Source organism: Oncorhynchus clarkii, chromosome 5 (assembly GCF_045791955.1).
Source record: "Oncorhynchus clarkii lewisi isolate Uvic-CL-2024 chromosome 5, UVic_Ocla_1.0, whole genome shotgun sequence".
In the NCBI taxonomy this organism is placed as follows: domain Eukaryota; kingdom Metazoa; phylum Chordata; class Actinopteri; order Salmoniformes; family Salmonidae; genus Oncorhynchus; species Oncorhynchus clarkii.
The window spans coordinates 44,385,497-44,457,585 of record NC_092151.1 but is presented as its reverse complement, the minus strand read 5'-3'; the positions used below and the strand labels follow the sequence as shown (position 1 = coordinate 44,457,585).

At 42.0% G+C, this 72,089-nt stretch overlaps 3 protein-coding genes and 2 pseudogenes across 4 annotated transcripts in view; 2 read left to right on the top strand and 3 right to left on the bottom strand.

Moving 5' to 3' along the window:
• Positions 1–2,609, top strand: part of LOC139409699 (ribosome-recycling factor, mitochondrial-like) — a 32,567-nt gene extending 29,958 nt beyond the window's left edge. Inside the window, exon 8 of the mRNA XM_071155100.1 lies at positions 2,481–2,609. Within this exon, the coding sequence (XP_071011201.1) occupies positions 2,481–2,609 (129 nt within the window). The remainder of the gene's footprint in view (positions 1–2,480) is intronic.
• A 7,696-nt stretch (positions 2,610–10,305) lies between these two features.
• LOC139409698 (progestin and adipoQ receptor family member 3-like) lies at positions 10,306–24,809 on the bottom strand (annotated as a pseudogene).
• Positions 24,810–37,059: 12,250 nt separating this feature from the next.
• On the bottom strand, positions 37,060–46,167 carry LOC139408901 (anthrax toxin receptor 2-like; annotated as a pseudogene).
• A 1,024-nt stretch (positions 46,168–47,191) lies between these two features.
• LOC139410054 (PR domain zinc finger protein 8-like) lies at positions 47,192–49,421 on the top strand. The gene is made up of 4 exons (XM_071155490.1): positions 47,192–47,296; positions 47,420–47,617; positions 47,788–48,013; positions 48,229–49,421. Exons 1-4 carry the CDS (start codon positions 47,192–47,194, stop codon positions 49,419–49,421), a joined length of 1,722 nt encoding a protein of 573 aa, XP_071011591.1.
• A 392-nt stretch (positions 49,422–49,813) lies between these two features.
• On the bottom strand, positions 49,814–60,152 carry LOC139408900 (ras-GEF domain-containing family member 1B-B-like). 2 transcript variants are annotated; one of them, XM_071153337.1, is made up of 12 exons: positions 59,869–60,152; positions 57,833–58,030; positions 57,250–57,372; positions 56,828–56,965; positions 55,310–55,525; positions 55,019–55,093; positions 52,141–52,233; positions 51,861–51,963; positions 51,456–51,727; positions 51,088–51,211; positions 50,696–50,768; positions 49,814–50,538 (listed from the first exon to the last, which is right to left on the bottom strand). In XM_071153337.1, exons 2-12 carry the CDS (start codon positions 58,022–58,024, stop codon positions 50,508–50,510), a joined length of 1,440 nt encoding a protein of 479 aa, XP_071009438.1. In that variant the 5' UTR covers positions 58,025–58,030; positions 59,869–60,152; the 3' UTR covers positions 49,814–50,507. The 2 variants fall into 2 exon arrangements, with proteins under 2 accessions (XP_071009438.1, XP_071009439.1); XM_071153338.1 differs by having other exon boundaries at positions 57,833–58,042; positions 59,869–60,095.
• Between the last annotated feature and the right edge of the window lie 11,937 nt (positions 60,153–72,089).

Below are 72,089 nucleotides of genomic sequence, written 5' to 3'. Positions count from 1 at the left end.
AGTTCACATGCGAAAAGTCAAACGCAAACAGGAAAGATCCGAAGCTGCAGAACATGTGTTCTGTTCCTGTTGATGTCAACCAGAGAAGATGTGTTTGTTGGTTTATTTTTAATCAAAAGGTCCTTTGCAGATGAAGAGTCAGACAAAAATGTCTCTATTTTATTATTTATCTTTGTCACTCTCCCTCCCTCCATCTCTCTCTCTCTCCCTCTGTCTCTCTCTCTCCCTCTGTCTCTCTCTCTCTCTCTCTCTCTCTCTCTCTCTCTCCCTCTGTCTCTCTCTCTCCATCTGTCTCTCTCTCTCTCTCTCTCCCTCTGTCTCTCTCTCTCCCTCTGTCTCTCTCTCTCTCTCTCTCTCACTCTCCCTCTGTCTCTCTCTCTCTCTCTCTCTCTCTCACTCACTCTCCCTCTGTCTCTCCCTCTCCCTCCGTCTCTCTCTCTCGTACAGGTAGAATTTTCCCAGAAGGAGAAGCTTGCCATGGAATCTGCAGGCTGGATATAGGCTTCAAACTAAATTGTTGCATTAGAGCAGAGTATTAATTTATCTGATGCCCATAGTGAACACATATTTTTTCTAATCAATCTCTTTTACATTCACCCACTTAGTTTATTAAGGCATGGTTGGTTTCCATAGTAACTCTGAGTCCACACCCTCACGACACCAGTGTGAATGTGTTTATGCGGAGAGGGCACCACCTTGTGGCAGTACATGAACTAACAATCTGATTTCCACACAGAGATGGGGATAGAATAATGTTTTTCCACGTATCTTGTTACAAAAAGCTATTATTTTTTGTAATCATTGCTGCTGAGTCCAGGAAGAGAGATGTAACTCCTGATGTGGTTATGCTATTGTTATTTAAGTTAAGGAATTAGTCTTATCTGATTGTCTGTGACTGATTAGGCCTGTATGGACGGACTGTAGGCCCATAATGGACTGTAAAGTCCTTATGCTACATGAACATCTGACAATCAATTAATCAAACCTTATTTATATAGTAAGAGAATGCATTTCAAGTACTAAGGGAGGGGAGAAAAAAAACGCAATATGTTTTCTATAAAAATATACATTTAATATAGACAAGTAAAACAATAAGTGAGAAATTAAAATAGTAAAATAACAGTGGACATGAGAGACTAATGCAGAAATAAATAAAATAGGCGTAAATAATAGGATACATAGAATGGGATAGAATAAATAGAGTTGGGTAGCTTAGCTCAGTGCTCCTTCAGCTGTGTTGAGAGGTCTCTCTCTCTCTCTTTAATGGAACACTAAACCACAGTGTTCGTGAATAATCAGTGATGAAACTCTCTGTTCTCTTCTGACTCACAGTCACAGCAAACCGCTCCTTCAACCTCACACTCTCAAGAGCCAAGATCCAATCTCTCTCTACAAGTGTTCAAGATTAGAATATAGACAAATGGTGACTTCAAAAAATAGCTTGATAAAAAGCTCTTCCTGAGAGGAAAATTGCATTTTGAGTGTAGAAGTGGTGAAAACTGGACTGGGTTTTGAGAGGACAACTCTATATCATTTTCTATGGTTATACGTCGGGATAAATGCGGAAGACACATTTCAGTTGAAGGCATTCAGTTGTACAACTGACTAGGTATCCCCCTTTCCCTTTCCTTTACCCACAGTCCTCCTTACCCCAGAGAATATAATGTAACTTTCTTGCCCTCCATATTGTATGATCATCTGCTGTGTTCGCTAATGACCAATCTGAAGTTAAGATACTGAGTCTGTGTTCAGATCACACGCATAATCTTCAGCCTCAATACAGTCAGGGGGACTTAGACCTACAATTGTTATTCTTTATTAAGCCAACAGAGGGAGACAGAGACTAACAGTCCCTACCTTTTCTGCACTTTATTATTCCATAATATGATGTGGGTGACAGGTTGTACATAGTTTGTTTCTATATTTAGTCTGGGTTGAACAGATAAGTAGGGGTTCATTATGTACACATGAACATGAACCAATTGGTGTGATGCAGCACTATTCATACTTATTCTGTCCTCCTCCTTTTGGTCACTAAGGTCTGCACACTGTCTGTCCATTTGTAAGGTCAGTAGGGCCTCTATCTCACCATATCCCTCTCTTTCTTTCTCTCTGTCACGAGAATTTTCAATCCCAATGATAATAACTAACAATCAATAGCTTTGACCAATCCCAGAGGTTTGTAAGACCATGGGTTTAATAATAATGAGCCAAAGACTCAGCTTATGCAAAAGGTTAGGACAGTTTATTCACGAGAATGTTCTAAAGTCCATTATACAAACACAGTCTTTATAACAGTTCAAATCTTAAGCTACACCTTGCTCAGACAGTCTGTGTTTTTCCAATACACAGATACATTGTTTAATCTGCAACTTCTTTTATCACTCTCTCTCTCCCTCTCCACACCTATGGGTGTGTGAGTGTGATGGACCGTGGACGGTAAGCTGTTGACCTTTGTGCTGTTTGGGGTGGTGGTGTAGATTGTGGTGGCTGTTTACCTGTGTGTCTGTGTGGTGCTGCTGCACTCCCTGTGCTGTAAGAACCAGGAGGAGAAAACTGACATGGAGAGTTCAGAGGTCACACCAAAAGAGATTGTGGACAGAGGTTAAGTGCCTGGCTCAAGGGCACATTTAAGATACTCACTTCCTATCAGATTTGCCTGTCAGACCTGGGATTTGAACCGGCGATCCTCCAGTTTTCTGGCGGTGTTTGCTTTTGCCACAAGCAACCTTATCACTGGTAAGTAAAAAACTTTGTGGATTTGTTTTCTCACATTTCTTACAATAACAAGTTAATGCCTTAGTTATTACCTCTTATTATAATTTCTTGCTGCTAGAGATGCCAAAGTGCAGACAGACTCAGGGGACTGATCATGTATACTCCCAGTGAGAGTTCAACTTATAATGATGATGATAATAATAATACAAATAATGGTAATAAATATTTATCCTGTTACACACTTGCAAGTGTGTAATGGAAATGCTTTTCTTGCATATCCCAACTCCCCCTGAGACACCCGCAGGGAGTGATGTCACGGCCAGATAAGATAACTGTTTCCTGGCTCAACTCAACTGTTTATGTGTAAGTGATATGTGTGTTGTTGTGGTGTCTTTTGCGTCGTCCTCCCCAACGTTTAAATCTGCAAAGACTAAAAGGAGGTTTGCGGATGTTGGCCTGAAGTTGTACATTTAAATTGAAAGTGGATTTACTTGAACAAACCTGGGCATTGACTGTTTTGTCCAGATGAAAACTTATAACCGTTTCGAGTTGTTGTCGCTTGAAATGCTGACCGTGATGGTTTTACAAACCCTTGTCTTGTGGCCATTGCATTTATGTTTTTTTTTTCACTGATTAAGCAATTCTGTTTATTCCATGTATCTATAACTTAGCACTTCGGTTAGAGACCGCAATCACCACGTCATCCCACTCCTTCCAATAGATATGATCTCACACAGTGATGAGCTATATGGAGCTCTGTTTACAGTACACTCCGAAGAGGAATAATATTCAGTTCATAGTTAAGTCTTGAGCACACCAGCTACAGTTCCCTCACAGTGTAAATACCACGTTGGAGTTATTAATAACCCCGTATCTGGCAGATTTCCTGAGAGGGAATGTCACTACATTGGTCAGGTCAATTCAAATAGGCCCTGTTTACATGTTGACATACAGTTAAGGACTTTCCAATATGGATTCATTCATATTTCAATGTCATTTCCAGTGGTGGTATGTCTGTAGTGACTAATCATCCAGTTGGGATCAGTTGCTCTTGTTGATGCAATGTATATGGTGATGATCAGACAGTGCAACAATGTATTCACGTTTCTAATGGTTTTGGAACACTTGTATCAGGAAAGACAATCAAATCAACATGCACCAAGACAATGAAATAACATGCATGTTCTTTTTCCGGAAATAATACCCTCAGTATGACTGTACCACAGGTGTCCACTGTAAAATGAAGAGGGATTTCAAATCAAATCAAATCAAATTGTATTTGTCACATACACATGGTTAGCAGATGTTAATGCGAGTGTAGCGAAATGCTTGTGCTTCTAGTTCCGACAATGCAGTAATAACCAACAAGTAATCTAACTAACAATTCCAAAACTACTGTCTTATACACAGTGTAAGGGGATAAAGAATATGTACATAAGGATATATGAATGAGTGATGGTACAGAGCAGGATACAGTAGATGGTATCGAGTACAGCACATACATGAGGTGAGTATGTAAACAAAGTGGCATAGTTAAAGTGGCTAGTGATACATGTATCACATAAGGATGCAGTCGATGATATAGAGTACAGTATATACGTATGCATATGAGATGAATAATGTAGGGTAAGTAACATTATATAAGGTAGCATTGTTTAAAGTGGCTAGTGATATATTTACATCATTTCCCATCAATTCCCATTATTAAAGTGGCTGGAGTTGAGTCAGTGTCAGTGTCAGTGTGTTGGCAGCAGCCACTCAATGTTAGTGGTGGCTGTTTAACAGTCTGATGGCCTTGAGATAGAAGCTGTTTTTCAGTCTCTCGGTCCCAGCTTTGATGCACCTGTACTGACCTCGCCTTCTGGATGATAGTGGGGTGAACAGGCAGTGGCTCGGGTGGTTGATGTCCTTGATGATCTTTATGGCCTTCCTGTAACATCGGGTGGTGTAGGTGTCCTGGAGGGCAGGTAGTTTGCCCCCGGTGATGCGTTGTGCAGACCTCACTACCCTCTGGAGAGCCTTACGGTTGTGGGCGGAGCAGTTGCCGTACCAGGCGGTGATACAGCCCACCAGGATGCTCTCGATTGTGCATCTGTAGAAGTTTGTGAGTGCTTTTGGTGACAAACCAAATTTCTTCAGCCTCCTGAGGTTGAAGAGGCGCTGCTGCGCCTTCTTCACGATGCTGTCTGTGTGAGTGGACCAATTCAGTTTGTCTGTGATGTGTATGCCGAGGAACTTAAAACTTGCTACCCTCTCCACTACTGTTCCATCGATGTGGATAGGGGGGTGTTCCCTCTGCTGTTTCCTGAAGTCTACAATCATCTCCTTAGTTTTGTTGACGTTGAGTGTGAGGTTATTTTCCTGACACCACACTCCGAGGGCCCTCACCTCCTCCCTGTAGGCCATCTCGTCGTTGTTGGTAATCAAGCCTACCACTGTTGTGCCGTCCGCAAACTTGATGATTGAATTGGAGGCGTGCGTGGCCACGCAGTCGTGGGTGAACAGGGAGTACAGGAGAGGGCTCAGAACGCCCCCTTGTGGGGCCCCAGTGTTGAGGATCAGCGGGGTGGAGATGTTGTTGCCTACCCTCACCACCTGGGGGCGGCCCGTCAGGAAGTCCAGTACCCAGTTGCACAGGGCGGGGTCGAGACCCAGGGTCTCGAGCTTGATGACGAGCTTGGAGGATACTATGGTGTTGAATGCCGAGCTGTAGTCGATGAACAGCATTCTCACATAGGTATTCCTCTTGTCCAGATGGGTTAGGGCAGTGTGCAGTGTGTGGTTGAGATTGCATCGTCTGCGGACCTATTTGGGCGGTAAGCAAATTGGAGTGGGTCTAGGGTGTCGGGTAGGGTGGAGGTGATATGGTCCTTGACTAGTCTCTCAAAGCACTTCATGATGACGGAAGTGAGTGCTACGGGGCGGTAGTCGTTTAGCTCAGTTACCTTAGCTTTCTTGGGAACAGGAACAATGGTGGCCCTCTTGAAGCATGTGGGAACAGCAGACTGGTATAGGGATTGATTGAATATGTCCGTAAACACACCGGACAGCTGGTCTGCGCATGCTCTGAGGGCGCGGCTGGGGATGCCGTCTGGGCCTGCAGCCTTGCGAGGGTTAACACGTTTAAATGTCTTACTCACCTCGGCTGCAGTGAAGGAGAGTCTGCATGTTTTCGTTGCAGGCCGTGTCAGTGGCACTGTATTGTCCTCAAAGCGGGCAAAAAAGTTATTTAGTCTGCCTGGGAGCAGGACATCCTGGTCCGTGACTGGGCTGGATTTCTTCTTGTAGTCCGTGATTGACTGTAGACCCTGCCACATGCCTCTTGTGTCTGAGCCGTTGAATTGAGATTCTACTTTGTCTCTGTACTGACGCTTAGCTTGTTTGATAGCCTTGCGGAGGGAATAGCTGCACTGTTTGTATTCGGTCATGTTACCAGTCACCTTGCCCTGATTAAAAGCAGTGGTTTGCGCTTTCAGTTTCACGCGAATGCTGCCATCAATCCACGGTTTCTGGTTAGGGAATGTTTTAATCGTTGCTATGGGAACGACATCTTCAACGCACGTTCTAATGAACTCGCACACCGAATCAGCGTATTCGTCAATATTGTTATCTGACGGGTTTGGGAATGTTCCCAAGAAGTGACCGCTGTGGGTATGGTAGTGAATGAGTTTCCCCCGGTTGCTGTGGGCGTTGCCTTCTGTACTCTAGTAAAAAGGTGTGTAGCGGAAAAACGTATGACTATTGAGTGCATGACACGCTATTGTGCAAGTTGCCCTTTAGTGAGGTACGTTGTTTAGTAGAGTTATTTTACTATCTCCTCGACTGTATCAAGTCCGTTCCACATCAGCTCTTGCCAGATGTGATACAGAATGTTATTATGATCTCAAAAAAAGACTGGTTGCGTTTCAGACCGTTATTTCAGATTGATTTAGATTCTAATTATGTTTAAATGCCTAAGCAACACACCTACTGCTATTGGAATGTGTAGCCTGACATTGCACTGTCAATTGAAATGACTATGTAACAATGTTACTAAATGCTTTAGATGATAAACGTTAAAAGTTGTGTAGTCACAGCTCTGTGTCACTTCCTAGCGTGCATTGACCTAGCGTGCATTGGCTGACTACTGTGTTGGAGCGGAGCTACCTGGGAGGCCTCAGCCGGTTAGTAGGCTCCCATGTCTCAGCGGGTTGAATAGGCTCCCATGCCTAAGCTGGATGAATAGGTTTCCATGCCTCAGTCAGGCAACCCGGGATGTCTCAGCCGGCTCATCTGGCTCTTACTCCTCAGCCGGTTCGTCAGGTTTCTGCGCCTCAGTGGAGGTGACCGGTCTGCTCCAGATCCCCGGGATCAAAACCCACAGTCGCAAAAAGTGCTCTTCACCTTTGCGGTTTTGTCACACCAGGGGCGATGGTCGGATTCGTGTTTATCGTTGAAGGAATGAGCGTTACACCGAGGCCTGTACTCTGGAGCGGGATCGATTTGGAGGTGGAGGGTACGTCATGGTCTGTGGCTGTGTGTCACAGCATCATCGGACTGAGCTTCCTGTCATTGCAGGCAATCTCAATCCTGTGCGTTACAGGGAAGACATCCTCCTCCCTCATGTGGTACCCTTCCTGCAGGCTCATCATGACATGACCCTACAACATGACAATGCCACCAGCCATACTGCTCGTTTTGTGTGTGATTTCCTGCAAGACAGGAATGCCAGTGTTCTGCCATGGTCAGCGATGAGCCCGGATCTCAATCCCATTGAGGACGTCTGGGACCTGTTGGATTGGAGGGTGAGGGCTAGGGTCATTTCCCCCCGAGAAATGTCCAGGGACTTGCAGGTGCCTTGTTGGAAGAGTGGGTTAACATCTCACAGCAAGAACTGGCAACTCCAGTTCTCCAGTCCATGAGGAGGAAATGCACTGCAGTACTTAATGCAGCTGGTGGCCACACCAGATACTGACTGTTACTTTTGATTTTGACCCCCCCCCCCAGTCAGATGTCTGTGGAACTTGTTCAGTTTGTCTCAGTTGTTGAATCTTGTTATGTTCATACAACTATTTACTCGTGTTAAGTTTGCTGAAAATAAACACAGTTGACAGTGAGAGGACGTTTCTTTATTTGCTGAGTTTAACACTGAAAATCATCTGTGAAGGAGATGCTGATTAACTCCGCCCCCTACCTGAGTGATTTGCCAACCCCACCTCCAGTGGGAGGAGCTACCTACAGGATGCTCTCTGCTAAGCAATGCTGCTCACGTCACCTCCCAGTCCCACCTGCTGATGCCCCAAGCCTGCTCATGCCTCCAAATAGCTGCGTACCCACGCTACATCAGTGCAAGCCAATGCATGCTAGTGCCTGAGAAGTACTACCTCTCTCTCTCTGGAATATGAGACATGCTGTTATGAGGTGCTGTTTCACTCCCATGCCATCAGAATGACTCTATTTCCCTTGCTGGGTTAATGGACCATTTCCCAGGCGTGAAACTCGGGTCTGGATCAGTAAGTCCTTTTAAATAGGATCTGTGACTATACATTATACTCAGTCAGTCATTATATAACCCTGCCCATGTGAAAATCTTCTTGATCCCTCAGTGGGAAGCTATGGAGAAGCTCTATGGTGAGGACGACTGACACGAGTCCACTCCTGTCTACTCTGCAGGGAAGATCCTTTACATGTTAGCTTCTGTCTAGTAACTCACCCTGAGTGAGAATCATCGATATGTTTGTTTCAGTGTTCATAAAGTGTTACATTAGGGAAGCATTTCGATCATGTAATGTGTTTGATCAGCAGACACACCAGGATTCTTTAGCCAGAGTCACTTATTGAGCTTTTTCTGATGTATTGATTGCCAACATTACTGAGGACTGAATGCATTTCATTAGGACAAACCTGCATTGGTGGTATTACCCAAATTATTAAAGGTACAAAGAGGGAAGGTATTTTATCTGTTTGAGAGTGAAGAGTCGTATTAAAACTAACAGTTGGTTGTAATGTGGTCTTTTATCCAGTAGGTGGGGAACGAAGCATCATATAATCGGTAGAATACTAGCAAAGGCAGTTCAAGTAGCAGTGATTCAGTTAAAGGTCCAATGCAGCCATTTTTATCTCAATATCAAATCATTTCTGGGTAACCTTAAAGTGATGGTTTTCAATTAAAACAGTCAAAAGGGGGGAAAAATGGCTTATGAGCAATTTCTCAAGCAATAATTTTACTAGGACTGCCTGGGAGTGGTCTGCGTGGGGAGGGGAAAACTAGCTGTTATTGGCAGAGGTTTGAAAAGACTGCTTAAAATTTCAGCCTGTTTTGGTGGGATGGCGTTTGGCCTGCCTGGTGACATCAACAGGCGGTAAATGAGTTAATAGACCAATAAGGAAGACTTTCAAACAGCTCTTACACTAAAAGGGTATTATCATAATCTTCACAATTTCACAGTTTTTTTCCACAAATTTCATGTCATAGTGTGGAAGTATACACTGAGTGTACAAAACATTAGTTGGGTAACCTAGCATCACCTGGTCAGTCTGTGTCATGGAAAGAGATGGTTTGTACACTCAGTGTATATAAAACACAGGAAATCACATTTTTGAATGCAATGGGCATTTAACCAATTTTATGTCCAGTTTTCCTGAAAAGAGGTTTTACAAAAATGCTTGCATTGAATTTACAAGCAATAACTTTCACATCTGATTCAGAACTGTCAGTTATCATGGAGTCTCTCTCGGAATACAAAGCCCTGATCTCACCCTATAATCCCCAGAACAGTGCAGACTCCTGACTTGCCATGCAATGGGGTGATTAACCAGTGAAAGCTGTTTAGCCCAATTCTCTGATATAACGTGTGATTGGTGTTTTACATGGCAGGAATTTTTAATCTCTGTCTGCACCTGAAAATCAAGACAATGTGTCAAGTAAGACTAAGATTGAGGTCTCCAAAAGATCCTCTGATAAATCCTCCTAATGTGGTTCTGCAATGTTTTGCGAACAAACTGTTGTGAAGAGAGATGATCTCTGTCATTATCTCAGGCAAGACTGTGTAATCTTGAGATTTGTTGTCTGTGCTGGGACGATCTAACCATTTCCTTTCAAATTCTGATTAGTGTCTCTAAGAAAAGAACAATGGCTGTAGAGTATAATCCTTCAATTTGCACTGGCAGGTCAGAGATTACTACAGATTATAGAATGAGATTACAGAAAATGTCATCCTAATATGCCAAAACTATACCTTGGTATAAGACATTTGATGGCATGGAGAAGACAAGCTGGTCTCTTGTTAACTTTGAAGAGGAAGGCATTTTCTAATAGCTACTGTTATCTTCAAGTGAAAGTAAATCTGAGCGTAATCTCTCGTGGACAGACTTTGAGCATCTGACCAAATTATGCAAAATTAATCATGACTAATGAAAAAAAATAATCTTAACATTAATTGAACAATAATATTCCTTTAGGCATTCTTTATTCATTTAAAATAATCAAAAGAGAGACATGCCTTAATACAGATACATTGAAATGATGTCCCTTTTAGTATATACAGTGCATTTAGTATATACAAGTTTTCTGACCCCTTGACTTTTTCCACATTTTGTTACGTTATGTTAAAGGTTCAGTTGTATTCTGGTTTGCAGTGAGTGGCTACAGTAGAGTCTGTGGCAGCTCGGTTGTTGGCTGGGCCAGTCTATGAGGCAGGGCTGGTGGTGCCTGAAGTTCATTAAATACACAGAAGTCTGGTGCCACAAGCAGAGCATAAACACCACCAGGACATGCCACACCTGGTGGCTGGCAACCAGGTAGTTCAGCTGACCTGTGTAGGTCAAAGAGCATCACAAGGTCACTTGACATTTTCAGCGCGTTTGAAGGTATCAGTTTGAGCAAGACAAGTTGCAGAATGACACATGTAAGTGGTTATTTGCTATGAGATTTGTAGATTTTACCGATGTAAAAGAGGAACTCAGCTCCAGCTATCTAATACATCACCATCAAGAGGCAGGAACAACTGCAGACAGAGATAACAGATGGTAAGACATTCACGTTAACAGAATACTTGACCGACGCATAATTGTACTTTTTATGAATGTGTTAAGTCCTTGTGTAGGTACCCTTCAAATAAAGTGTTACCTAATATTGTAATTCAGGTATCTGATGACTCATCTGGACGACAGCAGAGCTGAAGCTTCGCTAGTGTCGCCACTCCTTAGAGTGGTAGTGAGGGTGGATCTGAGCCAAGAACACAGCCAATATCAATGCTATAACAATCACTAGGTACACCTGTCTCCAGAACTTTAGAGCAGAGGGAGGGTAGAAGATCGGCTTCGGGAAAAGATATGTCAGGAGGAGAAGAGATGTCATTTCAGAGCCAGTTTGCGTAGTTACATGTTTACAGTGTCAGAGTGCATGTGTTATAAAATGTTATCTTTACTGAAACAGAACGGTATGAGTGAAAAGTACAACAAATGATGGAATGTGTTGTCTAAGACACAGCGGCGCAGTGGGAGGCATACAAGACCCCTGGAACGCAACAGCCAAGGTTCCAACGTAGTCCCGTGGCAGCATTTCTTCTCTGAGAGGGGGCAGGAGAACAGGTGATACCCCACAGAACACAGCATACACACCTACAGGAACGACGGGTAGCTTCATACAACAACACTACTCCTGAACACAGTTACGCCTTACAGATAAGACCTGTAAACCATAACAAGCTGTAGGAGTTAAGGACAGACTTATTAATCCAAACGTATTGCTTTGGATTGGAGAGGTCCCTGAACGTATTACAGTTAGTTTGAGATTTCATGTGGTTGCAAAGCCATTGAGATTGTTGAGCTAACACCACATTTTACTAGCACTTTTAAGACAGTCCTCGTTTCTGTGAATACACAGACAATCAATGTAAAGTCTCTTTTGAAAACAGAACAACAAAAGCAAGTGGTGCAACTTGGGGGGTGTCGGATTCTGTTGCAAAATGTTTTATCTGTTGCACATGGTAAAATACATCAAATTTAAGTCTGTTGCACAACGTTTTGCAACGAAAAGGAGAGTTTCTATTGGACAAATTCCGGTAGGTCCTCCCTGTTTTGTTTCTTCCGTTTGGTTCCTAGAATAGACAGTGAACGGTTTCCTTTTTTGCAACAGACAAAATGTTTTGTCAAGGAATACCACTAATGAATACACCCTGCTACTCTATCTTTTTATATCATCCTGAAACATTATGTTGAAGAGGTAATGTAAAGTCAGAATCTTTAATAAAGAAAAATATACTGCCGTCTTTCTTGTTAGCATTAGACAGGGAAAACCCGGTTTGGTGATATCTAGTATATCATCAAAACAAATCGCAGCACATTTTCTCTTTCAGCAGTTTTAACCTGATTAAGTATGATGCCATTAGAAATTAATGTCGAAAGTTCAATTTATATTCCTAAAACGTAATGGCCCCGTGCAGTCAAACGTGATTTTCCAGTGTTTTACATACATTTCCAAACTATGAGGTTAGAATAATACCTTGAAAATTATGATAATACCCTTTTAGGGTAAGAGCTGTTTAGTGACATCAAGCAGGCCAATAGACCTATTAATAGACCTATATGAAATAGAGTTTCAAACCTATCTGCCAATAACAGCTAGTTTTCAGCACCAAAAACCCTCCGGTGAAATGCAGGGCGCAAAATTCAAAAATAATAAATTCGTAATATTAAACATTCAGGAAGGTACAAGTGTCTTACATCATTTAAAAGCCTCATTTATTGTTAATCTAGCTGCTTTGTCAGATTTCAAAAAGGCTTTACGGCGAAAGCATACGATGCGATTATCTGAGGACAGCGCCCGCATGGAAAATATTTTCTAACCAAGTAGATGCATCACGGGCCTCCCGGGTGGCGCAGTGGTTAAGGGCGCTGTACTGCAGCGCCAGCTGTGCCATCAGAGTCCCTGGGTTCGCGCCCAGGCTCTGTCGTAACCGGCCGCGACCGGGAGGTCCGTGGGGTAAAAAAAAAAAAGTAGATGTCAGAAATAGCGCTAAAATAAATTGTTTACCTTTGAAGATCTTCATCTTTTTGCAATCCCAAAGGTCTCAGTTACACAATGAATGGTCGTTTTGTTCGATAGAGTCCTTCATATCCCAAAAATGTCAGTTTATTTGGCGCGTTTGATTCAGAAATACACCTTATCCAACTCGCCCAACATGCCTACAAAGCTACCTGTAAACTTGGTAAAAACATTTCAAACAACTTTTCTAATCCAACCTCAGGTACCCTAATATGTAAATAATCAATCAAATTTAAGACGGAATAAACTGTTTCCAATACCGGAGAAAAACGAGGAGCGCGCTCTCATTAACGCGCACCAAAAGACTAGAGTCCTCCTGGGTGACACTTAGAAAGAATACGAATACTTCTTCATTTTTCAACAACAACAAAAAATCGAACCATTTCTAAAGACTGACATCTAGTGGAAGCCATAGGAACTGCAATCTGGGTCCTAATAATTATGCTTTCCCATAGAAAAGCATTGGAAAATCCAGTGACCTCAACAACAACAAAAAATCCTGGATGGATTGTCCTCTGGGTTTCGCTTGTCAAATCAGTTCTGTTATACTCACAGACATTATTTTAACAGTTTTAGAAACTTTAGTGTTTTCTATCCAATACTACCATGCATATGCATATCCTAGCCTTTGGGCCTGAGTAACAGGCAGTTAACTTTGGGCACCTCAGTCATCCAAACTTCTGAATACTGCCCCCTAGCCTCAAGAAGTTTTAAATAACACGGCTCAAAAACCACACTGAATCTGGGAATAAGTTGTACAGGACAACTTGGTGTGTGGCCAGCGGCTTTTATAGAGAGACCAGCCCTAACTATTTGTGCCATTAGAGAAAGAAAATGAAAGCTGCGTTGTAAGTCTTGTGACCCCCAGCACGTATAACAAAATCAACAGTAAAAAAAAAACTAAAAGCAATTGTTCTTGACTCTTGACTATAAACTTTTATACTAACAACACCAATCTGAGGTAAAAAGGTTGTGTAATCCCCCCCCCCCTCCCCCTCCCCCCATAGGGGCCCACAGTGGACGTGTCATAATACCCATACAAAATCTAGTGGCAAAACACAGAAATGTTTCCAATAATTTTTTCCCCTTACATTTTTCAGAACCACTTCAAACAAGGTCTGTGTTTCAGGTAGGCTTTCCCTGGTGTGATGTTTTGATAAACGTGTATATCGTTCTCTCTTGGACAAGGTGGATTTTATCAAGATATTAGTCTCTCTCAGATTTGAAAATGCTAATTAGCATCAAAGTAGACATCATGCAGGACTACAAATGCCTGCAAGCTCCTGCACGTCATCTTTGCTGTCAGCTAGATACATTTTCATTTATTGTACCATATTTTATTTATCTACCTGTAATACCAGTGGTCTTATGTATCCATTTGGTCTTGGTACAGAATACTATCCTTGTAGCAGTCAGATATTTACAATGTGCCATGAATACTAGGTCGTTTTTTGCAAAGAAGCTGGCTAGCTAGCTACCTACCTAGATGATTATTAGCAACATACCAGATCCTCTTCTCATTCAGCCAGTAGAGATCTATATCTAATCCCTTATAATTTCTGCCAATTATACACTACTTGACCAAAGGTATGTGGACTCTCATTCCAAAATCATGGGCATTAATATGGAGTTGGTCCCCCCGTTGCTGCTATAACAGCCTCCACTCTTCCGGGAATGCTTTCCACTAGATGTTGGAACATTGCTGTGGGTACTTGCTTCCATTCAGCCACAAGAGCATTATTGAGGTCGGGCATTGATGTTGGGCTCGCAGTCAATGTTCCAATTCATCCCAAAGGTGTTCGATGTGGTTGAGGACAGGCCTCTGTGCCGGCCAGTCAACTTCTTCCACACCGATCTCAACAAACCATTTCTGTATGTACCTTGCTTTGTGCACGGGGGCATTGTCATGCTGAAACAGGAAAGGGCCTTCCCCAAACTGTTGCCACAAAGTTGGAAGCACAGAATTGTCTACAATGCCATTGTATGCTGAAGCATCATTATTTCCCTTCACTGGAACTAATGGGCCTAGCCCGGACCCCATGAAAAAGCCCCATGAAAAACAGCCCCAGACCAGTATTCCTCTGCCATCAAACTTTACAGTTGGCACTATGCATGTTCTCCTGGCATCCGCCAAACCCAGATTATGAAGTGTGATTCATCACTCCAGAGAACGTGTTTCCACTGCTCCAGAGTCCAATGGCTTTACACCACTCAAGCCAATGCTTGGCATTGCACATGGTGATCTTAGGCTTGTGTGCGGCTGCTCGGCCATGGAAAACCATTTCAAGAGGCTCCCGACGAACAGTTATTGTGCTGACATTGCTTCCAGAGGCAGTTTGGAACTTGGTAGTGAGTGATGCAACCAAGGCCAGACGATTTTTATGCACTACACGCTTCAGCACTCGGCGGTCCCGTTCTGTGAGCTTGTGTAGCCTACCACTTTGCAGCTGAGCCGTTGTTGTTCCTAGACATTTTCACTTCACAATAACAACACATACAGTTGACCGGAGCAGTTCTAGTAGGGCAGAAATTTGACGACTGACTTGTTGGAAAGCTGGAATCCTATGACTGTGCCATGTTGAAAGCCACTGAGCTCTTCAGTAAGGCCATTCCACTGCCAATGTTTATCTATGCATATTGCATGGCTGTGTGCTCGATTTTATACACCTGTCAGCAACGGGTAGGGCTGAAATAGCCAAATCTAATAATTTGAAGTGGTGTCCACATACAGTGGGGCAAAAAGGTATTTAGTCAGCCACCAATTGTGCAAGTTCTCCCACTTAAGATGAGAGAGGCCTGTAATTTTCATCATAGGTACACTTCAACTATGACAGACAAAATGAGAAAAAAAATTCCAGAACATCACATTGTAGGATTTTTAATGAATTTATTTGCAAATTATGGTGGAAAATAAGTATTTGGTCAATAACAAAAGTTTATCTCAATACTTTGTTATATACCCTTTTTGTTGGCAATGACAGAGGTCAAACGTTTTCTGTAAGTCTTCACAAGGTTTTCACACACTGTTGCTGGTATTTTGGCCCATTCCTCCATGCAGATCTCCTCTAGAGCAGTGATGTTTTGGGGCTGTTGCTGGGCAACACAGACTTTCAACTCCCTCCAAAGATTTTCTATGGGGTTGAGATCTGGAGACTGGCTAGGCCACTCCAGGACCGTGAAATGCTTCTTACGAAGCCACCCCTTCGTTGCCCGGGCTGTGTGTTTGGGATCATTGTCATGCTGAAAGACCCAGCCACGTTTCATCTTCAATGCCCTTGCTGATGGAAGGAGGTTTTCACTCAAAATCTCACGATACATGGCCCCATTCATTCTTTCCTTTACACGGATCAGTCGTCCTTGTCCCTTTGCAGAAAAACAGCCCCAAAGCATGATGTTTCCACCCCCATGCTTCACAGTAGGTATGGTTTTCTTTGGATGCAACTCAGCATTCTTTGTCCTCCAAACACGACGAGTTGAGTTTTTACCAAAAAGTTATATTTTGGTTTCATCTGACCATATAACATTCTCTCAATCTTCTTCTGGATCATCCAAATGCACTCTAGCAAACTTCAGACAGGCCTGGACATGCACTGGCTTAAGCAGGGGAACACATCTGGCACTGCAGGATTTGAGTCCCTGGCGCGGTGGTGTGTTACTGATGGTAGGCTTTGTTACTTTGGTCCCAGCTCTCTGCAGGTCATTCACTAATCAAATCAAATCAAATTTATTTATATAGCCCTTCGTACATCAGCTGATATCTCAAAGTGCTGTACAGAAACCCAGCCTAAAACCCCAAACAGCAAGCAATGCAGGTGTAGAAGCACGGTGGCTAGGAAAAACTCCCTAGAAAGGCCAAAACCTAGGAAGAAACCTAGAGAGGAACCAGGCTATGTGGGGTGGCCAGTCCTCTTCTGGCTGTGCCGGGTGGAGATTATAACAGAACATGGCCAAGATGTTCAAATGTTCATAAATGACCAGCATGGTCGAATAATAATAAGGCAGAACAGTTGAAACTGGAGCAGCAGCACGGCCAGGTGGACTGGGGACAGCAAGGAGTCATCATGTCAGGTAGTCCTGGGGCATGGTCCTAGGGCTCAGGTCCTCTGAGAGAGAGAAAGAGAGAAGGAGAGAATTAGAGAACGCACACTTAGATTCACACAGGACACCGAATAGGACAGGAGAAGTACTCCAGATATAACAAACTGACCCTAGCCCCCCGACACATAAACTACTGCAGCATAAATACTGGAGGCTGAGACAGGAGGGGTCAGGAGACACTGGGTCCCCCCGTGTGGTTTTGGGATTTTTGCTCACCGTTCTTGTGATCATTTTGACTCCACGGGGTGAGATCTTGCGTGGAGCCCCAGATCGAGGGAGATTATCAGTGGTCTTGTATGTCTTCCATTTCCTAATAATTTCTCCCACAGTTGATTTCTTCAAACCAAGCTGCTTACCTATTGCAGATTCAGTCTTCCCAGCCTGGTGCAGGTCTACAATTTTGTTTCTGGTGTCCTTTGACAGCTCGTTGGTCTTGGCCATAGTGGAGTTTGGAGTGTGACTGTTTGAGGTTGTGGACAGGTGTCTTTTATACTAATAACAAGTTCAAACAGGTGCCATTAATACAGGTAATGAGTGGAGGGCAGAGGAGCCTCTTAAAGAATAAGTTACAGGTCTGTGAGAGCCAGAAGTCTTGCTTGGTTGTAGGTGACCAAATACTTATTTTCCACCATAATTTGCAAATAAATTCATTAAAAATCCTACAATGTGATTTTCTGGATTTTTTTTCTCATTTTGTCTGTCATAGTTGAAGTGTACCTATTATGAAAATTACAGGCCTCTCTCATCTTTTTTAAGTGGGAGAACTTGCACAATTGGTGGCTGACTAAATACTTTTTTGCCCCACTGTACTTTGTATATATAGTGTATGAACGCGGTGAGATCTATTTAAATTCATGGTGTCAGTATACGCCGCTGTATTAAAGCAATTCAGAACTAACTTATTGACATGTTCTGTTGCAGATTTCAAGACAGATTGCGGAAAAATGTATCCATAATCATGAACGTATAAGCAGATTTATTTGACAAGAATGCACCTAGTCACCCATCAATCACGTAAAACACCTGTAACTCCAACAATTACATCGTTTTAAATAAATCAAAATAGTAAACAACGCATAAATATGTATTTTATACATAACATAAACATCTTTGAAGTAAAGATTAATGTATTTATTCATCAGTGTCACAAACCTTTGACATCGAAGAGCTCCATATTAACTATTATACAACGGGTGGGTCAAATCCTGAATGCTGATTGGTTAAAGCCGCATTCCAGCCGGTTGCTATTCCACAAATTGCCATCCGCTAAATCTATGACATTAAAATGCCTATTTATTCTGTTCCATCTGACTGCGCAATTTACTGTCTCATCAGCCCAGCCAGACAATTTCTAACCTTGATCTCCACTATAAAAAGCATTTAGACATTATCTCACATTTTTCTTTTAGACTAATATTTAGTTTTCAACAGCAGATATTTGTATAAACCTTGCAGTCTGTCTCTCCGACATTTGCAACATTGTTTCAATATTCAAATTTAATCACCAGCTGTCGGGTAGTAATGAATATCCCAAGAGTCGGGACGAGACAGACAGCAGGCAGCGTTTCTCAGCCTGTCGAAACCATGAATCAGCTGGTATAATTTGTATTGATATATATATATATATACACATATATACACACACACACACATACAAAGAAATGTCAATTAAAAAGTTTGCAGTCTTTTCCAGCTTCAGTTTGAAGTGATTGTGTTAGCTGTGTTGTTGGCTAGCTTCCCTGAACAACAGTGTCCTGACGAGAGGGCACATTTTCTATGCCAGGCGAAATCGTACTTCATTAGCTCATTGTCATGGATGTATCCAAATAAATGTGACTAGAAAACGTCTTGGGTAACAACCCTAGATTTATGTCGGGACTATGTCTTGTGGAAGGATGAAATAGTATGAATAAAGTCATCAAAATAACGTTAATGAAAATATATGTCAATTATTATTTTAATATGTTGATAACGTCGTATAAAAGTGATAATGCCCTAGAAGCTGTGTTTGGAAGATATATTGGCACGATTTGCCCTAACAACACCCATGTTAATATATCCACCAAACACCGGCTTCTCTGGCATTATCACTGAGAGCCACAGATTCTTCTGCTTTTCCCTTTTAGGAATTAGACCAGCACCAATAACACAGAATGTAAAACAACAGTGATTTTTAGTGTGTGAGTTACAAATGGAGAAACAACTGGATGTGTAAGGTAGGTTTAATATAAAATACTAAACTCAGCAAAAAAAGAAATGTCCTCTCACTGTCAACTGTGTTTATTTTCAGCAAACTTAACATGTGTAAATATTTATATGAACATAACAAGATTCAACAACTGAGACATAAACTGAACAAGTTCCACAGACATGTGACTAACAGAAAAAGTAACAGTATCTGGTGTGGACACCAGCTGCATTAAGTATTGCAGTGCATCTCCTCCTCATGGACGGCACCAGATTTGCTAGTTCTTGCTGTGAGATGTTAACCCACTCTTCCACCGAGGCACCTGCAAGTTCCCTGACATTTCTGGGGGGAATGATCCTAGCCCTCACCCTCCGATCTAACAGGTCCCAGACGTGCTCAATGGGATTGAGATCCGGGCTCTTCGCTGGCCATGGCAGAACACTGACATTCCTGTCTTGCAGGAAATCACGCACAGAACGAGCAGTATGGCTGGTGGCATTGTCATGCTGGAGGGTCATGTCAGGATGAGCCTGCAAGGAAGGGTACCACATGAGGGAGGAGGATGTCTTCCCTGTAATGCACAGCGTTACGATTGCCTGCAATGACATCAAGCTTAGTCCGATGATACCGCCCCAGACCATGACGGACCCACCACCTCCAAAGCGATCCCGCTGCAGTGTACAGGCCTCGTGTAACGCTCATTCCTTCGACGATAAACACAAATCCGACCATCACCCCTGGTGAGACAAAACCATGACTCGTCAGTGAATAGCACTTTTTGCCAGTCCTGTCTGGTCCAGCGACGTTGCGTTTGTGCCTATAGGCAACGTTGTTGTCGGTGAGGTCTGGTGAGGACCTGCCTTACAACAGGTCTACAAGCCCTCAGTCCAGCCTCTCAGCCTATTTTATTTATTTATTTAATTTTACCCCTTTTTCTCCCCAATTTCGTGGTATCCAATTGTTGTTGTAGCTACTTTCTTGTCTCATTGCTACAACTCCCGTACGGGCTCGGGAGAGACGAAGGCTGAATGTCATGCGTCCTCCGATACACAACCCAACCAGCCGTACTGCATATGTTAACACAGCGCTCATCCAACCCGGAAGCCAGCCGCACCAATGTGTCGGAGGCTACACCGTGCACCTGGCAACCTTGGCTAGCGCGCACTGCGTCCGGCCCGCCACAGGAGTCGCTGGTGCGCGATGAGACAAGGAGATCCCTACCGACCAATCCCTCCCTAACCCGGACGACGCTAGGCCAATTGTGCGTCGCCCCACGGACCTCCTGGTCGCGGCCAGTTACGACAGAGCCTGGGTGCGAACCCAGGGACTCTGATGGCACAGAAATGGAATGTGTCCCTGAACAAAAGGGGGGTCCCTTAACCACTGCGCCACCCGGGAGGCCCTCTCTCAGCCTATTGCGGACAGTCTGAGCACTGATGGAGGGATTGTGCGTTCCTGGTGTAACTGGGGCAGTTGTTGTTGCCATCCTGTACCTGGTGTAATCCTGTGCAGTTGTTGTTACACGTGTTCTGTCACTGCGGGGACGATAAGCTGTCCGTCCTGTCTCCCTGTAGGGCTGTTTTAGGCGTCTCACAGTACGACATTGCAATATATTGCCCTGGCCACGTCTGCAGTCCTCATGCCTTCTTGCAGCATGCCTAAGGCACTTTCACGCAGATAAATAGGGACCCTGGGCATCTTTCTTTTTGTGTTTTTCAAAGTCAGTAGAAAGTCCTCTTTAGTGTCCTACGTTTTCATACCTGTGACCTTATTTGCCTACCGTCTGTAAGCTGTTAGTGTCTTAATGACCGTTCCACAAGTGCATGTTCATTAATTGTTAATGGTTCATTGAACAAGCATGGGAAACCGTGTTTAAACCCTTTACAATGAAGATCTGTGAAGTTATTTAGATTTTTCAAATTATCTTTGAAAGACAGGGTCCTGAAAAGGGGACGTTTCTTTTTTTGCTGAGTTTATGTAAGCAGAATGAGAATCACACTTAAGATTGAAAACAAGGAAGCCATGCCTAAACGCAGCTATATCAACACCCTTCTTGTCAATTTAACAGGTCCATGTTGCTGCTGTCAATTATGAGCAGCAAATTTACCACTGCATTCAGTCTGAACCTTAAAATAACCAGGACAGTGTTACACATGTGGGGCGGGGAAAGGTAACAAAAACAGTAGACCACAACAGTTTTAAACGTTCTTGAATCTCGATGTTATCTAATCAGGAGAACAAGTGAAGGAAGCAGCATAGGGAAAACGGGTGAAAGTAGGGTGGATTTATAGAGATAAGATGGAGCGTTTCAAAAAAGGTCAAAGTTGAGGGAGTAAGGGGCATAAAAGGCATAGTGTGGAATAAGCGGTAACTGAAGGGATGGTTGGCCATGGAATAAACATAACATGGCGTGCTGGTGTGCTTCTGAACGCCTTTCAGGTCGTTGTCACAAATATCCGGCTCATGTCCAGTCATACTCGGGTTCTCAGTGTGTGTCCCTCGACGTCATTCCGTCTCAGTAAGCAGCATTTAAATCATGGTAATTGTGTTTCTGTGAATCACAACATTAACTATGATGAGCGATCACAGCATTTCCACCAATTGAGACATACAACTTTAAGCATTGAGGACAGCATTTTGCTGACAACATGGTGGTTTACACTACTGCTACTGTGTGTAAGTGATGGAAGAATCTTACCTCAGCTGTTGGTCTATTTGAGTGTGTGTGGTCACTTACAGTGCCTTGCGAAAGTATTCGGCCCCCTTGAACTTTGCGACCTTTTGCCACATTTCAGGCTTCAAACATAAAGATATAAAACTGTATTTTTTTGTGAAGAATCAACAACAAGTGGGACACAATCATGAAGTGGAACGACATTTATTGGATATTTCAAACTTTTTTAACAAATCAAAAACTGAAAAATTGGGCGTGCAAAATTATTCAGCCCCTTTACTTTCAGTGCAGCAAACTCTCTCCAGAAGTTCAGTGAGGATCTCTGAATGATCCAATGTTGACCTAAATGACTAATGATGATAAATACAATCCACCTGTGTGTAATCAAGTCTCCGTATAAATGCACCTGCACTGTGATAGTCTCAGAGGTCCGTCAAAAGCGCAGAGAGCATCATGAAGAACAAGGAACACACCAGGCAGGTCCGAGATACTGTTGTGAAGAAGTTTAAAGCCGGATTTGGATACAAAAAGATTTCTCAAGCTTTAAACATCCCAAGGAGCACTGTGCAAGCGATAATATTGAAATGGAAGGAGTATCAGACCACTGCAAATCTACCAAGACCTGGCCGTCCCTCTAAACTTTCAGCTCATACAAGGAGAAGACTGATCAGAGATGCAGCCAAGAGGCCCATGATCACTCTGGATGAACTGCAGAGATCTACAGCTGAGGTGGGAGACTCTGTCCATAGGACAACAATCAGTCGTATATTGCACAAATCTGGCCTTTATGGAAGAGTGGCAAGAAGAAAGCCATTTCTTAAAGATATCCATAAAAAGTGTTGTTTAAAGTTTGCCACAAGCCACCTGGGAGACACACCAAACATGTGGAAGAAGGTGCTCTGGTCAGATGAAATCAAAACTGAACTTTTTGGCAACAATGCAAAACGTTATGTTTGGCGTAAAAGCAACACAGCTCATCACCTTGAACACACCATCCCCACTGTCAAACATGGTGGTGGCAGCATCATGGTTTGGGCCTGCTTTTCTTCAGCAGGGACAGGGAAGATGGTTAAAATTGATGGGAAGATGGATGGAGCCAAATACAGGACCATTCTGGAAGAAAACCTGATGGAGTCTGCAAAAGACCTGAGACTGGGACGGAGATTTGTCTTCCAACAAGACAATGATCCAAAACATAAAGCAAAATCTACAATGGAATGGTTCAAAAATAAACATATCCAGGTGTTAGAATGGCCAAGTCAAAGTCCAGACCTGAATCCAATCGAGAATCTGTGGAAAGAACTGAAAACTGCTGTTCACAAATGCTCTCCATCCAACCTCACTGAGCTCGAGCTGTTTTGCAAGGAGGAATGGGAAAACATTTCAGTCTCTCGATGTGCAAAACTGATAGACATACCCCAAGCGACTTACAGCTGTAATCGCAGCAAAAGGTGGCGCTACAAAGTATTAACTTAAGGGGGCTGAATAATTTTGCACGCCCAATTTTTCAGTTTTTGATTTGTTAAAAAAAGTTTGAAATATCCAATAAATGTCGTCCCACTTCATGATTGTGTCCCACTTGTTGTTGATTCTTCGCAAAAAAATACAGTTTTATATCTTTATGTTTGAAGCCTGAAATGTGGCAAAAGGTTGCAAAGTTCAAGGGGGCCGAATACTTTCGCAAGGCACTGTAGGTCTGCACATCAACCAGTACTGGGACCATTGGAGTCTTGGGATGCTTGCTCTCAAAGTGCTGCTTGAATGTCTTCAGGTCTGCATCTATAAAGGTCAAGTACAAAATGGTGGAAGTTAAACAATCTGTGGCTTAGATTGAAGTTGATACAAATTATAAACTAAGCAATAAGATGCAACAAACTACTATACATAAGAAAGACTGTACCACACAGGCCAGTACAATAGCCTGCACATGGAGAGGAACCTAAAGGCACATACAGTACCAACCAATACTGCTCACCTGACAGACAGGACAGGTGTGGACCAGTGCTGCCTTGTCTGCAGTCTTCTGGTCCACAGCTGTTTCCTTCTTCTTAACAGCCAAAGCCTTGGCATCAGTCAACAAGTTCAAGTTCAACTTGAGAGGAGCATATTGTACCCATAGTACAGAAATTACTTAAAAACGGTGGACATCTCCAGATCTGAATGACAAGAGCGTGTTTAAGCTTTTGTTCCAGCCCAGCACAAAAAATCATAGCCTATCGCCGTGATTTGTTACGTTGAGTCAGTTGTTAGAGCTGGCCTGGGACAAAACCCGTCACACACTCCTGTTCTTCAGGTGACTTCCAGCAATGACTTAAACAGACCAAAGCAGGAGAATAGTGTCCCAGGTTAAAACAGCTTACCTAGTTGAGAGGTGATAAGACAGACACAACCATTGGTTCTGGAATAGAGAAGGCGCAAATAAGGTTAGCAATTTGGCATCAATAACGTGACAGTAATTCTCTCTCAAAAACAAACATGTGAATACTATTTAATTTAAAACCCACCATAGCAGGCAGGACTAAATATGGTTCCATAATCTTGCCTACTAGCTATACTAATGACCTGCTGTTCAGAGGGTAACAGCAAACTTTTCAAATCAGTCCATCTCTGAAACCTCTCAAAAATCCAGACCAAAATAATACAGCTAGCTAGGGTAGCTAAAAGTCAAGTAGTTACTTGAAGTAAGCTACCTCACCCACAGACACAAATAAACATAATCAAGAACACCTAGCTTCACCATCTAAGTTAACTAGCTAACTAGCAAGCTAGACTGTTGGTTTATAAAAGCCGAAGAAGGCTAAACTCGTTTTTATGAATTTCTTATGCATTTAAATGTCTAGACAAATAGATGTTTAATGTAGCCAGACTAATGTTGTTAACTAGCTAACCATGAGTTAGCTAGCAAGATTACAGGTATTGTGTAAATGTTAAACTTGCCCAAGACAGATCACAGAATTGTCCATTTAAACAAAATGTTGCCAATTTATTCACTACTTTGCTAATATTAGATAGCTAATCCAGAGATTCTTACCTTTGCCTCGACTCGTTAGTCTCGTCCAAATCATCATGGCCCTGGTGAGTGACGGGAAGCTTGAGACATGCATTTGTACTTAAGTATGACATATGATAACACAACGTTTAGAAATGCATTTCCATTGAGGTCCTCTTGTTAACAAAATACATCATTCATCAATGAACAACACATTAAAGATACAAAACGAATGGAGCTGAGGCAGTTTGGAAAAGTCATTATGGCTTGAGCGGAGGGTGCGGCCAGGGAGAAAGTCAGTCTGTCAGACAAGCCAGGAGCTCTTAAGGGCCCATCGCTTTGTCCAACGTTCGCAGTTACTCCATAGTAGCCTCTACTCCGTAGGTAGCTGATCCTCCATTGCAGACAGTGAAGCAGGCACCTGGTTGATGCTGCAGTAAAGTGCCAGAAAGTCAGTGGTCAGGAACAGTCCTTCTACCACTCTGACATTTCAGACAACGCAGTCTTCACCTTCCAGGTGAAACATAAAAACCGGAGCTGCTGCAGCATTATTTAAATGCAAACATTAGCCATTCAGGTAGCTAGCTAGCCAAGGCACACAAAAAAATGATTTGATGTTGAAGTCCTGTAACTTTTACATTGAAGATCACAATATTTATGTGAACAAAACAGAGACTTATAATTTTTAAAAATAACACAAAATGTACAGGAGCTCTCTGCCTAGGCGACCTCTCAGCACCATGGCAACCATGTAACTCCCATATAGCCACATTAGCAGATAATTAGCATGTATGCATTTTTTGGGGGGTATAAATACAGGAAAATATTGATAAAAGCCACCTTGTCAGAGAGAAATGTACATGGTTATCAAACATCACGCCAGGGTAAGCCTACACTGAAACAAAGCCCTTATTTTAGGTTTTTCAAAAATCCCCTATGGGAAAAATAAATGGTGGAAAAATTATTGGAACTATTTCCCTGTTTGACTCCACTAAGGGGCTCTATGGACAACTTTAGCCTCCATCTGCCCAGAGTGGTATTTTAGGTGGTGCTGTAGATTTACAGGAACTTTACAGGATCTTGCAAATAAAAAAAAGGTATCAAGCCCAATACATTCTTGTAGCCATCTTTTAGTATTTTCCACCTAGAAATTATTAGATAAACAATGTGATTTATATTATGGCATTTAGCAACATGAAAGAGATTATAGGCCTGCAGTTTTGGGAATAATAACCCATTGTAGTTTTAGTTAAACGTGAAACCCTTCATTAGTACAAGCTTTCCACATACAGATTTAAAATATATATTTATTTACAACAGCAAATTTGAAAAAGAAGAGCTTGACTCAGACATGACACTTCATCTTTGATAAGAAGATACACAAAAAGAAAACAGTTATGCAATTTTGATCTTAAACATGAGTTACAATATGACTTTGTACAGTATGCATATGTAACTTTGATAAAGGAGGTAAGAGATCTGAGGTATTGTGATTTATCACCATTTTTATTTACTTTCTTGTAGGTATGATATTCTCCCATAGGCATCTACTGTTCTACATTGGCCTAGATTCAATCCGGACTGAGGAATATCCGTGTTATAGCTAGATTGACATTTATAAATGTAATTTCCGATTGAGCAGACATATGCAGCGTTTACCGTGAATGTGGTCTCCAAGAATATGGGAATGTTGCCTTTACATCGTGATAGCGGACAAAATGTGATTGGATTGAATCTGGCCCTTTGTTTTAGGTGTGATATTGTCCCATAGGGTTTTCTCCAAAAGAACATCCGATTCATGTTAGGTCCAAGACTCGCATATGGTAAATCTTTTTTCCAACAGACTGTCGTGGGAAAGAGATGTTTTCTGTCATTATCTCAGGCAAAGCTGTCTAATCTGGAGATTTACTGTCTGTGTTGGGAGTATCTGACAGCTCAAACCCATTCTTACCAACTTCTAATTAGTGGCTGTATGAAGAGAACAATGGCTGTAGATTATAATCCCTCGATTTACGCTGGCAGGTCAGATTACAGAAAGGGATTAGAGAAAATATCATCCTCCCATGCCAAAACTAGGTTATATTCTGGAAGGCATTTAATGGCATGGAGAAAACAAGAGGCTATGGTCAACTGTACTGTAGCTACAAGTTAAAGTAAATCATCATGTCAAGGCAAATGATTTAATCATATTCTCTTGACAAATTCAGTGCCGTTTTATGTTGAAGGAGGATTATTTTTTTGTTCATGAGCATGGCCTTATTTCTATTACAGCATGTTGGATGACTGTCATTCCTATTCCATTCACCCAGTTCAATGTAACATCGATAGGTTTAGGCTACTACATGATACTCAAATTTTCCCTATACCCATCTTGAGGTTGCAACAACTTAGCCTATGAATGACAGTTTACAACGTAGGTGCACACAGGTCAAGATGCATTTTTTTAGATGACAGACAGTGACACATGGACAGACAGAGACACATTCAATAACGCCTTGCACACTCATGCCTGCATCTAGCTTATCTAGAGTGTATTCATAAATCCAACAGTTGAAAACGAGAGTGTCGGGGCCTCCCGGGTGGCTCAGTGGTTAAGGGTGCTGTACTGCAGCGCCAGCTGTGCCACCAGAGACTCTGGGTTCGCGCAATTGCCCTAGGGTCGTCCGGGTTAGGGAGGGCTGGCACCAGCGACTCCTGTGGAGGGCCGGGCGCAGTGCACAGTGTTTCCTCCGACACATTGGTGCAGCTGGCTTCCGGGTTGGATGCGCGCTGTGTTAAGAAGCAGTGCGGCTTGGTTGGGTTGTGTATCGGAGGACGCATGACTTTCAACCTTCGTCTCTCCCGAGCCCGTACGGGAGTTGTAGCGATGAGACAAGATAATAGCTACTAAACAATTGGATACTACGAAAACGGGGAGAAAAAGGGGTAAAATTTTAAAAAAAACAATTGGATACCACGAAATTGGGGAGAAGGGGTCAAATTCAAAAATGTAATAAAAAAAAAAATGAAAACGAGAGTTTCTATTGGACAAATTCAGGTATTTTCTATTAATGAACAACGCATCAGCTGTATGTGACCAGGCGAGAAAACCTTTCCAAGCCAAACCATGTCATAACTGCTACACACAGCCTAAGTAACATCCTAGTCAACATAGCTAACAGAACTAACACGTTAGTAAACCCACTACAATCAGGCAGTAAGGTTAGTGTATAGTCAGTAAGCAGTTACACCGGCGGGCCCCGGTGGCAATAAATTAATTAAACCAAAAGCTTACCTTGACTTGGAAGAGTTCCAGTGTTGAGTTGGATAGTCATAGCCAGCTAGCTAACATAGCAAAACCTGTCTGATCAGGATGAACAATATTTGGTAAAACCTTTTTTTATTCTATGTGCTATGCATTTCACCAGGATTTTCACATCACAACATTGAAGTGTAAAAGGCCTCCAGTTTTTTTAAATGGACTGGATCTTTATACTTCACACCTGGGTCCTGTTAAGTAGTAATGAAATTAGACCTTGTTGACTACCTGAAAGTCTACCATTTTTATAGGAGTATTTAAAACATGCTAATAATGGATCTTTTGAGTACATCAAAAAGGTCTGATATACCTCTACTGGTATACTGTCAAGCCTCAAAAGGTTCCTCTTCTGTAAGTTGGCCTTAAAACAGGTATTTTTGTAAATTTGTTAATTTTACATTATTATTATTATTAATAGGAAATAAATCCTTACATTTAACATCATTCAGTGGAAATGGAGGAGACTGAAAAGAAAACATGCTAAAAATATTTTGCTTCCTCTTTCAAAAAATTATTTTGTGAATCATGGATGACTTCATCATTTGTAACGAGTTCCTGTAAATTATTTTTGGTTACATTTCTATGTTGAAGATTCAAGAAAATAAAAAGTCCCTCCAATTTGCTTTATTTTTGTAATACATTACACTGGATCGTTCTTGAATAAGTTCCTCCATTTCTTTTTGTTTTTCCTCTAACCTATTTTGTGCCTCTATAGTACAGTCTCCACTACCATCTACCTGCGCTATTACTTCCTCTATTTATGTAATAACGGGGCTGAGAGTCGGGAGGCCGGTGCAGGTGAAACGTTTAATATAACAACAAAACCAGAAACGAGACAATTCCATGTGGCTATTCACCGGTACACAAGAATAATACCAACTGGTTAGAAATAAGAGACTGATATATAAAGGGGGAAAAATGATCAAGGTAATGAAGTCCAGTTGTGAATCATAATGATTAACAGGTGTGCGTAATGATGAATCCCAGGACCGGTGGTTAGTATTATGGCGACGTCGTACCCCGGAGGGGAGAAGCAGGAGAAGATGTGACAATTTCCTTTATTAGTCTAATCTTTTTTGACCCAAACTGCTTTTGTTTTAATGATAAGCTACAACATCTAGGCTACATAGAGTTTATTCTCTTGACTTCACATAACTTTTTTAAAAGTCTGTTCCAACGTGTACAGGTGGATTCCCCTTGGACCAATGTTCCCTCTAAGTTTACTCCTGAGACTGCCGCGGGATTGCCGTGCAATCAGCCCACAGAGAGAAGTATGAGATTGAACTTCACTCAACTTCCGGTTGATCCTGATCCACTGGTCGATCTCCGGCAGGCCCAGAGAGCAAATCAAGTGCACGATTAGGCCTACTGCTGGCCAAGGGGATGGCTCAGATGACCCTGTCTGCAGTTACGTAGCAGGCATAAACGAAAGCTACAACAAAGTCGATACTGTGAGATTTCAAAACGTTTAAATCATGACTAGAGAGAGAGAGTCTGTCAACGAATATAGCAGAGTTGCTGTTTTTTTTATGAGTAAGTACATGTTTAATGGAGTTCCATTAATTAAGTTCTTACTCAGCACTGTCAATATTTTGTATTCAACACCTTTTTTTAAGCCATAAAATGTGCATTCTTCCTATTTCCACCCAGTGCTACAACAAGCGCTGCGGCAATAATGAATAAGTCGGAAAGTGAATCTATAGGCTTTCGTTGTTATTATTAGCTGCCTGGTTCTTTTTTTAAATCAAGGAATATTTCACTTTCTCTGTTCATAGGAGTAACAACATGAATTTGTGCATGAGGCAGAAATAATGCAGTGTGACTCGAGTTTTGCCATCAACTGGAACACGGTGTCCCTTTTTGGTTAGTGTCAGTGGAGGAAAGGGAGAGCGGAGGAATGTTGAGAGGCGGAGTCTGTCTGCTTTGCTTTCCCTCTGCTGAGACTGACCATCAGATGCAGGCAGCATCAGCCCAGTAAAATAAAAAGCAACTATTTAAATGTATGCTCACTCAGCTGTGCTTCACAATTAATACAACAATGGATATATTACCAGTGTGATAATATAGCCTACCTATAGCCTAAATTTTGAAATATATATTTTTAAATTGTCTGAACAACAATGCATTAGCATTGCAATGGTCTATTACCATTGCATTGTCTATTATGCAATAGACCATTGCATTGTCTATTGCATAATAGACAATGCAATGGTATATTATGCAAATAGACCATTGCCATATATGGATATGTGCCATTTATTTTGAACTGGACTGCGTTTACAGCATGAGCAGCCGTGAATAGATGTGCTTGTTCTGAGATCAAAGTGAGAGCTGCATGTAGCCACGTGCAGATTTTGTTCATATCCTTTGCTAGTTATTAGCCCAGTTATAGATCATTTGTAGTCAGCAATAGGGGAGTGATTGCTTCCTACAAGAGAAAAAAACGTATAATTTCTAGACATCTTTCAAAAGTAAGTCAAGTAAAGAGCTTTTTTGTCTTAAAGTGACAGTGTTGTATTTTGAGACAGGCTTGAATAAGCTAAGTAGCCAATAGGCAGAGGGTAGCATAATTTGTCTGATTATCTGTAATAATAGTATGGGAATAATAATGCATTTCATTTTGTAAAGTGGTTTCTTGCATCAAACACAACATTTTCAGTCACCTCTTTGTCTAAAGGACAAGTGGATAAACAGATTAATGTCAAGCCATGCATGTTTTTGTCTAAAGTTTCATGGAATGTAGGCCTACATTGAACACCACACATTGGCTGTTACTGTAGGCTGAATGATAGAGCTATTTCCATGTTAAAGATGTTATGGGATGAATTTTCTCCATTGCTTTCGAAGCCACTCTGGTAGGCCTACATTTTGATCAAATAGCCACATTAGCCTATATGGTCACAATTAAAACTGAAACTTAAAGTGGGTACAACCTCAGTGTTCACAAATGTTCACAACATTCAAGTTTGCACTCAGCAGACCTGAAACTTGCTCAGTGACTAATAAAATTAGAGGGAACATTGCTGGTAACTCCCCAGTTCAATGTAATGGGAACTCTTGTGTAACTTTAGGAGTTTATGAGGCATTTTGGAACATCAGACTTTTGGAACAGTTTTAAGGCTGAAAAGATGAAAGGGGCACACAACAGAGTAAAGGTATTTGTATTTATTATGGATCCCCATTAGCTGCTGCCGAGTAGCAGCAGCTACTCTTCCTGGGGTCCAGGTATTGCATGGCAATAAGGTTTCACTACTATCTAACCAGTGTTGGGGAAGTTACTCTGAAAATATAGTTTACCAAGCTACCAGTAACTTCACACTGGGTCTTTCTGCCTCAAAAAGCACAAGAAAGAAGATTGGCATCCACCATCTCTGATTGTTTGGAAATCGTTTCTGTAGTTGGTAACAGATACAATTAGCATTCCTGAAACATTATTTTGTTGAAATATAATTTGATCTAATTTGATAATTTGAAATTAAAGGTAATTGATTGTACACAAATTGTCAATTTTAATCTATAGGATTTAGATAACATTCAATGAATATAGTACCCAACATCCGATTTGGACCAAACTTCTTCCTACTGATGAGTACGACATGAGGAATCATAGCCTTTGGTCAGGACTCTCTGTTCCATTAAATTACACGTAACAGTCATTGGATGAAGGTGTCTTCTATATGGGGGAGTTTTGTTAGGAGCCCCGTCTGAACATTAACACGCATCACTTGCGCTACGGTTTTGGAAGCATAAGGACCTTATCTTTGATATCAGCGAGAAATAATTTTCATAAAACAAAAAGGTTAAATTGATACCTTTATAGGGTTCGGGTTCCCACACGGCCATATCTCCATGTTACAGCAGGTGTTTACGGGAAACAGATGGACCGCCTGTGCTTGATAGCTATCTAGCATGCTCCAAACACATGTGTAGCAGAAGAAGGTCGCTGGAAACGTGTTGTCACTGACAAATATTGTCCGCTGCAACTGTGATGAATCTGGTTAAAACAGTGTACAGTAAGTTGTGTACAGTAAGTTTACGTATTTATTTTTATTTGATATGAAAGTAAAGGGCTTTATGTCTCTAGAACCGTATCGCAATGTAGAATCGATTCACGTTTAGGTAGATGGAGTATTTGGCTGTTTAGGCTGCCAGCCTACCTCTGAAAATAACATATAACATATAATCCTTAAGAGTACATCTTGGGGTAGAGAAATATCAAAAACATTGTAAAAAGCCATCCACGGACCCACCACACACCATGCCAATCCCACCCCAACAACCAGTATATTTTCTGTATGTTTGACAAGTAGTATGAAGCTGTGGCTTTGAGTATTGCATCTCCATACTATGTAATGTATTCCCTGTGAATCTGTTTTTTTTTTTCTTCACCCTGTTCAGAGAAATTAGTCAATTAAGTCATTTGCATTATCTACCATAATGTAGTTTGAAAGTACCATGTTCTGACCACTAGATGTCACTGTTCATGCTGTTCAACATGTTTTCACTTTGTCATTATGGGGTATTGTGTGTAGATGGGTGGGAGAGAAAAAATATTATTTAATCAATTTTGAAATCAGGCTGTAACACAACAAAATGTGTAATGAGTCAAGTGGTATACATACTTCCTCAAGGCACTGTAAGCTACACTAAAGCTAACCTTAAGAAAAATATGGTTTACTTAACTGAACTTAATTCGAAAAGTTGTTCACTACATCCAAACTACTTAGTGAAAAATTATCATATCTAAATCTGAAATGTCAGACTACAAATTCCAGAACAGATGACTGAGTCAGATATGAACAGAATGTGTCATTTAGTCTGTTAAAAAACTACTGAGAATTAGGCACACAAAAAGTGTTTCAAATTTGGTTGAAATACCACCAAGCTACTGCAAAATGTAATTGAATTACTAGTTGAACAACATGTTGTTCACTACTTCCCAACACTGAATCGAATGCTAGAATATAGGTTTTATTCTAGGTCATCAAGCTATTCCAGATAGCAATAATAGTGTGACACACACAAAATGTATTGTCACATTTGTGTTTATGTATTGTTTCTTTGTATTGGGAAAGAATGATTTTACTGAAATGTCAGTCCTCCAAGGTTTCGCCATTGCGATGCACTTATACTACAGTTGGCCAATAGGGGGCAGTGAGACATGTTTGCTTCGCACTGGGATTATATGCAATTCTGCACCTGTATGTTATAATTGAGAGAACCTTGGAAAGGGAAGTAACGTTCTTCTGTGTTACATGTCAGTGAAGTGCAAAAATACACTGAATACCACAATATTGTTTTGTGACTTGCCTGTTGAAGTGAATGTAATGGTTTTGAACAATATAGTAATTGTATAACTTGGTACTAGACAGAAAACGCATGTCTAGTGTAAAAGGAAATGATGGCGGTGCATCCCTTTGTTCTAGAAAACAACGACCTCCTGAACATTTTTTTAAAAGTCACTCCTGATAATATATTAGGGGTTTATAGAATTTAATGTTGTAACTGTGATGTTTAAGAACTTTGTAATTGTTGTACTTTAAATGTTAGAAAATCGGTTAGCATTTGGCTAGCTGCGGTTAGCCGTTTACTAGCTCCGGTCAGTTGGTTGCTAGCTTCGGTTAGCGCTATGCTAGCTTGTTCAAACATTTTCCAATAATTAGCATTCATGTCAGTTGAAATAGTCTTGTCTTTCTATTAGCCCTTACACTGGGTGAATGTATTTTTTTTAGCATGGGTATTAAGTGAACTTCTATTGAGTTATACCAGTCTTTAAAGGCTTTCATGTTTTGGAGTCTCCTATGGGGCTCTAGTGGGGAACAGTCAACTAACGTAAACTCGTACATCGCCTTGGTCCATACAATTGCCCTTATTTTAGCGCCCCAAAAACGCAATACTTCCAGATCAACTGTAATGTCAATAGCATTGTAAAGCACAATTTATCCCCGTTCCAACCAAATCAATTACATGACCTAAACGCTGCCCGTTTCTGCATAATTCAAGCAGGCAATGAGCCGCGTCAGGTCTTTTAAAAAATGGCGGGTGGGGAAGCGAAACTAATGCGTGATAGTGAGAAGGAGAGATGTCGTGTGGGAAAATAGTTTTTTTTCACTCGATGTGTCCAACTTATCACCTTATCGCCTCTAAAATGTAAATAAAACACTATAAAGAGTTTATATAATGTGTCATTACATACCTATTTGAAGGTTTGTGCCGAATTTGAATCGGTTTTAGGGCGGTGATAAAGTGATCTTAGAAGTAAACAGCGGCTTTGAGCATGATGATCGCATGCAATGATGACGAAAAAAATGACTAGGTATCCCCCCTTACCCCCGTCACTGTCCATTTCTTGTTTTTAAAGGATAATAGAAGTGCTACACCTGGTGGAGAGAGATTGTAAGACAGAAATAGTTGCTTTATGCGTGCTGAATGTTATGACACGATGTAACGGAGGGTCAGTTTTTTCAACTTTTCTCCAATACTATAGAGCCATTACCATGTCGATCAATGCTTGAATAGAAACGTAGTTCATACCCCAGATTTTGAAGTCAACACAGTCGCTACAGTCCCATTAGTTTTCTTTGCAGGTTCGTTTGAATGTTGCGGTTGCGCACATTTGTATGGAATGGGGTGAGTTTACGTTACATAATTATAACCTAAACAGGTGAATTTTGTTATGTGTAAATTGATGTATGTTTATGTGAATGAACTAATATGTCAGGGATTTATGAGACATTATTGAATACACTTTAAAGAAAACATTGAAATACGATGAAAAGACAGTTTTCACTTGAGAGACTGTTGAATAAAATACTTCAGAACCTTTGAAAGAGAAGCCATGTTCTCCTGTTTCATAATTTATCCTGTATTACATTAACTATTTTCTGCTGCACCAGTCCCAAAACTGTGAACTGTAACAATAGCAAAGACTAACAAGAGGATCTGAAACTATGACTAATACAATTAGCAAGTCAACATGCTTTGTGTAATAGCTAGTTTATTGGATAAAATCAGATCTAAGTGATTGATCAAAACATACGCATTCCTGTCATAACACGAAATCGAACTTGAAATTTAGCCCGGGCATGCTAGCTGCCGATAGCTTTCATGCTAGAATGCAGAATTAATCATGCAGAGATAAAATGTAATTTTGTTGCATGCTATCGATGGCTACGAGGTGTCATCGACAGTACATAGTCCTTACTTTAATTTACTACTAAATTAATGACACTACTACACTATGCTCAGCTGGCTAGGCCAGCAGCTCATGCTAGCTAGTCCATTAACAAAACAAAAAAATGCTCTGCCTCTTCTTTAAATGTTTTACTGGCAGACTACATCCAAAAAGGTGTATTGCCGCCACCTACTGGGTAGGGTAAAACTGGGATACTTTAACAAAAAAAAGATATGTTAATAATTAAAATGAAACAAAAGTCAATGTACTCCTTCACTTGGTCAAATGTACTCAGATCCCTACACAGGCTCTGGGGCCTGAGAGGGAGAAGCATCTTCAGACAGTATTCTACAAAGTTTCTGCCGTGAAATCCAGGAGATCCCAGAACCTTTTAGCCGCTATCACAATTTCCAATTTCTTAGATGTTTTGTTTGTTTGTCCTGTACAATTAATCACTTGCACAATAAACAAAACAAAATCAACCTTCACAATTAGTATTTCAGGATCTCTCAACTGACTGTCATCCACAGACTGTTGGACATCATCCACTGCCATAGCTTCATCATCTGCTCGCTGCTTTGACAATTTTCACAGCTTCTGCGTAGGACACCTCAACAGCCCTGGTCGTTCCTACTTTGACCTCCTCCACCCTAACAGGGCACTACAGGAACAATTGCAACACTGTGCATCCTCACTGATTCAACAATGATATTCCGTTTTCAAAAACATGGCCAAACGTTTTACATTTCTGACATTGAAGGTGCTTTTGTACATAATCTCACACCACATATCTCATATAACCCAGCTTTATACAGGTCAGGAGAACTTCATTAAACATCAATAACACAGAAAGTCTTTCCTCCTTTTCCATTCACAGTGCGGGTTAAGCGACATAAATCAACTATTCTTGACATGTTCATCTTAAACTACGAAGCCTCCATATCCATATGATACCGGTACCCTACTCTGAAAATCATAACATTCCACTTCCGCAAACGTGTTTCCCCAAAAAACATCCTTTCTCATGAATCGCACTCTAACAAGGAACATCTAACATTCCGAGGCTTATCTTGATTTACAACTGTAGCCCTTTTACAATAGCCCAATTCTCATGTTCCAGTATTCCACTATCTTCACTCGGGCCAACAGAATCAAGCATTACTTCTGCCATTGCTCTCCCACCTCCCTGGCAGATTTCCGTGCACTATCAAAAACGCTGTTCTGAAATTACCACCGAGCTATAGGAAATTACAATTAGCCCTGTGACACGTGCCCAAAGAACCCCTCTCTGCACTTCAGAAACTGCCTGAATAAACTAGGAGTTCATGAACAGCAGTTAAAAGACTGCTGGGTCCAAAGATCTGATGAAAAACTTTTTTTGTGGCCCATATGAAAATGTTAATTATGGAAATGACCCAGATAGGCAAATGAATCATAGCATAGACTGTAATGATGGCAAAAATGTCGATACAAAGTAGCTGATGAAAATATCAATTCAGCCTATAAGAAAATGTAGGAGTACTGTTTAATTGTTTAATATTAAAATGTGCAAATGTAGCTACATCATGTAAAATCAATTTTTTTTGGTTTTGGCATAGGATTTTGTCCATAGTTGTCTTGAGATCATTTTATGATATTCAAATAAACAATGTATCAAATTATAATTGTCTTATTTAGTCTTTCCCCCTAGAAATCTCTAGAAAATACAATTCTGATATGACATTCTATCTTGAATTTTTTTTTTTTTTAATGTATAATAACCATTAGGTCAAGAGATTAGATAAACAATGTAATATAATCACATTGTTTAACAAATTAGATTAGCCTGTAGTTTTGGAATAATATTAACCCATTGTAATTTTAGTTGAAAGTGAAACCCTCAAACTTTCCATAGAATTTTGAAAAAGTATTTATTGACAACACCACATTTGGAACAACAGAGCTTAAATAAAAAAGACAAGCAAAATACACTTCATTCTTGATAAGAAAAGACACAAGAAGGCACTCAATAACACAGTTATCCTCTTACCACATGTTCTTTGATCTATGGTTACACATAAATTATATTAAATGAAACCGTGACATGAGGATTGTATAGCAAGTAAGCAAGTTAACATTATTGAATGCTGCAGGACACGTTTGTTTTATCCAAAAGACAAACCTGGATAAATAAATCTGACATAAAAACAAACAATAAGTCCAAAGAGAGGCACATTGATGATGTTTAGGCACGTGGTCCATAGCCCTGTTCTCTCCATAGCCTCATAGTCCAAAGAGAGGCACATTGATGATGTTTAGGCACGTGGTCCATAGCCCTGTTCTCTTCATAGCCTCATAGTCCAAAGAGAGGCACATTGATGATGTTTAGGCACGTGGTCCATAGCCCTGTTCTCTTCATAGCCTCATAGTCCAAAGAGAGGCACATTGATGATGTTTAGGCACGTGGTCCATAGCCCTGTTCTCTCCATAGCCTCATAGTCCAAAGATTACTGTTTGACCTAATGACTGGGAACTCGGGTGAAATTCATACAGCGCCCCTGAACAAAACAAAAAGGCAGTTCCTGTATTATTTACTTATTCCATTTAAACCTTTTACTTTAAGAGGTAAGTTATTGAGAACCCATTCTCTTGTACAAACAGCGACCAGTTAGACTTAAATGTATCTACCTTATTCTAGATTTCTGAAAATATACAGGATAGACCTTCCCTAACATATACTGCATTTCATTACAGTTGTAACACCTCCCCACCCCCACCTCCATATCAGCCTAATTCTCATGAACAATGGTACATGGTATTAAATTGTTCATGCCTCACAGCTTGCCTCTTCCGTAGACGGTGCCGACTGCTCAGACCTGCTCTCCACTGGTATGAAGATTAGAACAAGCAACCATGTCAAACCAGCTCTCCTCAATATTATACTGGTAGTGTATGTACCCATTAGTCTCCACCATATATGTATTTATGTATCTCAGATAAATTAGGTACATCAGATACAAAATGAGCTCATAAATGGAGTCCCTATATACGTGACATAGCATGGAAATTGTTTTGACAACACTGCATAGAGTTGACATTTACAATAATTGATCATAATTGAACTCAATTGAGGCAGCCGGCTTTGACTGGGTAAGGAGGAGGGTAAGGAGGAGGAGATGGCGAATGGGCCGGCGAGTTGTCACGACATCATTATTAGCCAATCAAACTAATCAAGCGTAAGAGCATTACTGGCTGAACAGACAGCCACTCCCATTCTGTCAAGAAGGGAGCCACCATCATGAGCCCAGTCAGATAAGAGCAGGTACCAGCCCCCCTAAAACCATCCACCAGAAATCACAGCTAATATATCATCAAATACGTTTTAGGGAGTGTTTGCTTAAAACAGCAGACAATTGTGTACCTATGCCTTGATTCATAGGCTATATTGACAATTTATCCAAGAAATAGAACATTTATCAAATTCAGTACAGCAATTTACAACAGTAAATTCACATTAACACCAATTACAGAGGGTACCCACCCCCACCTTTCTCAGTAAAAAGATAATGGCCAGCGTCCCCCACCTCTGTTAATGAGAGGGCAATGTACGCCCAGTCCAGCGTCTTAATGAACGTGTAGTGCAGTACACCAACACAGTGTGACAGAGTACACAAACACAGTGTGACAGACAGGGAGGTTAAGAGGACAGAGGTCATACGCTGTCCCTCGTTTGTTCCATCCCTCCGTCCCCCCCATCCTCGTTTACATCCAGCCCTGCTCTGCTCGTTATCTTGTAGTGAGCTGTGACATGCCAGAGGCCTCACAGAGAATAATGGTGCTAATAGGCATTAGGGGGTCAGAGTCTCACAAACATAGACATCCATCCCTACTCTCTTCATCACTCATCTACAGGATCTCTCCATCCCCCATCCCATATGGGTATGGGGGGGGAGGGGGGGGACAGTTAATGGCTAAAGTACCATCACTCATCTATAAGATCCCTCCATCCCCCATCCCATATGGGTATGGGGGGACAGTTAATGGCTAAAGCTGTCACCTCCTCTCAGTGGACAGAGTGGTAACTGACCTGTCATGTCCTGCCGCTCCCTTACTGCCCCTCATCCCCTCTCCGCTGATGAGCCTGTCTGCTCGGACCACTAATGAGCTAGACAAAGTTACTAACGTGTGAACTGGGCAACATTGACTAAGCAGAAGAGAGATAGTTAAGTATGTCTCTTTCTCCCTTTCTTTCTTTGTTCATGAGTTTGTTGCAATCGGGGTTAGGGTCAATTCCATTTTCAGTCAATTTACGAAAACAATTCAGAAAGTAAACAGGAAGTAAACTGATTGAGTACATTATACAAGGGGGTGCCTTACCCTGTCCTGTGCTGTTGGTCTCAGGACAGCAACTCGATCATACTGTCGCCTGAGTAATGCCACCAGCGCATCAAAACGCCCCTAACAACAAAACAAGTGATGATAAGAGTCAACCTGTTGGTTTAATATACAAAACCAGTTACTGACAGCCATTGTCAATGTGGCTCTGAAAGCATGGTGACTTACCTTGATGGGTGTGTACCATTTGGACTGTTCTGGGGTGTGATAAGTAGGGGGTGGTCTCTGAGGCATTGGTTTTCTAATGATAGGTTCTTCCACCTCCTCCACCATTGTGACCACCGCATTCTTGGCTTTCTCGAGCCGTGCACCTTCCTCTGTGGAACCTTTCTCACCCCAACGAACCTAAGACACAGTTTACAGCAGGTTATTTCACATTTTATACAGTTTAAATTCATTTAGCACAAAATAACCATTCAGAACTTTAGAGTAACTAACACCACTCAAAATAAAGTGACGCAGCTTGCTGTCAAGATATAGTACAGCCCAAATAGAAAAATTCATTATAGTTCAATGGGGAAATACTCATTCAGACATACATTGTATCACAATTCCAGTGGGTTAGAAGTTTACGTACACTAAGTTGACTGACTTTAAACAGCTTGGAAAAGTCCAGAAAATAATTTCATGGCTTTAGAAGCTTCTGATAGGCTAATTTAAAAAATTTAAGTCAATTGGAGGTGTACCAGTGGCTGTATTTCAAGGCCTACCTTCAAACTCTGTGGCTCTTTGCTTGACATCATGGGAAAATCAAAAGAAATCAGCCAAGACCTTAGGAAAATAAATTTAGACCTCCACAAGTCTGGTTCATCCTTGGGAGCAATTTACAAACACCTGAAGGTACCACGTTCATCTGTACAAACAATAGTACGCAAGTATAATCGTTGTTTGGAGGAAAAGGGGGGAGGTTTGCAAGCCAAAGAACACCATCCCAACCGTGAAGCACGGGGATGGCAGCATCATGTTGTGGGGGTGCTTTGCTGCAGGAGGTACTGGTGCACTTAACAAAATAGATGGCATCATGAGGGGGGAAAATTATGTGAATATATTGAAGCAACATCTCAAGACATCAGTCAGGAAGTTAAAGCTTGGTCGCAAATGGGTCTTCCAAATAGACAATTACCCCAAGCATACTTCCAAAGTTGTGGCAAAATGGCTTAAGGACAACAAAGTCAAGGTATTGGAGTGGCCATCACAAAGCCCTGGCCTCAATCCTATAAAAGATTTGTGGGCAGAACTGAAAAAGCGTGTGTGAGCAAGGAGGCCAACAAAAATGACTAAGTTACAACAGCTCTGTCAGGAGGAATGGGCCAAAATTCACCCACATTTTTGTGGGAAGCTTGTTGAAGGCTACCCAAAACGTTCGACCCAAGTTAAACAATTTAAAGGCAATGCTACCAAATACTAATTGAGTGTATGTAAACTTCTGACCCACTGGGAATGTGATGAAAGAAATAAAAGTTGAAATAAATCATTCTCTCTACTATTATTCTGACATTTCACATTCTTAAAATAAAGTGGTGATCCTAACTGACCTAAGACGGAATTTTTACTCTGATTAAATGTCAGGAATTGTGGAAAAACTGAGTTTAAATGTATGTTGCTATGGTGTATGTAAACTTCCAACTTCAACTGTACCTCCATGCGTTTCATTCCTCCGATACCTCTTCCCCCATAGTAAGATGCATCCACCATGGGCCACTTCCTCTTGGGTAGAGGGTCCACCTCTGGTTCCTGTAGTGGAGGAGGGAGTTCAGGGCGTTAAAGTTACTCTACAATGGTGTGACGAACACTTGGCACTTCTAAGAACAGTTCCATAGAATCTAAGCACTCACAGGTACTGGAGGAGGCGGGAGGGGAGGAGGGGGGCGACGGGGAGGGGGGTCCTTGATCACCTGTAGCATGTACAGTAGAAAACAGTCAGCAGTTATACAACAATGAATTACTATGTACTGACATCTCAATCTACAACTGTATTAACTCATACTCTCTCCCTGCCTTACTACCGGAAAATACAGTCGGTCCTGGAGGACTCACAATAGTGCAGCAGAGTGGCCAGAACCACCACAGCAGAGCCAGAGCCAGCAGCAGGAGTAGAACTAAGATCAGGACCAGCACCACTGTCCCATCAGACTGTAACAGGAGACAATGTAAAACAAAGCAGCCCACGAAACAGACTTTATCAGATGATGTGCGACTTCATATCTAACGCTATATCACAGACTTCCTCAGACTAGACTTTGGTGGACTCTATGTAAGTAGAATGAGGTTTGTTTTGTTCTGAGTGTTGGTGTGACCTGTGACACCGATACTCACACAAGTTGTAGCGTAGATAGTGAACGGGCTTGAGATGTAGGACTGTCCGTTGTTCAAGCTGATCAGCACATCTATCGATCTATCGTGAGGGAAAAGAAAATCCAGCACAATTCTATATTATTGCTTCGCGCATGTGCGTGTGTGTGTGTGTGTGTGTGTGTGTGTGTGTGAGAGAGACAGAAAGAGGGAGGGCGAGAGAGAGAGATACTAACAAAGTAGGTCAAACTTCATTTAAGTATCGGTCTGGCAGACCAACTGTCGAAATGCCAAGGCACTGTGCCACAGCAAATAGGCATGCTGGTGGACAGGGTAAAAACTAACACCGGGTCACAAAGTCTAACATATCATATCTTCCTCTAAGCTGTTTTAATGATATTGTGCCAAACCATTTTGGTGTGTCTCACCACTACACATCGGTTCAGCCTATTCGGTCACATTTGATGAAGAAACCAGGCAGTCCCGTAATGGATTAGGGATGAACAGCTGCCATTCTCCAGTCACCACCAGGCTTTCATTATATTTTTTATATCATTTGATGTTGTTTCCTTTGCTTTTTATAAAGCGATGAACACCTGTTACCCGTCGAACCCACTACCCACCCTGAATGGAAGTGTGTGTAGTCGCTGACTGTGGAGAGTCTGGGTTGCTGTGTGGTTCAGCTCTCACGGCAACCAACCAACATCATGACATTCCTTTGATCTGACCAACTGCGCGCGCTCAGTAGCTCACTGGCCATTTATGGATAGAGGAAGTTCGAAGAGGAGAGAACTGAGTGCAGCACTTACTGTCCGACTTCATGCAGCACTGGTGCTGGACACAACAAATAGCCATCCTGCACCACATTGGGCCTCTCATCTGGGGGGGAGGGGAGAGAGAGAGCGAGAGAGAGAGAGAGAGAGCGCACTGGGTGAGCTCAATGCCCTCTCAGTGAAGAGACTTTGTGTGTTGTGTTCTATATTAAGCAATAAGACAGATACCAGCTCCATGTACTCAGCTAGCTGCCTAATGTTCCCGGACCCTACTAAATAAGACACTGTTCTGTTCTCTCTGAAACACAACATTCACTCCACGCCCTCAGTACTTCATTAGCGTGGTTACTTCATGGGGACTTTTAGTAGACTAGCATCCTGAGCAACGGGATTGAAGTGCACTGTTGGGTGTACAGCTACAAAACAACGGTGGCATCTGGTAAACAGGAATGAATGTAGTATGAACACGCACTTGGGGGGGGGGGGGGGGTTGGGGGTTATTGTCAATCTGCAGTCTTACAGTAGGTAGGTGTGTCAATGTTGGAATGCAGAATGTGATGCATTACGGAGCTTGGGGTATACTAACTGTATGTCTTCTGGTTGACAGTGAGAACGCAGATCACTCCATCCTGGCTCCTGCCACGGGTAAAGTCATATCCTCTCAGGACGATGTTGAAAGATTCTACAATTTTATAGAGGGGCACAATGTCAGGATGATTTTCAGGCACAAACAAATAACAGTGTTACCCAATAATAGTATTGGTATCGGTATATCAACAAACTCGAGCTTTGCAACGTACCATTTACGCAAACACTAGTGGGCTCTATCCTGAATATTTCTGTGCAGGACTGCTTCAAAATCTGTGAAAAATAGAAATAATGATAACGTTAATGACAAGGTACGTGTCTTAACGTTTATTTTTTAGGTATTGTTGTATGTAATTATTCTGACCGAATTCACAATGCTTTTGAGTGCACGAAATCCAGCCAGCACTGGGAATACTTGGTCTTTGCTGTCTGCAATGTCAACAAGCTGTGGGTACAAGAGGAAAGCATATGATATCACACAACATCGGAAAGATTGTCTTCCCACATCTAGTACAACATAGCACTCGCTCTCCCACATTGTCTGAACACTACTCTCTCCCTCTGTTTTCTGTACATCTACAAGACAGCCATTTTCTCCCTCTGTTGATGTTTCCCCAGTCTGGTTTCAAAGGCTGATCTAATGTAATGAAACCATAAGAGGAAGCAGGCTGGCACGATCCAATTAGATGATTAGAGTACAACTAAACTTCCTGTCCAGACTGCTAACGCTCTCTAAGACAGGCAGACGATCAAGTCATAAAACGGGTACGCTCATTTTTCTTCCAATTTTATGGCACCCATTAGTAGCTCCAGTATGGATTCACTTTGGCAGTGTTCAGAGATTTCAATGTAAACAAAATAGTGTATTGCAGTGTGTGTATTTCATGTGTGCTTTATGCAGCCTTCAATTGATAGAAAGGCGAGAGCACTGCATGAAACAGATCCCTAAAAACACTCACCTGGCTCTCATCAAAGTCTTTCACACCAACACAGTACACTCGAGCACCAAACTCCCTGGCGGTGTTTGCCTTCAACAAAGAGAGAGGAAAATAGCTGTGTACCAGTCAGAGGTCAAAGCACTTCCAGCAAGTACTATTTTGTTCCTCATCACTGTTTAGTATAACGGTATTACCTCCTTTACGGTCAGTTCATAAGGATAGACTTCCAGTTTCCCATCAGTCAGAGCTATGATAATACTGGATGACCGTGTGACCTGGGCCTTCATCTGCTCTGAGGCCTACATAGGGGAAGCCATGTTTTAATGTACAACAAAAACAGTCCAACAACAACAAAAATATAGAATAGATTCAAATAGAAAATGCTTACCGACTTCATGCCTTCGTGCATGTATGTTTCACCAGCCGGTCTGATTTTGCTTAACTTTTTCAAGCCTTCATCTATTTCATATCTACAAAGAGATTCTATCTGAGAAATGATGTTAATTGCCTGATGTGTGTATGTGTGTGTGTGTGTGTGTGCGTGTGTGTGAGTGTGTGAGGGAGAGAGAGCAAGAGAAAGAGAGAAATAGAGAGAGGAGGGAGAGGATAGAAAGTAAGAGCGAGAGAGAGAGAGGAGAGGGAAAGAGAGAGAGAGATGCTTAGTACTGTGACAAGTGAGAGAGTGTGTGTCTGTACCTGTCTCCAGTTAGTGGTAGAATCACCTCTGCTCTAGATGAGAAAACTATGTAGGAAACTCTCATCCTAGGACTAAAACAAACCGAAAAACACCAAGGAATGGGATCAAACACCAAAAAGTTACTGGTCATTTTGGATTTAAAAGACTTCACTTACAGTAGGCCAACTTATCCCTCCCTACACCCTTTGGAGCTAACCCTTTTCTCTCCTAAATTACAATTATGCACAGTTGTTACCACAACCAGCTGTTTCAGACAACTGTTCTGGAGTTAAATTTAGTACCCCACTATTAAGTTTTAAAATAATCCCACAAACTGTATCCAAGTGTTCGGTGGAGCTACATTTGATCAAATGCCTATTGGCTACTGCTTGAAAAGGATTTGCCCCACTTTCACATGTGTGTTAACTGTGTTAACTACTAACTTGATTCCTCACTGTGTAAATATCCTATGTCCTTGGTAAATCATTATTTGACTAAAAGGGGCCCATTCTTCTGTTTCATGATTCAGATTGTAAAGTTAGCCATAGTATTGATGGACAGCGATGTACAGTGTTCAAGACAAGTTGCTCATTTCACCTCGTACACAGAGCTTGGAACCTGAGAGTATGACATTATTCACTTACCTCACAAAGCGGTTGGTGAGCTGCTCCACAAACTCATAGATCTCTCCCCAGTTATCATGCACACTCCCAGACCTGTAAAGCAGTCAGAAACACTCCCTGAACCAGAACCAAACAACCCCTTACAAGGACTAGACAGACTGAAATAGAACTCGAGTCATTTAAATAGTATTTACAGGAGTATTTTACATACAAAGCGTGATAAGAAAACGCTTGACTAGTGCAATTTGACACCTGATAGATTCTATAGAATCGTTTTGATTCAAGTTACGTTACCATATCAATTACATCTTGCATGTAGTCTGTAGGCTATAACGTTACTTACCTGTCTAAAACGAAATAAATATCAAAAGCTCCATGGCAAGATGCCTCTTCGGTATTACAAAATAATGTGTTTAGGCCTATAAGAAAGGTAAGCAGGAGTGCAGTCCACTCTCCGTTGATGATCATTGCCTTGATAAAAAAAAAAATCCTCATTGAGTTTGCACATCGTACTGTACCACTGACTAGAGTAGACTGACTACCTTACATGCGCTTTCTTCGTCTGGATGAAACAGTACTCGAGACTGATTCCTGATTTTCCAACGATAAAATCGAAAATAAACTAACATCACATTTACGCGGCATGTTACTTTGTAAATACTATGTATCGTCCTTGCCACTTGTGGGTAACCTATTTAATTTTCTGAATTGAGAGAATAAAATGATTTGGGGCGTGTCTCCTAGAGAATTACCGCTGATACTGTGACAGTACCGTTTCATCTGAAGTGAGCATGCGCAAGAGAGTCGAACTAACGCACAAGCGCGCCTTTGAACCCTATTGCACCCTAGTCTCACAGAGTTTCCCAAACTCTTCCTGAACCCTTCCCTCCTGCGCGCACGTTTTGGTTTTATCTCTAGCGTTACACAATTGATTCAAATAACCAACTCATCGACAAGCTTTGATTATTGAATCAGCTGTGCAGTGCTAGGGCAAAACCAAAATGTGCACATAGGGGGGACGCGAGGACCGAGTCTGGGAATCCCTGTAACTACACCACCAGCACAGTGGGCGGGGAGACAGCAGGTGACACAATATTTTGTTTAACATGAATATTTATACTATTTCAGTTCGACAACCAAACTTTATTGGGGTTTGACATACAATGAATTATAGCCCAAACCATAGAAAAACGTGGATTTTACTTTTAATTAAGCAGACTGAAATACAAAATATTGTTTTGTTTGAAAACTTAAATTCGACAGATTCTGGTGACCTTGTCATTGTGGACGTGACAAAAAATGTGGAATTTGCTCAATAGGCTACTGTGTGGAGTGAATTCCAGCACTGTAAACCCATCAATGAGCCAAGGTTTATCTGTCGCCCGAGGAGGATACAGAAAAGTGCATCACTCCATTTACTCGACACACACTCGCGTTTATCGTGTGGCCGCGGGGCATGCTTGCACACCAGAACATGACCCGCCGTCACCTAAATCCAATATATTTTGTCCCTATTTACCAAATGTCATGAATTCAATATCTAATTGAAATGGGCTTCTACTGTACATGCACTGTCTGGCCCCTGATACCCATGACCTCTTTAGACTGTTCATCCATGCACCGACACTTTCTGATTGTCCGAGATCATTAATGTCACCAATCTAACAAGAGGATAAAGGAGGGGCGGAGAATTGTCAAATCTCGTTGTGCAGATTAGATTAGACTATAAAACCAGCTCCTCCAGTCGACCAGTCCCATGGCATGTATTGGTGGGCATCTACAAGGCACAATACACTGTATAACACAAGCAGGGATAGTGCAAATAAGAGAAGCGCAGATCTTACCACCAGTCAGCTGTTTGCAATGGTAAGTCATTGTTTTGGATTTAGAGCGTTTTTACACACGTTTTAGGGGGTCATTATTCAAACAAATGATTTATTCTTAATTGTCAGCCTAATGATATGAATTCTGATGTTATCTGGTTCTCAGGAGATCCTGGAGGCGAGGGCGGCGCAAATTGCGCAACGATGGATAGCTGACATTTTTACGCGCGTCCACACCACCTGCGACGTTCCCGAACACGCAGTTTTTGGACCATGTGAGCTGAATCACACCTCTGTTTATGACAGCATCGCCTTCATCGCTCTCAAGTCTATGGACAGAAGATCGGCACCATACATTTTAAGGGTGAGAACATGCACTTAAATCCATGCGCTCTAAACTAATGTGTTCCAAACGTTTGGCTGGGGGCAGTTTCTCATGCCCGAATAAATGTCTAAAATGCATCGAAACTTTCAGTTGGCAAAATGCTGTGCTTGACATGTTTTTGTAAGACCGGTTTCTATTTGGCTACACAGGTGGACACCTCAGCGCACAAAATGCCCACTGACGGCCCGATGTGGCTGCGGCTCGTCCAGTCAGCACGGAGCAGCGAGGAACAGAACCTAGAGGCCTATGTGAAGAACGGACAATTGTTCTTTAGAGCCCTCAGGACGATCCAGATGGATGAGGAGCTTTTGGTGTGGTATGGGAAAGACCTTGCCAAGCTTCTTCTACTGAACCCACTGCAGATGCAAAGCAAAGGTATACATACTCTATGAATGTGTATTACAATATATAGATATATATTATTCATAGCCATTTTTATGATTTAACTATTGACTCCAATTGAATATTAAACATTTAAAACTAGATTTCCTCAATATGTTTGTATAATTCAAAGAGTATTGGCAAAGGTTTATGTCATGCAATATTGTCAGAATAATGTGATATTAATCCATATTCATCTTTATAACCAGGTGCTGGTCCATACACATGTACAAACTGCAACCAGGGCTTTGAGTCTGAGTTCCCCTTCCTGGCACATTGGAGATTCCTTTGCACACAGAGACAACCAAACAGCCACACCACCAAACCTGGTCTAGACAACACCAACCATGTGAAACCGGACTCCCTTCCCGTTCCTGCCTTCAAACTGAGCCATCCAGAGACAAGTCCACAGGATGGAAAACCTGCAACAGACTTCCACAATCTAGCCAGGGATATGGAGAATAACAGTAATAAGACTGGCTTGTCTGGTACCAGGTGGGCAGGGAGCGCCCTCAAAAGGAAACACCCGGAGGAGAGTTGGAATGGCCCACAGCCTCTAGTCATAAAGCAGGAACCACTGGAGAGAGGTTACTGTACTTTGAACTTAAACCAACAACCTAGCCCGGTCACCTGTCACCTGCCCACCAATATAATAAGGAGCACCTTTACTAAAGACAGAACCGCTCAACTAAAACCACAACTGAAGACCTCAGGGCCAGAAGACATTAGATCCAACCCACAGAACCAGAGCATTCAGCCCAGAAGTGGCCCAGCAGTGGAGCAGAGTGACTCAAAGAAGAAGACTCTGAAAGACACTCTGTCTCGATCTCCATCCCGCTCTGAGGAAACCTCCACTGACTCTCCTCCTGTCACCTCTGCCTTCAACCAAGTTTCTGTCTCGGAGAACAGGAGAAGTGCCTTCTCCCAGCCCCCACGCTCTGTTCCACTTCCCCAGACTACCCCCCTGCCTGAGAGGGCTAAAATCTACATTACCACCCCCTCTACTGCCCTCCACAGACCTGTGCTGGTCCAGGGTGTTTTGAAACAGAGGCACCCTCTCTATAGCCCAGCAGCTCTCTGGCCCTGGACCCCAGGGAGACCCCTGCAGGTTCCGATCCCCCCCTCCCCGGTGCTCCTGTCCCCTTCCGTCTCACAACTCTCGCCCCTCTGCCTGCCGGCTCAGAACTGGTGTGCCAAATGCAACATTTCCTTCCGCCTGACTTCAGACCTGGTGCAGCATATGAGGTCTCACCACAAGAGGGCGCTTGATGCCACAGGATCTGCGTGTGGGGTGAAACAACAGCATCACAGGGAGAGGGAAGAGAGGCTCAAGTGTTCCATCTGCAGCGAGGTCTTCAGACAACGTCATCACCTTGCACGTCACTTGACCTCTCATACATGAGTTCAGATCATTAGTAAGGTATAATATTCATATTGATAAAGATACTAATGGGGAACTAATTCAACACATTAAATAACTATTATGTAATTATTGCAATGTTCATTAACAATGCAATTACATTTTATTTGAAACATGAATGAGTCTGCTTACATGTACAGCATCATTTTCCCCCCCTTAGAAATAGTTTAGATTTTCCTCTCAATTCAGTCAAATGTGACATTTTTAGTATGCTATTTATTTTCTTATTCTTTTACAATAAATTATTATTATTATTATTTTTTTTTTTACAATATTACAATATTTTCGGTGTGGATGTGACTTGATTGTAAGCTTAGTTGTGAACACTAGATGGCACTAGAGAGAAATTTAGAGGGACAGAACAAACAAAAAAACACATTTAAATGTTCTTTATTTTCTTTTAAAATAAAAAATATACCTCTTATTTCACATAAGAACTTAACGTAGAGTACCCTGATAAGTAGCACATTGGGATGGGCAAACAATAAACACATATACACGATAAAAAAAGAAATAGTAAAAAAAGAATAGAATACATTAACATAAAACATTTCTAAAAAGTAATAGCTGTAAGGTAAACCAATGCATGACAAAATGTTTAAAAAATATTTATATTCCTTTCACCAAAGATGAGATGAGTTTTGAGGTTTTGTTTTTTGTATCTTTAAAGATTAATCACATACATGTAAGTAATTCATTCCTAACATATGCAAAACACACTATTTATTAAGAACAATAACAGAACAGAAATAGCTTACATTCTAAGAAGACGGAGCAAGCCAACCAGCAACAAGCTCATTTACACTATAGAAAGACTGCTTCAGAAGAGCATAGAAAATGATCGGTAACCATTACGACCCATTGGTATAAAATAAGAACTGTAAATACTGTGTGGGTAGACACGTTACAAATGAATCATCTTCAGTTCTTCAGCCATAGAGGGAGGCATCCTTTCTCTGAGTGCTTTGAACAGTTCTTCCTCCGCTCTTTCGAGTGCCCGTCGACCATGAGCCTCTTTAGCTGGGTTATAATAATCACCCAGACCAGTGTCCCACTCATGACCGTCACTCACCGATGCTCTCTATGCAAAAGGGATGACCTGCAACATAGGACACATAATACAATGTTTTGAAATACAAACAGTGCACCATGTATGTGCGCAAAATCCACACCAGGAACCGACTTGCCTAGTTAAATAAAGGTTCAGAATCCAAGTGTAAAGTTAGGTAAAAAATAAATAAAGTCAAGTTACACACCTGAGAGACCTGCGACTGTCCTTCTCCATGTGGTTCTCAGGACCTTCGCTCTCATAGGAGGCCAAGTGCAGCTCTGCAGAAGAGACAAAAAAACATGACTATCCCCGAAGCCAAGGCTATAAGATACAGTACTGATTATAGTAGGTTTTGCACTTTCATAGGAGAGTGGACTTTCATCATCCATTCATATTCTGTATCCTTTACTTAGACAGTACAGAATTTGAAAGGGAGGAGATACAGCAGGAACTGTGGACAACAAACCCTGGTATCTGTGGGGAGTACACACGTGCAAACAGCCAGGGTCACGTGTGGGTACCATTAGACCACAGGCGCTGCACATTTCGTACTGTTCTAAATAATTGACACGTAATGTATCTGTGGACAGCACTCACCATCCTCGGTGAAGACTGGCGTGGTGACGAGGTACTGGAGAATCTTCCTGTCTCTCTCGAAGGGACACGTCACCTGGCGCCACACCAGGAACTCACTGACCTGCTTCGCCAAATCCCACAGTTTCTATAGAGAAACAGGAAATGAAAATTCATTGAAATTAAAAATAAATCGACAACCATGTGTTTTTCACCTGCTACTTAAACACTAAAAGGCCAATTTCTTCGACCCAGGTTGTTCTAGTCTGAAAAGCTATTTTAATGGAGATTCACCACTGAACATGCTTCTTGGTCGAGGGAAACCAGTTCATACAGTAATAGTCTTGTCATGATTAGCAATAATGCGTGTGCTGTACATTACTCAGACTCACTTCAAAGTTGACATGACCGTTGGATAGCCGGCTGGCACATCCTTCATTGAGGAAGTAGATGTCCTTGATGAGAAGGCTGAAGAATGGAATGACTATCTTCTCCTGGTTGCTGTGTGCCGTGATGGATCTCTGGGTGGCTCCTCGCAGGGCAGTACGGTAGTTGCTGAAGTTACTGGAGGGGTCCATTTGGTGCTCCAGTATGTCAAACTTGTCTGTGTTGACTTTGCTCCAGGTCTTCTTCAGCCGAGACACAGGACTCATGTTCATCCCGGCTGTGGAGAGAGGAGAGCAGGGGTTAGGGATCAATTTAATTTCAAACAAACTGAAATTCCAATTCTAAGCATTCTATTGTAGAATTGAAATAGAAGAGAAAAGAACATTCTAGAGCCCTGGATTGTAACTTACTGATGATTGCCATGAGTGAGTTGAAGTTGCCGATGTTGAAGCATTCTCTGGCCACGTCTATGAAGAACTCCAAGGCCCGAGCTCTGTGCTTCTTCTTTACTGGCTGGAAGGAAGAAAAACACAAAACCATTGGAACTGTGTGAGAAGGAAAGGATAACAGAAACAAGGGAGAGAGGGAATTAAGGTCGACGGAGAGAGAATTACAGTAGACGGGGAGAGAGAGACAGAGGCAGAGAGAGAAAGCGGGAGACAGAAAGTGAGAAAGAAGGAGAGCACTCACCATACAGATTTCAGTGGCCACCAGGTAGCTGAGTCTGTTGAACCAAGCTACATAGGCCTCCAGGTTAGTGGTCTTGCGTTTTCTAAAGAAACTCTGAGGGGAAAGACAGGTCAAGGTTACTTTAATAAAAAATAAAAAAAATGATTGTCTAGTATGATATCCATGATGGATATGTTGGTGGAGCATTTCAATTAGTTCTGTTTCTTTTCTTGTAAACTATATCTGGGCTAGAGTTGTTTCTCCCAGTCTTTTCATGACTAGTTGTTGTGATGTACTCTGTTGATAATTCTTAATGGACTTACACAATGAAGTCAGCCACAACCCATTCAGTAGCCTCACCATAATTACTGACAGATGGTATCTTATGTAACCAGTGGAAGGTAGAGGACAATGTTATGTGGAAGGTGGTGGACAATGTTATGAGGAAGGTAGTGGACAATGTTATGTGGAAGTTAGTGGACAATGTTATGTGGAAGGGAGTGGACAATGTTATGTGGAAGGTAGTGGACAATGTTATGTGGAAGGTAGTGGACACTGTTATATGGCATGTAGTGGACAATGTTATATGGAAGGTAGTGGACAATGTTATATGGAAGGTAGTGGACAATGTTATATGGAAGGTAGTGGACAATGTTATGTGGACGGTAGTGGACACTGTTATATGGCATGTAGTGGACAATGTTATATGGAAGGTAGTGGACAATGTTATATGGAAGGTAGAAGACAATGTTATGTGGAAGGTAGTGGACATTGTTATATGGAAGGTAGTGGACAATGTTATGTGGAAGGTAGAGGACAATGTTATGTGGAAGACAGTGGATGATGTTATGTGGAAGGTCTTTGACAATATTGTGTGAAATGTAGTGGACAATGTTATGTGGAAGATAGTGGACAATATTATGTGGAAGGTAGTGGACAATGTTATGTGGAAGGTAGAGGACAATGTTATGTGGAAGATAGAGGACAATGTTATGTGGAAGGTAGAGGACAATGTTATGTGGAAGGTAGAGGACAATGTTATGTGGAAGGTAGTGGACAATGTTATGTGGAAGGTAGTGGACAATGTTATGTGGAAGGTAGTGGACAATGTTATGTGGAAGGTAGAGGACAATGTTATGTGGAAGGTAGTGGACAATGTTATGTGGAAGGTAGAGGACAATGTTATGTGGAAGGTAGAGGACAATGTTATGTGGAAGGTAGAGGACAATGTTATGTGGAAGGTAGTGGACAATGTTATGTGGAAGATAGAGGACAATGTTATGTGGAAGATAGAGGACAATGTTATGTGGAAGGTAGAGGACAATGTTATGTGGAAGGTAGAGGACAATGTTATGTGGAAGGTAGAGGACAATGTTATGTGGAAGGTAGAGGACAATGTTATGTGGAAGACAGTGGATGATGTTATGTGGAAGGTCTTTGACAATATTGTGTGAAATGTAGTGGACAATGTTATGTGGAAGATAGTGGACAATATTATGTGGAAGGTAGTGGACAATGTTATGTGGAAGGTAGAGGACAATGTTATGTGGAAGGTAGAGGACAATGTTATGTGGAAGGTAGAGGACAATGTTATGTGGAAGGTAGAGGATAATGTTATGTGGAAGGTAGTGGACAATGTTATGTGGAAGGTAGTGGACAATGTTATGTGGAAGGTAGTGGACAATGTTATGTGGAAGGTAGAGGACAATGTTATGTGGAAGGTAGTGGACAATGTTATGTGGAAGGTAGGGGACAATGTTATGTGGAAGGTAGAGGACAATGTTATGTGGAAGGTAGAGGACAATGTTATGTGGAAGGTAGTGGACAATGTTATGTGGAAGATAGAGGACAATGTTATGTGGAAGGTAGAGGACAATGTTATGTGGAAGGTAGAGGACAATGTTATGTGGAAGGTAGTGGACAATGTTATGTGGAAGGTAGTGGACAATGTTATGTGGAAGGTAGTGGACAATGTTATGTGGAAGGTAGTGGACAATGTTATGTGGAAGGTAGAGGACAATGTTATGTGGAAGGTAGTGGACAATGTTATGTGGAAGGTAGAGGACAATGTTATGTGGAAGGTAGAGGACAATGTTATGTGGAAGATAGAGGACAATGTTATGTGGAAGGTAGTGGACAATGTTATGTGGAAGATAGAGGACAATGTTATGTGGAAGATAGAGGACAATGTTATGTGGAAGGTAGAGGACAATGTTATGTGGAAGGTAGAGGACAATGTTATGTGGAAGGTAGAGGACAATGTCATGTGGAAGGTAGAGGACAATGTTATGTGGAAGGTAGAGGACAATGTTATGTGGAAGGTAGAGGACAATGTTATGTGGAAGGTAGTGGACAATGTTATGTGGAAGGAAGAGGAACATGTTATGTGGAAGGTAGTGGACAATCTTATGTGGAAGGTAGAGGACAATGTTATGTGGAAGGTAGTGGACAATGTTATGTGGAAGGTAGAGGACAATGTTATGAGGAAGGTAGTGGACAATGTTATGTGGAAGGTAGTGGACAATGTTATGTGGAAGGTAGTGTACAATCTTATGTGGAAGGTAGAGGACAATGTTATGTGGAAGGTAGTGGACAATCTTATGTGGAAGGTAGAGGACAATGTTATGTGGAAGGTAGTGGACAATCTTATGTGGAAGGTAGTGGACAATGTTATGTGGAAGATAGAGGAACATGTTATGTGGAAGGTAGTGGACAATCTTATGTGGAAGGTAGAGGAACATGTTATGTGGAAGGTAGTGGACAATGTTATGTGGAAGGTAGTGGACAATCTTATGTGGAAGGTAGTGGACAATGTTATGTGGAAGGTAGTGGACAATGTTATGTGGAAGGTAGTGGACAATGTTATGTGGAAGGTAGTGGACAATGTTATGTGGCCTACCTTATGGTTGTCCAGGGGATCTTTCACACCAAAGGCTTGGATGAACTCTTCTGGTCCGATAAAACTCAATCTGTCCTAGAATTGGAAACGTAAGAATTGTAATAAGCAAATATTTCTAAAGCACTACTGTATTTCTAACAGTCCGGTACTTTAATTGATCGATCACGGGTACTTTTAAATCAACACTAAATTCATTCGAATTTAGAACCGGCCATTCAGTCTGAACTTCTCTGAACACCACATATTATGAATACAGTATACAGTATGGTCTACAGTATGTGCTCTCCTCACCAGTTCAATGTGCGTGAGCTGCTGGGCGAGAATAAAAGCATCGTCACTGATGCTCAGTACGTCACTCCTTTGTCCGTTGTGCTGTTTGGTCTTCAGAGCAGCGGGTCTCTCGGCTGCGGAGGCATTGAGTGTGGCGATAGCCTCCTCATACTGACCCAGGGCCGCCAACCTTCGGATTAATCGCTGAGTCATCTGCTGCATGGCCCTCCACGAGTACTGATGTAAAACAACATCGAGCGAGAGATCAACCTATGCATTGTATACAAGTGAATAGTTTATTTCCAAAATGCTAAATCCACACATTTTTCACAGGTTTTTTTTCTCCATCAGAAATGATTGCTTATGGGTACCTTCATGTCTGTGTAAAATATAACTATTTATAGATTCTAGATGTGTATAAAAATGTTTTTTTTGTGTGCAAAATGCTATATATCCATTGTTTAGCTGGAACGGGATGTTAATGTCCTGTATATTTGACTGTGATCTGTGGTTGTCTCACCTAGCGATCTTAAGATGAAGGCACTAACCCGTAAGTCTCTGCATAACAGCATCTGCTAAATGACTCAAATGGCAAATGTAAATGTTTCACCTACAAAATCTCATACTACTCATTTTAAATATTGATGTCACAAATGTATCATTTGAAAATGTAGTTATTTGATACATTTGATGTAGTTATTTGATACATTTGATGTAGTTATTTGATACATTTGATGTAGTTATTTGATACATTTGATGTAGTTATTTGATACATTTGATGTAGTTATTTGATACATTTGATGTAGTTATTTGATACATTTGATGTAGTTATTTGATACATTTGATGTAGTTATTTGATACATTTGATGTAGTTATTTGATACTTGTAACTTATTTCTCTGCGAGTCAGGGGGATATATAGCATTTAGCAAAAAACATGATTATTTGTCTATCTGAAATGAAACCATCAAGCGATAGATTTTAAACAAATACATTTATGTCATTGAACCCATGCCATGATTGGATAGTGAAAAAAACACACCAATCACTTTCATAATTTATTTTAAACAATAAAAGCTCATTTACCCACCTTTCTGAAAATGGATATATAGCGTTTTGGAAACAATATTTTTAAGTACTGATATTAGAAAACATCAAGAGAGAGAGAGAGAAACCCATATCAAGGTATATTTGTGTCTGTGCTGATATAACGAGGAGGGCGCTGAGTTCATTATAGAAGTCTGCAACTTGTGAACTTGTTGTGGGTGTGTATTCTCACCTCCTACGCCATCCACACCGATGTAAAACATATGAGCCATCTAACAGGCAACACATATTATGACGAACGACAAGTGAACATAATAACACACCTAATGAAAAGACAAGGCAACATGAACTCAGCGCCCTGTAGCTCAATATGTGATAAATAAAGGTGTCTGATGTCAAACGAAACCATAGCTGGGCAAATGAAATGTCTGGTGCCATGTCGACTGTCATCTCTAATGAGTCAGTTAGTCAGAGGTTATATAAGGGTGCTGACCTCATCTCCTCTGGCCAGATGATGGCTCATCTCTTTCAGGCAGCGCATCATCCTCTCATCTCTGAAGTCATAGGGAAATGTCTCCGTCCACTCTGTCAGCAGCTGCACGATCTTTGGAGCGACGTCTCGTATTCTGATCTAAAGACAGCAAGGAGAAAGACATGCCAGTGTTAGACAGACTGTAAAGAGGGGGTGTCCACTCCTGGTTGTTTAGAACTAGTGTGTGTGTGTGTGTGTGTGTGTGTGTGTGTGTGTGTGTGTGTGTGGGGGGGGGTGGGTGCATCTGTGTGTGTGTGTGTGTGTGTGTGTGTGTGTGTGTGTGTGTGTGTGTGTGTGTGTGTGTGGATGGATGGGCGGGAGGGTGGGTGGGTGCATCTCTGTTTGTGTGTGTGTGTGTGTGTGTGTGTGTGTGTGTTAGCTACCTTATCAAGCAGCAGGTCTCCAGATCTATGCTGCTCCACACACAGGTGACACACCCGAGACATGAGCTCATACGGGTTGAGGAAGAGGCGGGAACTCAGCAGGAAGGTGAAGACGTACGACCTCTGATGGAGAACAAGAAAAAAGATAGTTAACATCAACTCACGTTGTCGTCAACCCAACACCAACCCAGCACAATATGGCACATTTCCCGCTGTTCAATGGTCAGTTCAGTTAATGATATATACATTCTGAGTGAGTCTACCCATTTGTTCTTCAAGAATATAACGCAAGGACAAAGTACACAACCCGAAATATAACCGTAGCCTATTTGGCATAACAGCTTGTATTTCTCCCTTGTTTATGTTTTTGTTGTTGTCATTAGAGTCCCCCTGAGAGAGCATTTTGGACCAGAGATAACAACACACGTCAGAGTAGTAGCCCACTGTACAGTATACACATTTGTTCTTGAAGAATATAACAGTTAAGCCTTATGAGCTTAATTGTCTTCCCCTTTCATAACCCCCAAAAATGTTTGTATGATTCCATTGTTTATGTTTTTGTTGGACTAGAGATAAGACTCACGTCAGGGTAGTAGTCTACTGTGGGAACTAAGTGTTGTATTAGGGCCTCCAGGGAGCCTGAAACAAGACTGTTGTCATGGTAGCACATGTCCCCGTAGCTCGCTTCCATGGGCTGGTGGTATTTGTGGAGATTGTCGTTGTTGTTGTAAGGGCTGGGGCTGAACTTGCCAGCGTATGGTGTCGTGGGAGGCATATTGACCTGTTAAAGAGACTTAAAATGTAAAAACAATGTCAAACCTTTGTTCTTCTTGTGTTTATGTGTGTGTAACAGGGAGAAAATGTGTTTTTTTTTAAATGGAATTTATGTAATAACTACTGGAAGTGTGTGATAACTTACCCTAATGGTGTTAACCCACTACTGCTGACTCTAACTCTACACCATGCTGGTATAAGCCTGACTATGCCACTGTCTCATGTCCTTACTACTGCTGATTCTACTACATTCTGGTATAAGCCTGACTATGCCACTGTCTCATGTCCTTACTACTGCTGATTCTACTACATTCTGGTATAAGCCTGACTATGCCACTGTCTCATGTCCTTACTACTGCTGATTCTACTACATTCTGGTATAAGCCTGACTATGCCACTGTCTCATGTCCTTACTACTGCTGATTCTACTACATTCTGGTATAAGCCTGTTTATGCCACTGTCTCATTTACCCGCCATCCTGGCACATCCCCTTCCTCTCCCTGCTGGCTTCCTTAAAACTGTTAAGAGATTAAAGGTACTTTATTCTCTAGTCTGGACAGACAGAGAGGCCGCATTAATGATGGTGACCTGCTACAACAGGAGCTGATGATCTACCCAGCAATAGACGTTTTCAAGCAACCTCCCCCCCACCAAGTAAAGCTCGGGCCTACTAAAGCCTTCTACATTTGAATGAAAGTGACATTCTCTGACTGACCAACAGGCTGACACTACACCACAGCCTGACGGGGGGGGGGGGGGGGGGGGGGGGGGGGGGATGAAAATGGATCATAAGGGTTAAGTGGAAACAGATAAGAACCTCATCTATCTGATAGAGAAGCAACTATACCAGAGTTATGAAATAAAACAGCTATACTATGCTGTATCCATCTTGGATATATAAGGGTGGATGCTGTTTATAAGACGGAAGGAATAATAAACCTCATGTCCCACCCTGTTTTGCCTGTTCCATAGCCTAGAAAAAAAAGAACTGAACATCTGATAGAGAAGCAAATACGGTCATAAAATAAGATGGGTGTTGTTTCTAAGAAATCTCATTCCCACACATATCCCCACCCTGTTTGTCTGTTCCCCAGTCTACTGTAACCATCTAACTGTAGCCCAGACAGGGTAAACACAGCCCAACCCACACCCCCTGGCACAGTTTATTACTCTTGACTCATGCACTCTTATTATGAGAATAGAACTCTGCTGGGTTGAACCACACTCAGTCATAACACTGGTGAGTAATGAAGGCTAATGCATGCCAGACAAGTAGTTATATAGACCATGCTGCAGACTAGAGCAAAAACAATAACACAGTTAAAGTCTATTTAAAGTTTCACATCACATTCAATTATATCCGATATGAGTGTCTGGGATTGCTAAAGGTGATTATGGACATATTTTGTTGTTGGTAAAAGTTTAGATCTGTCATCATTAAGTAAAGGTTAAGATCTGTCATCATTAAATTGTTTTTGCCTTCACTCAAAGCGCAACCTTCAAAGCTCTGTCATTTATAGGTCAAATGCATGACATAACACTTTTGTTTTGAACGTTTCACATTCCCAGAATGTTTCCTTGTTACAAACAATCAGGCTCACAGTGAACATACAGATCTTAACATACAGTTCGCTACAGTAGGGAAATAATCCTGCAGCAACAGGAAATGTGAATTATTATGTGGATTATAATTCATGAACATTTTTACAATTTTCGTTAGGGCATTTTAAAGTGGAAATTACAAACTTTAGAAGCCGTTATAAACCATGAATACACTACAAATTCACAGAAACAAAAAAGAGTGATCAAATTAAGATCCTACATCTGTATTGTGATCAACTTACCCCAACTGGGAAAAAAAAATCGAATTGTAACAGTATAAACACTATTTGTATCTAATAAAAAGATTCCACGTTTTTGGAAAATAAAAGCAGATGAAAGACAATAATCCTTCAAAAATTATCCTTGGAAATAAGTGCAAAATGCACACAAATAATAACGATCAGTGTTTTCGGAACATGAAATTCCTATTCGTTAAATCCATCCATTGTGTCTGCACGATCCTTTGAATGAGAAGTCATTAGAAACCGCGACCACGACCACGACCAGCCGTATTCAAATGACTTGCAAGAAAGCCGCGAAACACAGCCTATAAGAGGCTTAGAGGCGGATACTTCTTCATGGAAGTAAGCCAATCACAGGGAAGGACCTGAAAAATCAAAATGTTGGAGGAATCTCATTGGTCAGTTTTCCATCCATCGATTGTCTTTGAATGACATTGGATCATACTGTTCCATGATAATATTTTGTGAAGAGGGAGAAGGAAAATCTAATTTGCTGGAGAAAGTGTGGAAAGGCATATGGCCAAGGATGCTTGCACTCCAACGGCGGTGGTACAACAGACTGTGTGAAACGTATGTCTAAATTAGGAGAAAACATTGCAAACTTTGCAGCTTTTATTATTTCAAAATACATTAAAGTCAGAATTTAAAAAACTGTAGTCATACGCAATTAAAACACATGTTGGGACCAAGCGACAATCTCACAATTCCGACAAGTGTAACTGATTATTAGTAACAATTTATAATAAAAGTATAAACTCTATATAAACTATTAATTAACCATTTCTAAAGTACTTTTAGACCCTATTCATTTTACTAAAGTATCAGTAATAAAAAATAAAAAAGGTAGAGCAATTGGACATAAATAAATTAAAATGCCAAATGAGCAATATGTACCATGGCCAATGAAAGTTCATGAATGGAACTTCAGAAACAAACATGCATTCATGTTTCCTGATAACTACAGGTGTTTTAGTACCAGTGATGCACTTCTGTGAACAGTGGGTGTTCTCTTATGTAACAGTCATATTACATAAACAGTATTTGATGATATACAGAGAATAGAGAGTGGGCCCCCCAGGTTGTGGGTGGTATTCATTTACAGCAGTACATACCCCTCTCAATCATAGTCTTACTCACATCATTGTCCATGCAGGAATATCCAACGCCTGCGACGCCTATAGGCTACATTCTCTCATTATACTGCACCCACACCCACGCCAGCCACCTGACAGCGCTGCTCGCTGGGGATGGCTTCCAGCTAGGTTTGAGCTTGGCGAGGGCCCTGGTGGAGTCTTTTAGATTGGATTCCTCCCACGGTGCTAGGGCACAGGGGCCCACTGCTTCCCTCACAGAGTGGCAGCGCAAGCGGACTGACACATAAACACAAACACACACACACACACGCATGTACACAGGCACACACTGCCCAACACACACACACACTGACAGCATAAGCTAGCGGACCGACTCCTGCCTGCCATAAACACTTAGCTTGAACTTCCACCCACACACCCCTCTCTAACCACTCAGCTGAAACCCAGGCAGGACTCATGGCGCTCCAGAATGGACCTTTATTCTATTCCTGATGACGCTTGATGTTGAGTTATGTGATAATGAAGAGGATGAGAGAGGGAGATGTTGTTCACTGTGTTGAGTTAGTTTAAAATAAAACCAGAGTGGTTGTTTACTTTGTTTAGCACAGAAGACGGTGGTGTTTTGTTGTTTTATAAGTCTAATGTCATTAAATTTTACACTCATATCAGTAGCACCATCTAATGCATTACCATTTACCTCTGTAAACCTAACGCCATGGCACGGTGGTACCAATATAACACCAACTCTCATCGCATTGTTCATTTTTATGACATTGTGTTATTAACCTTATGGCCTGCTAACATGTGTACAACATTCTTATTGGGTGGAATTGTGAGGGGGGAAAAAATCATGAGCTCACCAAACATATGGGTAGGGTGGCGTTGGTGTGTTATTGTCTAAGTGAGATTACAGACGGACCGCTGTGTGAGATCAGAGGAGAGACTGGCTGAGGGAGAGGAGGGTAAAGAGGGGAGAGAGGGTGGGGACAGGGCAATATGGGGAGGGGTGACTATCTGACTCACAGACCTTCCAGTAAGTCCTATAGTCTCCCGTTATGAGTCAGCAGCTGCCATGATGGCTCCCCTTTGACCCGACTGGGTCCAACACCGGGACTTTCTCTGTTAGACAACTTAGACTTAACGACCCCGCAAAGTATTCTGTCTGCAGCCACTGTCGGAGGGCAACACTATGGATTACAGTCCCATACACACACGCACGCACACAGCACTATGGAAGGTCACAGAGCTCTTTGTGTCTCAGAGTGATGCTGGACAGTTACTAGCTGGATCGTAGCCAGGAGTTAGACACTCTTTTGGTGGAGTCTGGAGTTGTTTATATGCCCCCTACACCGCGCCCCTTCCTCCACCCTCTGTTTTCCTCCTCGGTCTGTTTTCAATGAGGACTTCTGGTAAAATGGAAAAGTGCCAGTGGAGGTCACCGTTTACTGATCAGGAAACCGGGGGAAATCATGCACCCCCACTTCCATGTTCCATGTCCTTTGCAGAATATTATGATACATAAACAAGAGGATAGCTGTGTTTCATTGGAAATGTGTGTGAGCCTAACCCGCAAGCCATGTCTCTGTTTGGAGATGGCCCAATGGGAACATCTGGGCTTGATGAGGTATGCAATTCAAAGGCCATTTGAAGGTGATTTACTGTACTGTGATTTACTACAATTTACTGAAAACTATGCATATGTTGCAGATGTGTTTCTCCTAGTTTTAGTGATCTTGGCACCCAGAACCAAAACTTGCGTGCACGTTGTGCAGCTCCTTAAGAGACCATCGTTTAAGTGGAAAATGCCTTGTATTTTATATCCATCCCCAACAAACTATCATTGTGTTCTTTTATTAAACCAGGGCCAGTCTGTAGGCGTTGTACAATGGGGTTTTGTTGAAGTATGTTTACTCCAGTGGCAAGGCGTGTTTGTACACCATGCTATTGTTTCACAACATGTGCTGTTTTCTTTTCTCTGTGTGCTGGGTAGAAAGTAATTGGGCTAAAAGTGTTTTTCAGGCAGGGCCAGGGCCTTGCTGCAGGTGCATGGTTAGACCCGGAGGAGGGGGAGGCATTTGAACGAGACACAAACAGGAAACGGTGTGTTCTCTGCAGGCTTGTTGTGGGACACTCTGGACTCACTGCCTGTGTCTGAAATTGGACCTTAAATGGTACCATTTCAGATATACCCATGGCCGTCACTATAGTTGATCCTCAGTCTGAGAAGTTCAGTGAGCCAGTCCGCCAAGTTAACCATTCTGTTTACTGAAGTGTGTGTGTGTGTGTGTGTGCGCGCGCGCACACACGTGTGTGATGATTTGGATTAATTCTATTATTATAGTGTCATGCATCTTCAAGGATGCACAGCACACATGGGCTTATTATAAGGGCACAAGGCGAGACCCAAATGCAGACACAGGAGGCAGATGGTTGAGCTCCGATATTTATTATACCAAAAGGGGTAGGCAAAAAGGCAGGTCGGGGACAGGAGAGAGTTCATAAACCAGGCCCGAGTCCAAGCAGTACCAGGGGATAGGCAGGCTCGAGGTCAGAACAGGCAGAGTGGTCAGGCAGGCGGATTTGGCGTCAGGGCAGGCAAGGGTCAAATCCAGGAGGGCTAGGAAAAAACAGAGACTGGGAAAAATAGGAGTCAGGAGAAAACGCTGGTTGACTTGGCAAAACAAGACGCACTGGCACAGGGAGACAGGAAACACAGGGATAAATACGCCAGGGACTAATGGGGATAACAGGAGACACCTGGAGGTGGGTGGAGACAATCACAAAGACAGGTGAAACAGATCATGGAGTGACACTTATAATAATAACGTTCTATTATGTGTATTTTCTGTAGCAAAACAAACCAGTGGATGTATGCACACATTCACTTCCATAAATACAATCATGCAAAACTAAAAAAAAACCATTGAAAAACAAAACAAGAACACTTATTTTCTGAAAAGCCATTCAAGTTTCTCTTTGACGCTTATCCAGAATAATTCTGGTGTCTGCTGTTGCATTTGATCAAACAAAGCTACTCATCGTGTAAAGAACAGTAAAATAAAAACAGCAATTTATTCTCGACCTCCCACAAAATCAAAGACTGGACATGGCCACTCCTCTTCATCTATGGCATTCAATCTCCTCAGAGGAAGTATCCCGTTCTCAATTGGGCACACAAGGACTTCTGGTTTCTGGTTAGGTGAGAGGTGACATACAGTTGAAGTCGGAAGTTTACATACACCGTAGCCAAATACATTTAAACTCAATTTCACAATTTCTGACATTTAATCCTAGTAAATATTCTCTGTCTTAGGTCAGTTAGGATCACCACTTTATTTTAAGAATGTGAAAGGTCAGTATAATAGCAGAGAGAATGATTTATTTAAACTTTTATTTCTTTCATCACATTCCCAGTGGGTCAGAAGTTTACATGCACTCAATTAGTATTTGATAGCATTGCCTTTAAATTGTTTAACGTGGGTCAAACGTTTCGGGTAGCCTTCCACAAGCTTCCCACAATAAGTTGGTGGAATTTTGGCCCATTCCTCCTAACAGAGCTGGTGTAACTGAGTCAGGTTTGTAGGCCTCCTTGCTCGCACACGCTTTTTCAGTTCTGCCCACAAACTTTGTATGGGATTGAAGTAAGGGTTTTGTGATGGCCACTCCAATACTTTGACTGTTGTCCTTAAGCCATTTTGGAGGTATGCTTGGGGTCATTGTTCATTTGGAAGACCCATTTGCGACCAAGCTTTAACTTGCTGACTGATGTTGCTTCAATATATCCACATAATTTTCCTCCCTCATGATGCCATCTATTTTGAGAAGTGCACCAGTCCCTCCTGCAGCAAAGCACCCCCACAACATGATGCTGCCACCCCCGTGCTTCACGGTTGGGATGGTGTTCTTCAGCTTGCAAACCTTCCCCTTTTTCCTCCAAACATAATGGTCATTATGACCAGAGGAAATTTCTCCAAAAAGTACGATCTTTGTCCCCATGTGCAGTTGCAAACCATAGTCTTGTTTTTTATGGCGGTTTTGGAGCAGTGGCTTCTTCCTTACTGAGCGGCCTTACAGGTTATGTCGATATAGGACTCGTTTTACTGTGGACATGGATACTTTGTACCTGTTTCCTCCAGCATCTTCACAATGTCCTTTGCTGTTGTTCTGGGATTGATTGCACTTTTCACACCAAAGTACGTTCATCTCTAGGTGCCCGAACACACCTCCATCCTGAGCGGTATGACACCTGCGTGGTCCCATGGTGTTTATACTTGCGTACTATTGTTTGTACAGATGAACGTGGTACCTTCAGGCGTTTAGAAATTGCTCCCAAGGATGAACCAGACTTGTGGAGGTCTAAAAAAAAATTCTGAGGTCTTGGCCTATTTCTTTTGATTTTCCCATGATGTGAAGCAAAGAGGCACTGAGTTTGAAGGTAGGCCTTGAAATACATCCACAGGTACACCTCCAATTGACTCAAATGATGTCAATTAGCCTATCAGAAGCTTCTAAAGCCATGACATAATTTTCTGGAATTTTCCAAGCTGTTTAAAGGCACAGTCAACTTAGTGTATGCCATCTTCTGACCCACTGGAATTGTGATACAGTGAATTATAAGTGAAATAATCTGTCTGTAAACAATTGTTGGAAAAATGACTTGTGTCATGCACAAAGTAGATGTCCTAACGGACTTGCCAAAACTATAGTTTGTTAACAATAAATTTGTGGAGTGGTTGAAAAACGAGTTTTAATGACTCCAACATAAGTATATGTAAACTTCCGACTTCAACTGTATATGGTTCTGGATCAGAACTGTTTTTGATCAGGTTACATATACAGTGGGAGAACCAGTATTTGATACCCTGCTGATTTTGCAGGTTTTCCTACTTACAAAGCATGTAGAGGTCTGTAATTTTTATCATAGGCACACTGTGAGTGACGGAATCTAAAACAAAAATCCAGAAAATCACATTGTATGATTTTTAAGTAATTCATTTCCATTTTATTGCATGACATAAGTATTTGATACATCAGAAAAGCAGAACTTATTATTTGGTACAGAAACCTTTGTTTGCAATTACAGAGATCACACGTTCCTGTAGTTCTTGACCAGGTTTGCACACACTGCAGCAGGGATTTTGGCCCACTCCTCCATACAGACCTTCTCCAGATCCTTCAGGTTTCGGGGCTGTCGTTGGGCAATACAGACTTTTTTATTGGGTTCAGGTCTGGAGACTGGCTAGGCTACTCCAGGACCTTGAGGTGCTTCTTACGGAGCCACTCCTTAGTTGCTCTGGCTGTGTGTTTCGGGTATTTGTCATGCTGGAAGACCCAGCAACGACCCATCTTCAATGCTCTGAGGGAAGGAGGTTGTTGGCCCAGATCTCGCGATACATGGCCCCATCCATCCTCCCCTCAATACGGTGCTGTCGTCCTGTCTCCTTTGCAGAAAAACGTCCCCAAAGAATGATGTTTCCACCTCCATGCTTCACGGTTGGGATGGTATTCTTGGGGTTGTACTCATCCTTCTTCTTCCTCCAAACACAGCAAGTGGAGTTTAGACCAAAAAGCTCTATTTTTGTCTCATCAGACCACATGACCTTCTCCCATTCCTCCTCTGGATCACCCAGATGGTCATTGGCAAACGTCAGACAGGCCTGGACATGCACTGGCTTGAGCAGGGGGACCTTGCGTGCGCTGCAGGATTTTAATCCATAACGGCGTAATGTGTTACTAATGGTTTTCTTTGAGACTGTGGTCCCAGCTCTCTTCAGGTCATTAACCAGGTCCTGCCGTGTAGTTCTGGGCTGATCCCTCACCTTCCTCATGATCATTGATGCCCTACGAGGTGAGATCTTGCATGGAGCCCCAGACCGAGGGTGATTGACCGTCATCTTGAATTTCTTCCATTTTCTACTAATTGCGCCAGCAGTTGCTGCCTTCTCACCAAGCTGTTTGCCTATTGTCCTGTAGCCCATCCCAGCCTTGTGCAGGTCTACAATTTAACCCTGATGTCCTTACACAGCTCTCTGGTCTTGACCATTGTGGAGAGGTTGGAGTCTGTTTGATTGAGTGTGTGGACAGGTGTCTTTTATACAGGTAACGAGTTCAAACAGGTGCAGTTAATACAGGTGATGAGTGGAGAACAGGAGGGCTTCTTAAAGAAAAACTAACATGTCTGTGAGAGCCGGAATTCTTACTAGTTGGTAGGTGATTAAATACTTATGTCATGCAATAAAATGCTAATTAATTACTTAAAAATCATACAATGTGATTTTCTGGATTTTTGTTTTAGATTCCGTCTCTCACAGTTGAAGTGTACCTATGATAAAAATTGACGAATTACATGCTTTGTAAGTAGGAAAACCTGCAAAATCGGCAGTGTATCAAATACTTGTTCTCCCCACTGTATATATGTGTGTGTGGGTCTCATGTATTAGTCTGGTGACTTGTCCTGATTTGGACATAAATGGGGTGGGAACAGAGCGTACAGCTGAACGGGAAAGAGAAGGGGGGATGGGGAGGAGGAGGGAGGGAGTGTTCAGGAAGAAGAGGAAACTAGAAGAGAACACCCTAGACAGAACTGTTCCCACAGACCCCCTCCTCCTTCGTCCATCCCCAACAAGAGAGGCGGTTTGGACTGGTCTGGTTCAACACTGAGTGCATCACAGCACGTCACAACAAATAATGCATCTTGCCTTGCCACAGCAAACATTGCCTGTGGGACAAGAATGTTTTTAGGACAGTTTGTTTTTGGAGGGGACTTGGCCACTTCTGCATATTTAGTCCAATTTCTGTCTATTTACTAAACAGTTGAGTTCCTAAATGATCCTATTTGCGGTTTTAATGATACCACTGTACTTTGCCTTTAGATTATAAATAGCCTTATCCCAGTTTTGTTTATACTTTTGCCAACTCCATTGCCATCATTGTCAAGACAAACATTTGGCATGACGAGTGACAAAGAGTGGGCATGACGGCTCAAACAGACTGGCATTTGGGCTATCTGCCTCCTGGTTTCAGACAGAATGATTGCTATCAAGCATTAGTTACCATGTCTTTATTTACCCTACGAATCAATATTATTGTCATCCTCTAACCCTGCCTGTGTGTGTTGGGCAATGGACAGTTACTTCTCTTAGTGCTTTAGGCAGTTGTCAAGGTACACGGTACCCTATGCTAATTCAGTTAAATCAGCAACACAGTGAGAAATCATTCAATATGGCTTGAATGGGTACTTACTGTTCTGGAGGAGAGGAGAGCGTCATGCACTCGCTTACATAAGACCTCCTGTTCATACTGTAGCCTTCCGCCCGAAGGGAACATGAAATACAGATTTCACTGGACACTCATCATACCCTCAGCCCCTGATTCACTACTCACCAGGCGTATGGTGTGTCGGCCTTAACAAGCCCCAGTGCAACCTGACATACTGAGATAGACAGACACAATGAATGACCTAATGGAATAGAGTTGACGGAGAATCTAATGTGATTCCATAAGGAGTTCTATGAACTTGTTTTCGTGTTTGGTAGGGATTCTGCCCAAAGGGAAAACGAAATCCAGATCTCACGAGACACTCATCATACCTTCAGACCCTGACTCACCAGGCTGTGGCATTGTGTAGGCCGCAATAAGCACCAGTGTCGACTAGCTGAGGTATACAGGGAAGTAGTGAGCACAATACTTGTTACACTGTACTTACACAAGTAATTACACAGTAATAAAGGCATTGTAATGTGAAGCGTTATCCACCTTACTGTATGGCGCTAAATAATTGTGTAATAACATAGTAATACCTATGATAATTACTAGTATAGTAACCAATAACAAGAAAAACAATGACCTAGTTATTACCATGTTGTTACCCAATTATTCAGAGCCATGAATAAGTGCTACCAAAATATCTAACGGAATAGAGTTGATGGATAATCAAATACACATTTTTTTTTTAAAACAAATCTTTGGAAGGAGTTCTTATAACTTTGACACCGTTCTGGTGTGTTCCGTGCTTAAAAATGAAACACGTTCAGCTGGGCTGACCCAAGCAGCACATTGTTTGTGCCCTGGCTGAAATGCTTTCCAATAGCCATAATTCGTTTCTCATTGTTTGGGTTGAGGTATGTGGAGGAGGAATGTTATGAATAGTGGAGTGAGGGGTTGAAGGCAGTGCCTCTCTGGGACTGTTTTCCTTTTAGGTCTTTAACAATGTATCCAACCTAAGAAAGTGGAAATGGGGCCAAATGGTTGGAACATTAGTAAGCGCAGCCACTGTTGTCAGCCATTGTGCTTAGTGGCCCTGTCAGATGCATCAAAGTGACGCTTGAGAACGTGAGCAAAGCACTCTTCAAGTCACGACATAAACAGATCACTTCAGCGCGGTTAACGTTGAAAGCGGAGTTTGAAAACAGAGTGTTCCAGTGGAAATCTCTCGTCCACTTTGGCAATACTTCTTTTTTTTAACACCCCACTCTTCCCTCATCCTTCCTTCCTCATCTTTCCTTCCCCTGTCCCTCCATGTCACTCTTCAGCTGAAGTGCTGATCTTAGGGAAATGGAATCAATCTGTCTATATGGGTGTGCACCATGTGTAAGTGTCCTGGACAACGTAAAAGCAGTTGCGTTTGTAGGGGCCAGGGGAACATTTTGATGTGAGAAAAACCACACACAGTGAAGGGTTTGAATAAATATTGTAGTTGGAGACGTCCCAATTAGAGAGTTATAGTAGGCTGGGTATCCACTCTGTTGGCTCCACCCTTCAGTGGCTACGTCCCGCCATTTGGGGACACACACAGTGTTTTCTCAATAAGCCACAAAGGGCAGGGCCCCCCTCCCTCCTACCCTCCTCTGCCACCCTCTCTGGTTACGCCACATACGTACCACACTGCCACAGTGCACTATGGACATCAGTGGGATTAGATGAATCCCACCACAGACTCCCTCCAGTCCCGTCTGAGGGCCGAGTGAAGCACCTCTCTGCCGGAGACATGCATGGAAACAGACAGAATGGGGCCTCCGGGGCTTTGATTACTAATCCCTCCTGATCAGAGGTCCACACTCACTCAACACACTAACTTAACCTGCTCCAGAGCTGCAGGCAGGCAGTTAGGCAGACGGGCAGAAAGAGCAGAAAGGCAGGCAGTCAGAGAGAGCATTGCTGAGAGAACAGGCAGGCAGGCAGTCAGAGCAGGGTGGGCAAGCAGGCAGGCAGGCAAAGTGGGTGGGCAAGCAGGCAAGCAGGGATTTATAGTGATCTGGTCTAGTGAGAGACAAGACACAGCCGGGAGAGAATCAGCTCGGCTCATCCGCTCACGCCAGATAAAGCACCAAGCAGCCCCCTCTCTCCACCCACCTTCCATCTCCTAACTCTCTTTATTCTAGCGTAAGACAAAGCAGTTGTGACTCAGACCCATTGCAAACCAAGTTTAAGTTAGTTAGACTAGAGAGATCTAATAACTAGAGACGTCCTCTATAAAGGGTGCCATCTGGTCTCAGCATCACATAGCGTGAAGGGAGAGGAGGGGGAGACGAAAGGGGAGATCAAATGTCAAAAGAATTCCAATGAGCACCCGGAATCTTCACGTAGGGCTTCTCTGCTCGCTGTTCCCATTGAGAGATTTCCAGATCTCTACGGGAAGCTCTTACATTACAACAACTCAAGCACTGCATAAAGTACAGACCCAAAAAATTGGTCATTTTAAACTATTACAAGTACAAGAACTCAAATATAGCATTGCAACAAAGTGCAGGCCAGACGGTCGTCTGTAAAGACAGAAAGATTGCTGATCTTAAACAACTTTCAGCTGCGTTTAAATGTCTTCGTTTTTTCCTCTGCTCCTCCAGAGTTGCGTAATCACAGTTCTTTAAAGGCCTCTCATCCACCACACATTCTTTGTGGTATAAAATGCTGCCTGCAGGCTGGAAAACCCCCAGACTGAGTGATTCTGTGGCACTGTAGCACTTAGCTCTGGCCTCAGCTCAGTGCAACAGTCAGGGGTGTCTTATGCAATCTCCTAGCCTACGGGAACGGCCACAAATAGTGTCTGCTATGCACTCACAGCCGTATGATTTCCCCCACATAGACATTTGCATTGCATCGATCTGGAGAGGCTTTAGTTTCAGTTGATAGATTATGCACTTTCATTCATCCACACACACCCATGAATAGAGCTGTTACTGTATCAGAGTTTGAATGGAGGTCATTGTGTAGGATAACTTTCCTTTTTCATAAAGCCACTTGGCTACATCCATTCCAATACAATACATCTTAATTCATTTGAACGTAAAGTCTTTATGTTGCGCTGCCACAGTACAGCTCTCACCCAGCCAAATTACATTAGCTTACTGGCTAACTGCATCCACGTTTATGTTCAACTTCACCAACATTCCTCTCTCTCCTGCCACAGCTAAAGGACTAATACGGTGTTGACTGTGGAGGGAACACTGGGTCTATAACGGACACACACTGGGCTCTCTCTCTATCACAGGATACAGCTGAGGCCTGCCTTACCTTGTGTTAAGTTTGAATAAGTCAACGGTCGCGCTGGTCTTAACCTCCTGTGCAGTGCAGTGGCCTGTTTAAGCTGTTCTCTCCCACGCTCTCGTTTTGAAACGTACCAGGCTACTTTGAGTCAACACAAATTAAAATGCCCCTCTGTTACAAACCACAAACATGTTTAAGACTATATTATGGGATTAAAATAGATTTTCTCCCCAAATCTACTGTTGTTTTGTATGTCCCTAAATTGTTTAATACCTCAAAACATCAAATACTTGTTATATTTTTCAAATATAAAGTGATTCACCTGCTTTCGAAGACTTAATGTTGCATATTACAGTATATCCAGTTGTCTTGTACAGTGTAACATACGTGAATGACCATGGAGTTAATGATTGAACAGCACTCTCTGATGGCCATATGTGGAATTGTCAGAGCAATGTGAATTTCTTGAACTACACAGATGTCGGATCTTAATTTGAACTCTCTCGTCGAAGGAGGAAAATAATCCTGCAGCAAGATGATTTGAATATCGAAATATATTTTTTTAAATCTCTGCCGGGGCCCAGCTGGAAGCGGCGTTTGTAGGCTACATGCAGGCTACAGGGCATCTTGTGTGAATTCATATTT

What these genes read in the sequence shown, in the direction of transcription:
- LOC139408900 (XM_071153337.1), bottom strand. Translation starts at nt 58,024, where the DNA reads ATGCCTCCCACGACACCATACGCTGGCAAGTTCAGCCCCAGCCCTTAC. An exon ending in ATCTGGCCAGAGGAGATGAG is followed by an intron (nt 55,526 to 56,827) that starts GTCAGCACCCTT and finishes GTTTTACATCAG; the next exon opens with TACTCGTGGAGGGCCATGCA. An exon ending in ATCCCCTGGACAACCATAAG is followed by an intron (nt 52,234 to 55,018) that starts GTAGGCCACATA and finishes CTTTCCCCTCAG; the next exon opens with AGTTTCTTTAGAAAACGCAA.
- LOC139410054 (XM_071155490.1), top strand. Translation starts at nt 47,192, where the DNA reads ATGTATTGGTGGGCATCTACAAGGCACAATACACTGTATAACACAAGC. An exon ending in CGGCACCATACATTTTAAGG is followed by an intron (nt 47,618 to 47,787) that starts GTGAGAACATGC and finishes TTGGCTACACAG; the next exon opens with GTGGACACCTCAGCGCACAA. An exon ending in ACTGCAGATGCAAAGCAAAG is followed by an intron (nt 48,014 to 48,228) that starts GTATACATACTC and finishes CTTTATAACCAG; the next exon opens with GTGCTGGTCCATACACATGT.